This window comes from Papio anubis, chromosome 10, assembly GCF_008728515.1.
Source record: "Papio anubis isolate 15944 chromosome 10, Panubis1.0, whole genome shotgun sequence".
Taxonomy (NCBI): domain Eukaryota; kingdom Metazoa; phylum Chordata; class Mammalia; order Primates; family Cercopithecidae; genus Papio; species Papio anubis.
Window position 1 is genome coordinate 45,943,132 of NC_044985.1, and position 72,089 is coordinate 46,015,220.

The following is a 72,089-nucleotide window of genomic DNA, read 5'->3' on the forward strand; positions in this document are numbered from 1 at the left end:
CCTCCTGTATACCCAAGAGATCTCATTGGTTAATATTGATCTCTGCTTAGGCATTATCAAGGAAAGATTCAAAACTACTGTAATATCAACTCAATTAATCCATCAAAGCTTCAGAAGAATGTTCTTTTCACACCCTCCAACATTTTGTTTCTCCTTAGTCACAGGAGGTAACTGTTCCCTTGGAGCAAGCCATCTGTGAGACTTGCTAAGTTTTGGTTAAAATGGTCAATTGTGGCTTCTGTCTGAATCATGCGGCTCTTCCTTGTCAAAAGAGGCTGCTTTTCTACTGGGAGAATTGTCCGCAGTGTTCTGGGAGGGGCAGAGGCAGACATTTTTCTCTTTATTCTCTAATAACACTCAGCATCTACTCCCTGCTAACTCCAGTGTGAATCCTAGAGTGGGAGGTGAATGGCTGTCCAGGGACATGAGTAATCTTGTTGGCATTAATGGTCAGCCTGGATTTAGCCACTACTCTGTCCTTAGGTAGTTCTACAGCATAGTGCTATGTTCGTGGAAGGGAAGATCTAGGAAGGAAGCCTTAAGCTACTTGATGCTGCTTCTTAACCGGTCTTTGATGGTATTTCATAGTTTTTAAAGTGCTTTCCTATGATATCATTTAGTTGCAAAGACTGGGCAAGTGATGTAGGAGGCAAAGCTCTAAGATGGTCCCCACAATTTCCACTGGCTGGGGTGATTCCCTGAATAATCCCCTTGCGGTGAGTGTAAGCAGAACCTACGGATATGATGAGACAGTCACTTCTATGTTTACAGTTAACCTATCTAAGACTCTATCTGAGCAGACTTGAAAGAGAGATTCTTCTTCTGACCCTGAAGAAGCAAATATCTGTGCTGGGAAAGAGCCTTGAGCATGCTGTGTGGTAGGGGCATTGCTGGAGCTGAGAGCGATCCCCAATGGACAGACAGCAAAACAGCCATCCTAGTCAGACAGCTGCAAGGAAACAAACTCTGCCAAAACTCTGAATGAACTTGGAAGTGGATTCTTTCCCCAGTGCCTCCAGATGAGAACACAGTCTGGCTGACACCTCAATTTCAATTTTGTGAGACCCTGAGCAGAGAACCCTGCCCTTCTGACCAACAGGATATGTGTTATAATTAATGAGTGTTGTTTTAAGCCACTACATTTGTGGCAACTGGTTATAAAGCAATACAAAATTAATAAAAAGCAAAACCACGGAATGTTATGACCATTTCATCAATAAGGAGACTGGTTCCGAAAGATGAACTGATTTTCTTAATTGTATTCTCAAAATTAGTGACAGACCTGAGACTGATACCTTGAATTTTCATTTGTACTTCAGCATTCTTTCCACAGGACTGTAATGCTCTACACTAATGAGGATTATTGGGAGATTTTCCTTACCCCTGCCCACCAACGAGATGGATCATGCATAATATATTGTGTTCTTAAAAAGTTCAATGCAGAGTAAAACAATCATTTTATTGATTTTTATGTCAGTTCTGTAGTATAATGAATACATTAATCATAATCTTATTAAATGTTTAACTGATAGTATTTTAAAAGAATCTTGAGTGAAGTGTTAATCCTCATCACTAAATAAACAGCATTCCGAATAGTCAAGATTGGGAAATGTGATAGGTAATTCAACCCACTTTTTGTATTGTTTCTTTGTTGAATTATTTTTGAAAACCACTACAAAATTCCTTATTTTGAGACAAGGCAAATCTAAGCCTTTGTGCACCATCATTGTTCCCCAAGCCTGAAAAACAAAAGAGAGAGCAAGAGGAAAATTAAATGCACATGCAATTAAACATTCCTTTTGGCTAAAGTAAAATCAGGCCCACAGCAATTTACTCACCTGGCCACATTTGCAGATGATTTCACCGTTTGTTTGATAGTCAGCACACTTCTTTTGCAGGGCTTTGTTTTCTCTTACAATGTAAAGTTCCCTATAAGTATCAAAGGAAAAGAATCATCACAGAGAACTGACAAAATACCAATGTGTAGTTCATGGGTTTTTGGACCTGGAGCTCAACCACATGCCTGCAGTATTCTATATGGCATTCCTTCCTTCCCTCCTGCTTGCCAGGCTTGTTATGGCAACTAAGGCAATGCTTCTCTTCTACACATACCTCTCAAGGGGCATGTTGCCTTTTGTAACTTCTTTCAAGTCTGTTGGTTATATTAGCTTGACTTTAGTTGTTCAAAAATTCGAGAACAAATGACGAGCATACAAAAATACATGCCTTGGATCAAAAATGGCTTTGGGTCTTACACTTCTCTTTTCCTGCACCAGTGCAGTTTATTTAAAACATAGACATTTAAAATAGGAATATAATTGAGAGGCTAAAGGAGAGGAAGTTGTAAAATAAATGATTCTCATTTGCACTATTTTGAAAGAACATTTACAATGCAACCTGCCTCACCCCTTGTGGAAAAATTTAAAGATAGGTCTTTCTGGACTCACTTGAATTCTGGGGTCATATTGACATGATGCATTTTCTCAATTACGTGGATATCTTCCCCAGAACAGGCTAGCACGCTGCAGTTTTTGCAAAGGAAAGTTATTAGTGATGGGTTATTCTTGTAATGCTTGGCAATACTTCTCTTAGTTTTCATTTTCTTTTCCATTATACTTTGCATCTGTAATTCCAAAATCTGGACAGAGAAAGGAATAGTTAGTGGTTTCAGGTTTGTTTTCTTTTCTCAGTTTCATAGAAGTAAGTCTCCTGAAATTTGGAGGTCTTAGTTGTGAAAATACACAGTTAGCTCATGGTCTAGGAAATAAAAATAATGAGGTAATAACCCTCCCCGCAAAGAACTTGGTATATAATCATCTCCTGTAACCATGAAAATATGCAATCTTTAGGTATTCAAAAAGTAGCCCATTCCATTTCAGAAAAGTTCTATTGTGAGAAAGTCCTTAGCAATATTCAACAAAAATTCTCTGTCTAGCCTACCCATTTGTTTTATTTATTTATTTATTTATTTATTTATTTATTTATTTATTTGTTTATTTAGATGGAGTCTTGCTCTGCTGCCCAGGCTGGATTGTGGTGGTACTATCTCGGGTCACTGCAACCTCCATCTCCTGGGTTCAAGCGATTCTTCTGCCTTAGCCTCCCAAGTAGCTTGGATTCCAGGCACCTGCCACCATGCTCAGCTAATTTTTGTATTTTTAGTAGAGATGGAGTTTTGCCATATTGCCCAGGCTGGTCTCAAACTCTTGATCTCAGTGATCCACCTGCCTCAGCCTCCCAAAGTGCTGGGATTACAGGAGTGAGCTACTGCGCCAGCCTACCCATTTGCTTTAATTCTGTTCCGTAAAATAGGTCTAAACTTCCTCCCACATGGAATCTCTTTACTAAACACTGTTATTACATTACCGATGTCTTCTCTAATCTATGCTAAGCACCTAAATTCCTTTAATCTTTTTTCATGCTTTATAATTTTCAGACCCTTCACCATCTTAATCAGTCTACTGTTTACACATTTGTGGCAGAAACTGCTAGTTTTGCCCTCAGTGTCCATTTTCCCTAACAGAGTCATAATTTTATTCTGGGTGGAAATACGCTAGCTAAATGACTACATTTCCAAACCAGCAGTCAATGACATGTAAAAAGCTGTTGAGTGGAATTTTCAGAAAATCTTCTCAAAAAGTAGATAGCTGGCATGTGTACCTTTCGCTCTTTCCATTTTCTTCTTACTTCCTGCCTAGAATGAGGATGTGGCAGCTGAAATTCTAAAAGCCATCCTCGACCATGAGAATGAAAGCCCAATGCTATAATGGCATAAAAGAGAGAGAAAAGGCCTGGATTCCTCATAACATCATGGAGCCAATACTGCCTAGATTCCTTATGTGAGAGAATATGCCCATAAACATCTTTATTCTAGGCTCTGTGACTAGCAGCAGCACTTATTTTATAACAGAAATAATCTAGTTTATGTAACATATGAAAGTTGACATAGGGACTGACCAGTGTTTATACTAACACAACTTCATGGTAGAAAAATCTGGTTCTTGAATAATTTACCTCCAAACTGACCTCTCATAGATGAAATATTTATATTAAATTATGGAGGAAGTAATTGTTTTCTTTAAGACCGAGGGGAAATTTTCAGTAGAAGTAAGTCATCAGTGCAGATGAACAAAGCCCATCTCTTTGGCTCCTAACTCTACATTTTAGATCTCCCTTCAAGGCAGCCACATATAGCATAGAAAAGAGAATAAAACCTTGCAAGCAAGCTCAGAGGCTATATAATAGGTTAATCAGAAAAGTACCAAGATGAATGTCCTATGTAAATTATAGAAAAATACATTGAAATATTTTTCCCTAAAAGTTAAAATAGGTTACTTTTATAAGACATTTACAGTTCAGTGAGCTGATAACGTAATTATAGGATCACATACATGTGGGAATTAAATGTGTATGAATGAGTCAGAAAAAAAATAAAGCCAAGGTAAGTGTATGGATTTGTAATCAGGACATCAGAAGCTAAAAGACTAACTCTAAAATAGCAAAGGAATTTGAAGTAACTAGAGGGGCAAACAAACAAACAAACAAACAAAATAACTCATAATAAATATACAGGAGGCACAGCTACAATCAGCCTAAGTCCAAATAGAGTGTAATAATGTGGCAAAAATTGAATCAATGCTAGAGAAAAACATTTATGGTGATCAACTTGCTCCTAGAAGTCTGATTTAATTTTAAGAAGCTCTGTTATGTATAAACTGTGTTTATGACATGGAAAAAAGATTTCATCTTATCTGTCAATTCTCATTATTCATTAGTGGTTGCCTGAAGATTGTGTTGAGAAGGATGCTCAAATTAGAAGAAAGTAAACATCTTCCCAGTAGCAATGTTTTCTACAGGCTTTGAACAGGTTACTGGTGGCGTGTACCCCTCCTTCCCCATTGCCACTCCTACTTTCAGTTCATCTACCCAAAGTTGTTTTAGGAGGGCAGGTTTCTTGGCCAAAGGAGACCTAAAAATATAGTCCATTCTGGGGCCTCCAAAGGGACAGTGTCTTATTCTAAAGAATGTCTGGAAGAGTTTGACCCTTAAACTCCAGAGATTGTCCTAGTGTTGACCCCCAAAAAACTACTCTTAAAATATCAGTCTTCGTAAACATCTACTTGATTAATTCTCTTAGGATATTAACTGGGAGGCAGTAACTTTCCAGTAGCATAATTTGGTGATAAAAGTTTGATTTGATACTCTAAAATGTTTGCTTTGCCTTGTGTTTAAAGCAGTTTTAAAATAAAGGTTTGTGCAGAAACCTGGTCAGGAAACCTTGGAGTTGGTAATAGCAATGCACACCAATTTGAAAGCATTCCTTTAGTGAAACTCTATTTAAGGTAGAGCCAATTCCAATGTTAAGAAACTAACATTCACACCCATATGCAAGGGTGTGAATTTTCTTCTAAATGGATTGTTTGCTATTATAGTAGTTACAGTCTTTAATTCAGTGGTATGGGGGATTTCCTGAAATACTATAGAAATACATTCTTTCTTCACTGCATTCCTTTGCACAACTCAAATAACTGTGCGTTAGTAAATTGAGATGTAGCTATATGACATATTCTGTATTTTCTTATCATTCAGATGCAGCTTCAGTGTCACTCCTTCTAAGAGACCTTCCTCAACCACCCAGTTGAAAGTATCCATCTAGTCTATGCAGCCATAAAAAACGATGAGTTCATGTCCTTTGTAGGGAAATGGATGAAACTGAAAACCATCATTCTGAGCAAACTATCGCAAGGACAGAAAACCAAACACTGCATGTTCTCACTCATAGGTGGGAATTGAACAACGAGAACACCTGGACACAGGAAGGGGCACATCGCACACCAGGGCCTGTCGTGGGGTTGGGGGAGAGGGGAGGGATAGCATTAGGAGATATACCTACTGTAAATGACGAGTTAATGGGTGCAGCACACCAACATGGCACATGTATACATATGTAACAAACCTGCACGTTGTGCACATGTACCCAGAACATAAAACATAATAAAAAAAAAAAAGAATTTCAAAAACTACAAAAAAAGAGAAAGTATTCATCTAGTCAGTTGTTTCATATCATCCTATTCTAATTCTCTTTACTTATCTTGATATGTTATATTTCTTGTTTTTTAATGTTTGTTTACTGTTTCTGTCCTCCAAATCTCACCAGGCTCACACTAGAAATATAAACTTCATGCAGCAGGAGTCTTATGTGTTTTGTTTGCCTCTGTTGGCTATTCCTATAATGTTACCTGGCACACAGTAAGCATTTCATCTACATTTCTGAAATTAAAAAATGGTGCCTTTACAAACAAATTGGGTCAAACCAAAATTACCATGTTGGATTGAATCAGTGAGTTGCAGCAGTCTTTCTGGAACAAGGCAGGGTAAATTTACATTATCAAAATTTATGGTTGGTTTCACTGGAAGGAGCAACGGCTCCCCGATAATTTCCTGCCCACTATGGATCTCGATTCTCTGCATGTGAATCCGGATTAAGCACAGTTCACTAAACAGAAACTTATAATTCAGCACAATTTTTTTTCTGGAGAATGAGCCACAGAGATATCAATGGCAACCACATGTGGCCATTTTTAAATGAAAATCAAATTCAGAGGTAGCCAACAATACCTTATGAGCATACTCCTCTGGTTTCATATTTTGAACACAGTGTATAGCTTTATACATCATCTTCTCTCGGAAATCATTAACTGTCTCACGTTCGATAACTCCTGAACCGCTGTGAGCAACCAGGACATAGGTGCTCTCATCAGCTCTGGCTCGACCACGGGCCTGAAAACACAAATAAATCAAGTAAATGAAAGGGTACACTGTGATACAAATCTTCCTGGTTTTTTCTGGGAATGATATTCACTGCTCAGAATGAAATGATATTGGGTTGTTCAGCATGCCAGTCTTTAAATGGGAAAAGTTAGTTATTAATCCATCCTTGTAAGTCAGCTCTTTGAAACTTAAAATAAGCTTTAATACAGAAACAGTGTTCTACAGTGATGATGATTAGGCCTCAATGACATAATATCATCCTGTCCAGCCTTTTTGCTCTCGGAAATTCTCTCTCAAACTATGAGAACCATGATCAATGACGTGGACTGAGGAGTCGTCTTTCTTGGTAGGAAGCTGGGAGGAATGAATGGAGAGAAGGGTCATCTCTGACCTTGACACCAGGGCTGGTAAGAAGGCAGGTCAGTTTCTGGCATCCTACGTTACATTCTTAGCACATTTTCCCATGGGAATACATTTAACATGATGATAACTTTCTTGATATTCAGCTATATTTTGACTAATAGAAACTTCTGTGGCCTGGCCCAGGAGCCTATCAACTATAAAATTATTCTCAAGGAAAAATGTATTCTAAGTTTTATTACTAAGTTTATCACTGACTTACAAATAAACTCCTGAAATAAAATTATTTGCTAATTTGATGGCAGTCTGGTTATCTTAGTCTTCTATGACTTGCCTTTTATTCAAGGATGCAATTTAAATTATTTTGAAAACCCTTCAGTTAATTTTATAGGAAGAATAGTATATTAATCAGCATAAACCTATGCCTACTCAACAGAAGGTTACAATAATTCCATTAACACAGGTGGGTAAGAGATAACGTGAAATCTGAATGAAAACAGAACATCTCACTCTTTTATTTATTTTTGCATTTATAAGTCTGCCCCCAACCAACATTTTATCATGAAAACTTCTAAACATACAGAAAATTGGAAAGGATAAGGGAATAAAATGCAGAAACAGCAGGGCTCCCTCAGGTTTGGGCATGTTACTTCATCAGACAATCGTGGGACAGCGTACTTTAGATTCCCGGTCCAGCCGGGGGCTCACAGACATCCTAGGAATGAGGAGGCTGCTTTTGACTCTTACAAATGGGGCTGGTGTCATGGTCCTGGAAAGCCTTAGGGTACAGACATAACCAAAGAGGAGTTGTTGTTTAAACATACAACAGGTATCTGGTTATCATATGAATTGACAGCAATATGAAAGGCAACAGTGCACAGCATTTTAGAAATGCTCTTTTAATAGGAAAAGGGCTTTGTTTTAAAAACTAAAAAGATGTTTTGTGCTGTTTAACTAAAAGAAAGCAATTAAAATAGGAACACACAAATAAAAATTAACATAGTAAGTAAAGGTATTTGAATGTACCTGGACCATGGCTATTTCATTGGTGACAAGACCATAACGGATAACAATGTTACATTCTTTAATATCCAGACCTTCTTCTGCCACTGTGGTAGCGATAAGCAGATTTATTTTTCCAGTGCGAAATTTACTAATGACTTCTTTTTGTTCATTCTGTAGAAACATTTTAATAAATTAAATTTTGTGATGCTAAACACATTAAAATCTTCTAATTAGAGGAAGAAATAATAAATTGCAACTGGTCAGTGTAAATCAAAGGATTAGATCATACATGGATTTGTTGCCATCTGTTTTTGGCATTGAACAAAGACATAATGGTGAGACAACATTTGATTTCCAATCTGGGATTACCACACAATAACAAAAATATTTCCATCATCCAGTCTGGAGGTGGGAAGACCATATTTTATGCCAAGGAAATAAACTGATGGGTGACTCCAGAGGAAGAAAGGAGGAGCTGTCGGTTGAGAAGAGGATATGACAATCAGAAACTAAAATGGGCTTTTCCCCCACTACATTAACTTCAGAATCTTTAATATTTAGAGGATAAGATGCAGAGATGCTTTGATATATTGTTTTCAGTCACAGAGAAAATGCACACTGTATATGCATTTGGTCACTTTAAGAACCATTTCAGTGAGAAGCTATGGAATATTCCTAAAAGGACACAAGATAAACTGAAAACATTGGCTGCATCTGGGGAGGGAAGCTGGAAGACTAAAAGTCAGTGGTATGCCTTGTGCTTTATTAATTTTGAATGAGGCAAATATATTCTTGATTCAAAGGGATAATATAAATAAAAATAAAAGAAGAGGTTATACAACTGTAATTAAAACTATTTTCAAATGAAAAATCTCTGAATTTTGAAAGTCAATATAAATAAATTAAAATATGCCCTCTTATCCTTACATGGGAGAAATGAGTGAGCACAAACCTAGCTTGATATGGACAATGTGGTTTTATTTTCATAACCACTCTCATCAAAGTTGTTGGTCCAGTGGGCATTTGGTGCACATCCACACTGTGTTTTGCCCCCATACATTAAACAAAAATAAAGCTGCCAGACCAAAACTATGTTCTTCCATCCCCTTCCCTTTCTTCTGAGAGGAGCGTGAGTCCTTATTTGACTCCTAACTGTTGGAGAACCCTGTAGAAAGGCCTCTTTTGAGTCTTCTCCGAAAATTTCTCCCTCCTGCCCTCACACCTCCCGATAAAAACTTGCATGTCCTTGGGTTTTAGTAGAAGATGCCTGTGTCTTAATTTGAAGGAGTAACTTTAATAACAAAAATTCCAGACAGTGTCAGATCTTCAAGTCACATCACGTAGATGCCTAACACCATTGCTAAGGAGTTTATCCACCCCAGTTTACAAGGTGAGGATGCAAGGAGTGGGGAAGGAAGGGAATATGTTCTGAATTTTGGCATATAGCCCCTAGGTTTGAAATGAATAAGGAGCAGAAAGTAGCTTGAACTAGGCTTTTCATTTGCACTCTACCTCTTTTTAAAGAGAAGCTTAGCCGTCTTACAATGAAAGTCATAATGCTAAAGCTAATATAAAAGAAATGTAAAAACAGGACTCATAAGAATCAACCCAGACACTGTGAGACTGAACTTGAATTTTGCCTGCTAGCTTTCTGGAAGCTAAGGCAAAAAGAAAAACATATTAAGCAAACTACATCTCATCAAAAAGAAAGAAGCAAACTTGTTACCCAAGGAAAACAGTACTTTCTCTGGCATTAATTTTATTGGCAGCGCTCACAGGAGTGCACGTAGAGGGTATATAAAGAGTTATAGTGAACCATTTCAAGAATTTTTCCCCAGCAAACACTGAAACAGAATTAATTTGCTCCATTGGCTTGAATAGTGATAACTATAATAGAAAGGAAATATCCATTTGTCCAGAAAGACTCAGGGTCAATATGACCTTATCCCTCAGAAGAATATTTTACTTTAACAAGACATCATTGCTTTATGCATGCTTGTTATGTCTACAAGTGCCTTTTTTTCTTACCCAAGTGTTTTTTACTATGCTCACAGTAAGCAGCATGTAAACAAAATAAAACAAAACACCTTAAAAAGGAACAGAAAACCTACTTATCAGAATCCCAAATCTCTAATGTATCAAATTCTTTAATTTTTCCAAGTTTCCCTATAGGTCTCATTCTATGTAAACATATTTTGCATAGTTCTAGTTATAACGCACACATTTTTGTGGGAGTTTGAATTTTCCACTTGATACTATATTGCAATCATTTCTGAACTTTGTTATTAAGTTTACCTGTCACTCATTTTTGCAAGGGAAACTTAGAAAGTTCTTCCAATTACTATGTGGGAAAAATGACTCCTAAAACAACACATAACCTCTCAAAAACCACAGATTTGGTTGCTATTAGGCTTAGATTTTATTTCAAGAACACATGTTTTATCCTGTAAATGTATTTGTGGATAGTGAGAGGATTAGTAGAAAAAGACTAAAAACAATTTGAGAAGAGTAATAACAGCATAAGAAAAGAAGTTCAGGCTGAGCGCAGTGGCTTATGCCTATAATCCCAATGCTTTGGAATGCAGAGACAGAAGGATGGCTTGAGCCCAGGAGTTTAAAACAAGCCAGGGCAAGATAGTGGGACCCCTTTTTTACAAAAAAGATAAAAAAATTAGTTGGGTGTGGTGGCGCACACCTAGAGTCCCAGCTGTTTGGGAGGCTGGGGCTGGAGGATTGCCTGAGCCTAGGAGGTCAAGGGTGTAGTGAGTCTTGATTATGCCACTGCTCCTCAGCCTGAGTGACAAAGGGAGACCTCGTCTGAAAGAAAAGAAGAAGAGGAGAAGAGAAGAGAAGAGGATAAGAGAAGAGAAGAGAAGAGAAGAGAAGAAGAAAAGAAGAGAAAGAAAAGAAAAGAAGTCCAAAAGGATATTTATACCTGTGTCATGGGTTTGAACTCACTGCTGTGTCCAGCTCCTATCAGATGGTGGGCTTTGACTCCTACTTCAGCAAATTTTTCATTTTCAGTAATCCACTGGGAAAGTGCATATGCACTCTGTCGTGTTTTTGTAAAGATTATTCCTCGTGCTGATTCCTCAGTCCTAGTATATTGCTCCATTATGGTATTTCTTAATTTGGTCAGCTTTTCATTTTCATATTCTGGGTTTTCAGCCAGTTTTTTCAACATTTTATTGTTTTCTTGAAGAAATAATTACAGTTGATATGTTAACAAGCTTTATTTAGCCATTCCACAAGGTATAGATATATCAAACATTTTGTACACCAAAAAATATTCAGTTTTGTTGATTAAAAATTAATTAATTTTAAAACTACTTGAAAGAAAAGTTTAGTAAAGCATACAACAAATTATACTAGAAGGTTTCATGAATTGTGGCTCATCTACAATCTTGCACTATAGCTAATAATTAGGATGGTTTAATAAATAAATTCATTACAATTGTTTTGACAATAAAACTGAATGACCAAATGACTGACTGTGATCATACAACTGGTAGTTAATCTGGTCATATAATTAGAAATAGTTCCAATCTGAGTGGGATTTCTTCTTTCAAAACATATTTCTCTTTTTGGAGAGCTTATGAGAAGCAGTAACTTCATGTTGAAAAGGTAAATGAATGAGACCAGTATATGCTACTTTGAATCTTACCAAAAAATAAAGTCATGAGAAATCTATCTGTTTCATCCAGTTTCAAAGGTTTCTTTAAATCATCCTCATCTTCATCACCATCACAATACTCATCATCACCACCCTCATCACTATCATCTTCTATGACTGCAAACTTCTTATCTTTCTCTTCATTATAGAAAGTTTCAAGATGATTATATGCATCTATCATTCGAATTGTGTCATTAATTTGTAGGGCCTCATTGTACTTCCTCAAATGTTCTGCACAAACACGGTCTTTGCGATTTCCTTCTTTTGCAGCTGTGAAAAAATATATTATGTAAGTGAAATAATAAGCATATAAACCCCCTAAAATTGTGCCATGGACTTGAATATATTTATGTTACTAACTCCAAAACTGGCTTGGTTTTAAAATGGGCAAGTTAAGGCTCAAAATGTGTCCTGAGCTCTGAAACAGGGCAAGTTTTCCAACTCCTAGACTTGCTGCTTGAGTTCTGCCTGAGCAAAAACATGTAGCTGATGCACAGAAGAATGGCATGAAAATATATTAGTTGAGTTTGCCTTTGGAGACAGAGCTATTAATATTTATCTCAATACTTTAAATATACAATAAATATAAGACTCTGGAGACAAAGAGAAAATTGGATAGTATTGGAATCTCTTTTCTTAGAAAAGGAATTAGAACATGTTTATTATACTTGTCCTACACAGAACACAGAAATTCTATTTGGAACTACTTTTGCTTTTAATTTCTTGGGGGAATCTGTGATATAGTCATCTGAAATCTTGGCATAAACATGGGATAAACTAAGTGTTAGGTCCAAACCTAAATTACCTTTTTTTTCCATTTGAATGGCCCATTGTTCATAGGGTTGAGTTCCAAAATCTGACATTGGACTCATTTGACAATAAGTTTGAATCCTTGTCATTATTTCTAGAAGTTTTTCTTTAAATGGATCCTAAAAATAAAGTACACACTTATTCTTACATATTCTTATTGTTAAAAGAATAACATTACTTTTGTTAAAATAATTTCTAGGTTATAATAAATCTGATTTGGAATCTTTGTTTAGACAAAGTAACAGGTTAGTGTCCCATCACTTGTCTGTACATTTATTTTTGTCAGCTTCTCTTTTAAGTCTGCCATCAAGCCACACCCACACCAACACCCTGTTACCTCTGCTGTAATCTCCAACTTAAAAAGTTAATGAAAGTAAAGTTAATGAATGATATAAACCTTGTATGTTAAAGGTAACTTAGAAAACACATATTGCATTAATGCCACAATTATTTAGAAAGCTTACAATGTAATTTAAGAAACATTCCCCCTTTGTAAAATTGGTTTCAGTATTATTTCGACCAAAATAATAAGTTGAAGTACAGTCTGAATAAAAGCCAGAAATAAAGGAGTGCATGTTATATGTTTCCATTTATATAAAGTTCAGAATCAGTGAAAACTCATTTTTGTTTGAGAAGTCAAGATAGTAGTGATTCCTGGGGCATGGTGACTGGAAGGGGGAACCAGGAGCTTTTGGGGTACTGGCAATGTGCCGTCTCTTGATGTGGATTTTGTTTACATATGTGTATTCAGTTTACAAAAATTCAGCGATCAGTACACATATGAATTTGTACTTTTCTGTATGTATGTTATGCTTCAAAGTATATAAAAAATTAAAGTAAGTTTAAAAAATGGCAAATTCTTTTAAAAATGTACCTGAGAAATGTAGTTTTGAAAATCTTAATGAGTAGAACTATGCATTTAAAATTATCAAGTAAAACCAAATAAGTAACAAAAAAGGGAAAGTGAATAAAATATATTCAACTGTAATAGTACAGCTGGAGTAGACAGCAGTCTTTTTCAGAATTAAAAAAAAGAGATATACGGAGGCTAGTTACTAACATTGGTTTAGTGCCTACTATATTTCAATCTTTGTTTTATCTACTATTCATATATCATATCATTTGATCCCAACATTCTTATTTTCAATGGTATTATCAAGTACATATGGCCAGAATTTGTAACGCTTTCTAAATTTTACAAAACAAAGTATTGACATAATTTACTGGCCATAATGTCCAAATTGACTCTCGGTTCATTTTTATAATTCCTGAAAAATTCATCAGAAAGGCATCATTACAGTAAATATTTCACTTCTTTACCACTGCACTGTTTTCCTAAGAAAGTAAATATGCAAGTATGCAAATTAGGTAGGATTCCCATTATCATTGCCAAATGTAATTTGATAGCAACAAAATGGCTCTGTGGCATATCAGAAAATCAATCCTGGAATTCACCAAGAAAATTAAAAAGGCTAAAACGAACTGTCATAACCCCTCCAGCTTAGTTATACATCCCCCCGGTCATCGCCCCCCACTGTCCCTCATAACTCATATGTAGCAAACAATGAATGAGCTATTCCTCATGTAAACTAGAAAACTAAAAGAGGACTAGAGGGGAGAATTCTATGTAGTACTTCACTGCCTAACATCAATTTAAAAAAAAAAAAACCCGAAACTTGTTTGCTTAAATTTTTAAACAATATTGTTCAGATGGTCAGTATAAAATAGCCTTTGCCATCTTTCAACTGAATGTGGTATTGCCAATCAAATAGATATAAAACGTTAAGCACATACTTCTCTGGTGTCATCTGCAATTGCAAACTTCTTGCATGGCTCCTGTATTTGGTTTTTCAGTTGATCAAGGTTTTCTTTAACAGTTTTAATAGTAAATGCATCAAGATTGGCACATAGCTGGAAAAGAGACATTTTTAAATATTTATGCAATTATTTTTCCTGTTCACTTTATTCAGCGTAGAATTATTTTTCATGTAAAAAATATGTAGCATTAAATTGTAGTATAAATATGTAGTATAAAATTTCGTGCAAGTAATATGTAGCATTGCTTGCTAAATATAGCATTTTAACATTGTTTTATTATGGATCTCACTAACCAACCATCAGTAATATTTGTCCTAATATAGGAAATAGGAGCTTCTAAATCAAGTTGGTGGATAATTCCAGAGAAAAAGGTGTACTGATATTCAGTTCTTAAATTCCATTTTCCAGGTGGAAAACTGACATGGAAAGAGTATAACAATTTACCATCATTGACAGAGAATGATTTTGAGATAACCATGTTACATGAGGCATGTCAAAAGTCATCTTGACATCCATGAATCATACTACCACCTTCTTCTACACATAAAGCAGGCGATGCAAAGCTGGGAGCATCCTTAGCCATGTTCCTGGATTATTAGACTGGAATTAGTCCTTAATCCCAGTAATAAATTATATTTTGGAGTCTATAATTGCATCTCTGAATGTTGTGTCTACTCTACATAATTTGTATTGAATTCAACTTGAAGTAAGGGACTTAAAATTCAAATGCAATTGCCTTGGTACCAAAATACTTCTTGGGCTACTATGATTTATGTAACACCCAAGCTTAACAGTAGCACTGTACGTGGTGTTACCATTTTGGGGCCGCTGACAAGCTCATCTTTAAAGATCTTCATATCCCTATTTCCCTTTGATTTGAATTACCTCGGTTCCTAGAATCACATAAGAAACACAGAAAACATGTAGTTTTGAAACTCTTGGAGCAAGACTTTATCATGTGTGACAACGAGAAACTTTCACAGTTTATGCATATTTCTATATCAAGTAGATCATTAAGTTTAACTATAAGAGTAGATGCAAAGAAGGCATTCTATTTATCTCAACTTTGCATTAATTATATCACTCTCCATCATTTTTATGATATTGTTTTGTGTTATTGATATTTATTAAGGCATATTCGTATTTTATAGAAGACTGAGTATATTTATTGTACTAAAGCAAACAGATTTCACTTAACTAATGATCACAACACTTGAACTCAACCTTATTGAACAAGACCAAGAAGTCCTGGCGTTTGTTTTAGCTTTGCTTTCATTGGTTATACATACAATTATGACTTACTTTTAAAATGTGTTCTTCGGCTTTAGCTTGCTTTGTGGCCCCTCCAACACCAGGTGAAGCTGTTAGTCCCAGTATCTGAGGAAGAGGAATCACTGGTTTGTTTTCTTTCTTGAGTCTATTGTTTTTCAACTTCTGCATCAAATAACGCCTCATAATGTTATTATACACTGCTTCTTTGTTGGTGTGATGACATTCATCAATGATAATGAGGGAAAAGTCTTCAAAGAAAATTCAAAGAGTTCATTTCTCCATACCAGCACACTACAGTGAGAAAATAACTTTAGACCAGTAATTGAGCTGCCTTGGGGGATGCCTTCTCTTGGGCAGGACACAAGAGCAATCCACTTCCAGTTTTCAGGAGGGAGATCCAACTACACTAGCACCTGTACACATAGAAGTTCATATATACTAATCATGAAACTCCCTGTTAGGCATTCTCCTTCTTTAATAGATAAGATTCAGAAAGTTTGCAGAGCTAAAAAGCACTAGATGTGGAATTCACATCCTGGCTTATTATAAAACAAATCTCAGGATTATACTTTTGTTCTTTAATAAAATATTTAATTTTAGGTTAGTGAATTTTATTTTTATTACATCAAGTGAAAACCACACTATTTAAAGAGGGAAAATTTTGCCTTGTTTTAACATTGCATTTAGTTACTATAAATTATTTTTACTTTTTTCCCATTCTTTATCCTACGTTCTCATCCTATACCCCACAAAACACAAGATTTGTATTCTTATTCTATGTTTCCGGGAAGCAGATCTAACAACATTCACTAGCAAATAAAGGAACTTGTCAGAATAAATGGAAATTCCAGTGAGTGCTTGCCTTATTCTTATGCAGAATAAAGTGGTCTAATTAAAAACTTACTTTTTTTGTTTCCTCCAGGAAGTAGAAGGATTTTAATAAAACCATAAGCAATAAAAAACAATTTAAACCAGTTAATTTTTATAAACATTTAAAAAATTAACAAATATAGACTCGTTATTATTAATATTACTATTAATTTTTTAAAAAAAGTAAACACTTAAACTGACCTGACAATTGAACACCAGCATCTTCTCCATTTTCCAAGTTTAAGAGGGAATTTTCAAGGATTTGAGCTGTACTGATAATAATATCACACGACTTGACAACTTCTGGAAATGATATTTTCAGTTGGGTATCACCACTTAATCCAATAACACGATACCATTTCTTCAAAAATGGTTTGAACTCCTTGCGGAAGAGCTGTTCAACTAACAGTACCTTAAAAAAAAGTGTGAAGATTTTTTTAAAAGAGAGAAAGTTAGTCAAAGCCAAAGGAGTGTTGATCAGAGGCCTGTTTGGCGTCCAGCAATAAAAGAGGTGTTTACATCACCGGTGAATCAGGCATAACAACTTTCTCATCATTCCTTTCATTCATCTGTCAATAAGTACTTATTATACCCTTGTTAGGTATAGGCATTTATGTCTGGGACATAAAGATGTTTAAGATATGGTTGACAACTTTGAGGAACTCTGTCTAGCTAAGCATACAGACCAAGACTAGACAAAGCAAGACAAATTATTACAACACGAGGTAATACTGCACCCCTAGAAACACACACAAAGTGACAGTTAAGAGAAGAAGCAACTGACCACTCAAAAAAGGGGAATTTGAAGGAATTTGAATCTAGTAAGCCATGATTCAAGTAAGTGAAAAGATAAACTGAAGCTAAAGTTGAATAAGAAATACATTTTTAAATTTGTAGAGCAGGGCTAGGTTATAAAGGGCTGCAAACATCAAGCAGAGTATTTTACATGTAGTATAACAGTTTACAGGATCCCTACAAGTTGTACTGTTGAAGTGATTTATTCCTGTTGTTTGTTTTGGATTAGACCAGAAGCAACAGGCCCACAGGACTGGAAGAATCAGGGAACCACAAGTGAGGAATTAGGGCATTGACTAGGAGAACAGATGTGAAGTGAAGAAATGAGCTGCTGAAATAGCTGTGGTGGCTGAGCAAGAACAAACCCACAAGTAGACTTGGCAAAAGAAGTGGAAACTTCTGGTCCTTTTCAGCTGATTCTGTATATTGTAGCATCTGCTAAAAGGTAGCTGGGTTGACACCTCAATGCTACACATTACTAGTCACTCAAAATACCTTCTGGATTAGGGGAAAAAATATAAGGCCATCTTGAAGGTCATATCCTAGAAAGATTTATGCAATGGAAGCCCAGCAGTGTACAATATGGCAAACGGAGAGTTGGCAGGAAGAGTTTCAAGGGCAAGCTTTGAAGAATGCCCATTATATTCTTCACTCTCCATATTTCTACTGGAAATGCAATCAGTGGTTACCTTTCTCCTAGTCTGTAGGGTTTGTGTTATTCATCTTTTTACTTGAGGTAAGCCCCACTTAGGTGTTAAATAACGAATGGTTGATCCCCCTGGCTCAGGGGAACACCTTATAAAGAACACTGGTTTACATTGTTATTTAGTGGAAATGATGGAGGCTTCCAAAAGTAGATGTCTGGGGGGCTAGAAGAAGGGGTGGGGAAGAGTTAAAATGAAATCCATAAATTCTAATGAAGCAAAGTGGACTTAAAATCAGTAATTAAGTTGGTGAGTGGAAAAGAACATTACCTAACCACAAGGTGGAAAGGGTAGAAAGAGTAAGAAGAAAAACTTTCACTTCGTTTCTTTGTTTCTTTCTTTCTTTTTTCCAAAGTAAAGTCTCTCTGACCTACCTGTTACAAAAACACTTGAGAAGTTTGGAAAATGCTGACTCCTAAGTCCCACTAAAGAATTACTGAATCTAGGGACCATCTATGGGGACAGAGGCTTGAAACCTTCACTTTAATGACTTTTAAGGCTTTAAAATTTGAGAGCCATGGTTCTGCTCTTCTCTCTCTCTTCCACAAAGCCATTCCTGAATCATTTTCTGGAAGTATTCTTTCCATTCCACTTACGCAAGACAGAAGACTTCTGAGGAAAAGAATGGAAATTCAGTTTAGTGGAAAGAGACAGCATGATGCAGAAGGAAGAAAGCCCTGAAAACAGCTACTCTAGCCACTTACTTCTTGTATACCTTGGACAAGGTCTGAATCATCTCAATGCTCTCATTTTCCAGATTAATAAAATGAGGATAATGTTAACCTATTATAGGGTTGTGAAAATTAAATGAAATAGAGGGTGCCATATTGTCAGTACTAAAATTTCCCTGATATTTCACCCATCCTTTTATTCTAGAAAGAGGGTGCAGTGGCAAAAGAAGACCAGTCGACTCAGAAGATAAAAGTTCATATCTCATTTCTGCTGTTTCTTGGCTGGATGATCCCTGAATTGCCAATTAAAGTCTTGGAACTTCAGTTTTCTGATAGGAAAAAATGAGAATAATAAAGACTACCTTATGGGGTCGCTGTGTAGATTTAATAAGATAATATATTTGAGAGTGCTTTATAAAGTACAATAAAATATTAATTATCATATTATCAACATATATCTCTCATCTCTCTTCTAGACTGTATTCCTTGAGGACAAGATCTGCATTTGATGTGTCTTTAAATACACTCATGCTGAATGATTTAATTAAGAATCTCTGTATTATGGAGTGACATCGCACCACAAAATTCTGCCCATAAAAGGTAAGTCAAAAATCTTCAAAAGGAGCAGCACCTTCTGATGTACAGAACAAAAATAAGTTGTCACAGGAGATAGCAGGTGCTGGAAATCCTGATACTTGCTCTGGGTGGTGTTGACTTCCTACTGAAGGACACAGAGAAAGCCAGATGCAAGTCTGACATGGCTAATTGGGAGGTGTGTGGTCCTCTTGGAGCCTTTTCCTGAGATGTGACAGAGTGCCTGCCAAGACTAATCAAACCCAACTGCTACCCACTTCTGCTGAATCATATGGGGCTGCATTGCAGCATCTGAAGGAACCTGGGATTTATCTCTCATGATGTTGAAGCCCTAGATAGGAAATGGAAAGTCTGGGAACACAGGTGGTGTTTTCATTTCTCTCTGCATTCGAAGGCTATAACTTTGGAAAGGACGGAGGAAGGGAGATGAAAGTAAATGGTTTTAAAGAAAAGGATTTCTCTTTTCTAGATCAAGGGTAACAATATCTTGTTGTTGGGGCAAACACAGGATTCAGATTACGTAGATTTATTGGGCCAGAGGTGTTCTGACTCAATCAAAAAGAATTAAAACTGAAATTAATTTAAAATTCAAAAAGATGTTATAGTAAACAATTATGACATAGATGGAAGAATTAGTGGAGGGATTTCTAGTAATTCTAAGGAGAAAAACAATAGAAAAGCGATAAGGAATTAGAGTCAAGTCCCCAGGTGTCCACACAACAATGCAGTGAATGTGAATAATTAATGAGGATCAATTAACATTTAAACATAGCCATAAATGTGCATTCCTAAGAATTACCTAGATCCAATGCAATGAAAGATTCCTGGCTAGAATATAGCATTGAGAGGAGAAGGGAATATTATAGAAAGAAAGATGCATTAGACACATACAAAAATATGAGACTTGAAAAGATCAATAGTTAAAGAAATAAACCTAAGTATTTGAATTTAGGCTCAAAAACTGACTGCACAAAAATAAATTAAGAATGTTCTACTTTAAGAGATTTTCAAATAAAAAAGAACTGCAGATTTTGAATTTATGACAAGGTCCAGATAAGTCTGTGGATGCCAGAGGCAAACACGGTCATAAGCTGAGTGTCACATCTCATCTGTCCTACGCTCTGTACTGGTAAGATCTTATCTGTAGTATTTTGTGCAACTCTGGACACCGCATTTAAGAGTGTCCTAGAAAAATGTCTGAAGGAGTATGAGCACTAGGAATGATGACAGGTTTAGAAACCATGTTATATGGAAAATAGTTAAAGGAACTGTGGACATTTATTCCAAGGGACAAAAAAAAAAATGTAACTTAGGAGCCACATGATACTGCCTTCTCGATGTGAAGGGCTGTCATTAGGCTGGAAAATTAAGACTTCGTGTGGTTGCAGAGGAAGGAACTCTAACCGCTGATTGTGGGATTCTAGAGAAACAGATTTGGATGAATACAAATAGGGCTTTCTAACAGTGTCAGTTGTTCAAAGAATGGCTGTCTTGTTAGAAGGCAGATCTCCTTGATATTAGGAAGTTACCCTGTAGAAGTGAGAGAACCATTCTGCAAAGGAAGAAAACTGAATCTCGAAGCCCCTTTTCAACTCTAGTAGCCTATGACCCCGTGACCAAATAAGGGAAATAAAGGAAGTAGTTGAATTAAAACTAACTCCTAGGTGTGGGGGCTGCATGCTTTGGAGGAGGTGGTATTACTAACAAAGAGACAGGTAAATGGGGAAGAAGAGCCTTTGGGAGGGTAGATGGTGAGGCTGAGTTTGAGAAAATGGCAGATGCTCAAATGGTTTCAAAATTATCAGTTTAAGTAGCTTTGAATCCAGTTAACGTGGTTCTTTTCTCTGGACTTGGCATTTAAGAGCCTCTCTGATTATGTTACTCAGTTTCATGAGTTATGAAGGTGAAGAGAAAGGAGCAGGAGAAAGCTAGTATTTCAGAGTGAAAGAAAGAGTCATTACTAGGCCATATATAATCCAACTGAAATTTCAGAGCAGGGTAATTATTATTTCGTTCATTTTACAGATTAAGAAATTAAAGTTAGAGAAGTCACTAATTTTTCTAATTCAAACTACCGGTAGGTAGAAATAGGATTCAAACCTATTTCATTAAAAAAAAAAAAAAAAAAAATCCTGTACAAAGGAAATATATGCAAGGCTATTGGCAAACAAATTTGAATGTGTCACCATTACTAGCAAAAGAAATAAAAGTGTTTTAATAGTGAGTATACAAGTATAAAGGAGAGCTCTTTGGACTTAGCAGATGCACACAAAATGCATTTGGAACTACATGATAGAAATCATTCAAATCATGGATTCTAAGTACTGAAAAACAGGATGTAACTAAAACTTTTGGCATAATAGAAATAAAAAATAGAATATTTTACAGTCTACTGCTTTTTTTAATAAAGGAATAGATAAGAATGAAAAAAAGACTTTCTGATGGCGGAAAAGTATACTCATTTTTGTTCCATAAAATAGTAAATATTCATATCCCCAGCTCATATATTTATAAATTAATAAATTCATTTATCTGAATAAAGCTCAAATAACTAGATTTTGTTTTACAGGGAAGCAGACATATTTACTTAGGAAGATGGCCTTCAAATACCCTAAGATATAAATTATTGAAGGAAAACTTCAGTTACATTTAATGTAATATGTGTGTGTATATATATGTATATACGTGTGTGTGTGTGTGTATATATATATATATACTTCTTGAGCATTTTAAAATCTATTTAACTTGATTTAGACATCAAACATTCACTTAATTTTATCTCCAAACCGCATTATATGTATTCTGGATAAAGAGGACTTGCCATCTTTGACTAAGGGTCAACAGCTAAAGAGAAAGTAAAAAACAATATTTGATCCTTGATTCCAGTGATATTTTGGGGTCATTCATGTTCATTTGCAATGATAAATTAGCCAGTTAACCTTAAAGTATATCTGGGTTAATATAACCTGTGACCAGATAAGGGAAATAAAGGAAGCAGATGAATCAAAACTAACTCCCAGGTTTTGGGGCTACATAAGTTATAGTTATTTGGTATAATGTCCTAGTTTTATTGGAAAATTTCTATTTTTAGGTTCATCACTTAGATATTACATATGCCTAAAAAAGGATTAAAAATAAAATAAAGAGTTTATTTTGACATTACTTTTAATTAAACTGAACATGTGTGAGTCAATGCCAAAAATGCCATCATATAAAAGTTTCAGAATAATACAATGAAAATGAACAACTAATGTTATATGTTCTTTGAATACCTTATTGACAAGAACTATAACTTTTCCAGGCTCAGATGCTTTTTTCTTCTTGTCTAAGTGATCCTTGGCAATGTAAACGGCCACTCTGGTTTTTCCACTCCCTGTAGGAAGGCAGATGATGATATTCTTCCCTTCCAAAGCTGGTTGGGCAACTTCCATTTGGTAAGGCCTGAGCTGGAGTTCTGGCTCTGGGGATGCTCTTGCTGCCACATTCTCTTCATCTGAAGAAGATCGAAAAGAAAAATAAGAGAAGGGACAACAAAATAACAGAGCTTAGGAAGCCTGAAACTGAACGTAGGCTTCTTGTGCTTTAAACTCCTTTTCACGTGTGGTCCAAACCAATTCATTTTCTCTTTTCTGTACCAATGAATGTCTGCTCTCTACATTTGCAGAATACAACCCAGGATCCCTCTCACAGAAGGAGTCGGGGGGTGTGGGGGTGCAAAGGGAGTCAACTGATTAGAGGACTGGGAAGGAGCAACATGGGGGAGTGTTTTTGCAGAGTGGGTGAAGCCAAGGCAAATCTGTAGAAAGGGCTGTGGTGCGGGATTGGCAGGTATGGTTGTTAAGGCATCAGGCTTCCCATTTCTTTGTGGAGCCATTATGCCCTGCTTGTTTCACCTAGCCCTTCCACCTACAAAATCAAGAGGAGCTGAGAAAGTAGGAATCATTAGTCCTCCCAGTTCCGTATTTCCCCTTATTTTTTATTGCAAAGAAGGTATTACGGCTGATACTACTTTCTTTCATTTGTGGAAACTTTATCTGACAATCAAATACCAAAAAGCACACATACACACAAACACACACACACACATACACACACACACACACAGACACCCTATCTATCTCAAGTTCCTTTTTCCATCTGAGGCAACTACGTTGTACAGAAGTGATATTTAGAGAGTAGGGGAAAAAACTCTTCCTATGCTAGCCTTTAATTGGTAGGTTTCCCTTAAAAGGTAAAATATAATTTTGTTGGTTTAAACTAAATTATGACTAATTTTGCCATTTAGTTGTGAATTGTGATCTTTATTACTTCCTTATGTTTATGGCTCCAGATATTCCTACTTTTTCTAAAATCCAAAGTATAATATATTGAAAATATTTTAAATTAACATGGATTTTAAATTTAAAATACTGATAAAGTAAGTTCTAACATAAACTTTATGAATATTAAAATAAAATTATTATAATGTATCTTGTTTTAGCTAGAATATATTTTATTTAGAGGTGATCATATTAACCTATATTACCAGGGGAAAAAGATCTAAAAATGCATAGCTTATAATGTGAAATGAAGTAAAATAAATATTACACCAATTTAAAAGCCCATCTTACGCCTTATATAATCACAAGAAAAAATGAATAACAGTATTTACCAGTATTTCATCACACATGAAATAACTTCTTTTTCTTATCAACGATTGCAATAAAACTAAACTAACATAGTCCCATTAACTTCAAAAAAACTTGCTGATGGCTCCATTTCAGCCCCTGGATAATTTTATTTGAGTGGGTTTTAACTTGTTGTGATAGTACTATCTGAACAGGTAGGAAAATTCACACCAAATTCCACTTAGGATCATCTACTAACCTGGCAGGAAATTTGCCTTCTGTATGGATGAGTAAAAGCAGATGCAATACATTTAAGCTATCATTAGATCATCTGCTGATTCATTCAATATGATTTTTATGAAAAACTCATTTAAAATCACCAGCATTTAACATATACTTTTATAAGTTTGCATGCTTGTTTTGAACTCTACATTATTTACAATAAGTCATCTTGTATTATATTTATGTAAGGCTCTGATTTATTTAAGAACAATGTTACCCCTCTGTAGCTTTTACAGATTATCAAAACCCTGATATTTCACCTCTATTAAGATCATTTATCACCTAACTTTTCCAAAAGAGCCAGTATATTTGCAAAGGAAGATGCACTATAAAGTGTCTAAACAAAGACCCAGAAATTTACTACCGCTAAATTTTTATTTGATCTAGGAAGTTTGTTAAATATATCAATAAATCCTCTTTGTTTAATTTCATCTAAGGTACATTTTTGCATAGATTTTAAGAATACTAATAAAATGCTGCTTCCTTCATAATAATTGCAGAGTAAACTATTAAAAGAGTACATTTTAATAATGATTTCCCCCATTTTTCATGCTTACGACTATATCCTTGGATAAGAAATATTAACAAGAGAAACATATAGTGATTTCCTAAGTCTCTTTCCCGAGAATATAGAACCAAATCAAATGAGTAAAATATTAATATTACTCATGCATTCTAAACATTTATTATGCTGATACATTTAAGAAGAGTTAGAATGTTAAAAGGACTATTGTGTTTGCAATTTAACTTCAGAACTGAAGTCATGGGGTTTTACTGCTACTTAAGTAGGCATGTACCACAAATTTATTCTTCAGTCAACATTGACTGGACACCTATTATGTGCCAGGCACTCCCAATAATATAGTTGTTGTCTTGAAGGGCTTCAGAGTCTGGGGCACTACACTGCTGTTACATACACAAAAATACCTGGTTAGACAGATAGCTCAATAATCCTCCATATTTTTGATTTAAGACTAGGAGATTTGATAGGTGGCCCTAAGTTTAAAAAGAAGCACAGTGTGGATACAGAAAAAAATTAGAGTTGGATTCAATGTGAGACTAGCATCCAAAGAATAAAAGCTGGGCGAGTGCTAAATATTCAGCCTGATTCTTGCCTTATCACATCCTCTGACATAGGGATGGAAGAATTTATCCACAGAAGCAATGAAAAGAGAGTTTTCTCTTCTCTGTCACCAGAAGGAGAGAACTGGGCTGGTATCAATGAGCCAGGAGCCAATTTCCTTTATAAAATAAATGTTTGGGTTTTTGTTTGTTTGTTGTTTGTTTGTTTTTGGCTTTCTCTGAAAAGCATAATCAATTAAATGAAAATAGCATTTAAAATATGCACAAGCTTGAATAACACTGTGCCCTCCCTCTACAACAAGTATTGATTAAAGACTTAAAATTATATTATACCATATAAATGGTCAAAAAAGAAAATCAAATAAGGCTTAAATAATAATATTCTATTGGAACTACACCATGTGGCAAATTTCATTCTCACATTGATTTTGACAGCTGAGTTATTCTTGGAGAGAAAAGGTCTGTCACTGCATGTGTTTGAAATCTACAAAGTATTCCTTTACCTATAGTATGTAACCACAGAAAAATACACCATTCCAGCTGGACAAATATTAATAGGCATTATCTTGAAATAGTAAGGAAACACTTTCTACATATCAGGCCAATGCGTATTGCCAAAAATATTGCCACTTTTTGAGAGGCAGTATATCTTTCTGAAAATGGGAAACAGAAAAAAAAAGCCTTTCATAATATAATTAGAAAATTTGTACTTTAAAAGTACCGGTAATTATGTTTACTATGGCATAACACTTCTACAAAGGAATAGAACGTGATTGCTTTAGGTCACACCTTATGGCCCATATATGACCTCTGGAGGAGGAGGAAGGACATATAGAATAAAGTCCCTTTTGATGTCAACTTCAAAGATTAAAGCACAGTTGCAGATTCTGTAATATTTTTCAGTGCCTCAATATGTGTTTAACAGTTCACCAATTTATCCAAACCTCCTTTTGAATTGATTCCTATTTTAGCTTATACCAGGCACTTGTGGGCAAGGAATTTCATAATTTTACCATTTCAGAGATTGACTACCCACTAGGCAAAGTAATTCTTTGCTCCTAAGTACTGATCCATCTAGAACTTCAAGTAGTGTTCTTTCAAATGTGTTTGTCTTCAAAAATGTATTTGCCTTGAAAATGTATTTGCTTTTCAAAAGTAGATTGCTTTCAGATTTATCATGTGTTTCATGCCACATTGAGGACTAAAAATCAGCAAATACATTTGTTAACAGCTCTAAATAGGCAAGATGCCCTGCACATAGAAGGTACACATTAAATATTTATTGAATGAATGGACATTGTTGAAAAGCCCTTACTTAGACGAATGAAAATTAGCATGATCTCCAAAAACTTTAAACAACCTATAAAGATGTTAAATATTAGCTAGAGTATCTATTTTGAGTTCTAGCATAGCATGTAATAGAAATGTTAATTATTAAATTGAACAATTTTATGACAAGGATAGAAAAAACAAATACAATCCAAAGAAATAAGCACATGGCAAGAACTCAATAAACACTGACTGAATTGAACAGAAAATGAATTCACCCTTTTAAATGAAGATTAAAATTGTGAATGACATTTGATGAATTGGGTTTCCTCAAACTAATTCGTTCTAAGGGATTCGGGAGTGTCATTGTGATAAAAGGATATATGAAAAAAGAGGTGCTACAATCTAATTTGGAAAACATTTAGGATTGATGACCATCTTTCTATAAACTATTTTGCCGCCTTAGGCCTCTTGTGGATACCAATTTTTATAATTCTTCTGACAATGCAGGATAATCTGAATTATATAATATATTCTTAGGGGAAACAACTCAATCACAAATGAAGAATAAAGTAATCTGTTTCTTAATTTATCATTTTTCCAATGCTTCTTAGCTGGCCCCTTGCAGAGCGTTTTCTTTTTGTTTGTGATTTGTTCATTTTAATTGTGAAATACTTCAAACACTTAGACAAATATAGAAAGGTATATAATAGACACCCACTAACCCATCGCTACATTTAATAATGTTAACATTTTAGCTTAGTAGTCATCATGGAAATACACACTCAAAGAAAAGAAAGAAACAATTTGAAATCTATCAGACTAACAAATCAGGAAAACTGATAACAGAAAGTACTAATGAAGGTGTGGGGAATTAGGAAGAGGCGCACTCATTTATTGCTGGTAGAATATACAACTGATATGGAGAGTAATTTGGGAAAAACCTGGTAAAATTTTCATTTGGTGACCGAAATATTTTGCCTAATATCAAAAGATATTTATATAAATTTGACTTCTTTTACTTATATATGTAATTTCTAGTTAGTCATACTTCTCATATCGATAGTATCAATTTTTTTATTAAAAATGTACTTTAATTTAAAAAGTAGAGTTTGGAAGTAAATAAATGTACCAAATTGAATACAGTCTATTTAAATGCAGTCAAATTAATTGAAACAGATCTCATAAATAAAATAGATGACATGACTCGATGGAATGTGGCATATGCCAGATCAAAAAGATATGTACTGGATCAAAATTAGAGAGTTTGGTTCTAAGACTTTTGTAAGTTACACTTTTAAAGAAAGTGAATGGCAAAGTTCCAAAACTATTTCACTGTGGAAAAGAATTGCTTTAATTGCATAAATACATTAGGGAGGGTATGAACAGCCCCCATGCTTCCACTATATGGCGTCTTATTTCACACTTTTTAAGGTTTACACAACAGTTAGGCAGTACCTGAATCACTTCCCATGGTGCCTGAATCACTGCCCATGTTGCTGTTATGTCCAAGACTTTCATCTAAGCAGCTGACACTTCCTTCTGCCAAACTTGTGTCTGATTCTGCAAAGGAAAACATTTTAAAATATTTTTAAAATATTTCTGAGAATAAACGTATTTTAACTGCACACCTCTACAGCACACAGTACATACAGTTCAATTCAAGTGGGGAAGGCACACCCAGACAATTATGAATAAAAGGTAAGCGCTTCTGGCAGGCTACATTAAAAAAAATCCACTATGGATGAGCAGCTGCTGGGTAGTGATTCAAATACATATTACCTACTTAAAGTACTACACATCCAATATGAGAGCTAAAGCAAATTCCTAAGGGTTTATAACTTTTGTTGTCCTGCTACATGTAAATGTTGCCCAAGAAAACAATATTTAGGTTTGATATGTCTTCTAAACAAAAGTAATACATAGAAACCTTTGAGCTCTTTTGATTTAAAATGATAGGGAATTAATGAAGTACAAAAAATTAATAAAGTACCTGGATCTACTGATCAGTTATGAAAATGATTGTTTGGCAATAAACATAAATGTAAAATCTTGAAGAGAATTTGTTCAAAAAGAATATCACTAAAGTCTGGCATCACAGTTGTACTAGAAGCTCATGTGAGGTTGGAAATAACTGTTTTTCTTTACTATAATTAGACTAAGCCTCTATCAAAGAGTTATGGTTAATATGGATGGATGGCAGTGCACATCCTTCATTTATGAATCCCGACATTCTGTTTTCAGAACTCAGGATCAATTCTTTTTGAAAACCTTCTTTCCCTCAAGGGAAGAATTCTTTTCTTACAGTTTATTTCCAAACACTTAACACAATCTCATTCTCAAGCACCAGAACTACCATTAAACTGGTAAAAATAAAGCAATGGTGGTTACTAATATTGGCTTTGGAATCAGAAGGACTTGCAAAATTTGCTATTCACTTTGTTCTGAACCTAACAAGTTCCCCTTATTTTAAAATGAGGCTAATCCCACTTACTTCACAGCCCTTGATAACCTTTGAGTAATATTAGGTACAATAAGCTTTTGGCACAGGACTTTAATTGCTGGTGATTAGAAAATGAAATAAAAATCAAGAAATGATATATTCCTAGGATAGGAGTTCCATTAATGTTCTTCTTATAATTAAAAATATTTTATAATATTTATGCTTAGATAATATTTCATCCTAAAGCCCCTTAGCAGACCAATGAGGTAGCTCTTAGCTATTTAAAACTAGTTTGAGTGTCATATTTAGGGCTGGAAATAAAAATGGATGAAAAAATAGACACATAGTGTGTTTTAATAAACTCCGAAAAGAGATGATATAATACTCAAAACTGCAAATATTTCCTTTTTCCTTAACTAGTTAATTTTTTCAAGTCAGCCATATTAAGGTATAATTTACTTACTAAAAAGAGTACTCTTTTTATGTTTATAGTTTGAGAAGTTTGACAAATGTATACAGTTTTGCAACTTTGAAGAGTTTGACATATGTATACAGTTATGCAACTACCATCATAATTAAGATATTTCCAGCACCCCAAAAGTCTCCTCAAGCCTTTTTGTAGTAAATCCCTCTGGTTTTCTGATCTGGTTTCTGTTCCAGATCAGATAACCAGTGGCAACCACTGACCTGGTTTCTGTTCCAATAGTTTTTCCTTTTCCAGAATGTCATATGAATGGATTCACGCAATGTGTAGCCTTTATGTCTGTCTTTTTAAACTTAGTTTATAATAATTGTGATTCATCTATGTTGTTGTGTGTATTACTAATTTGTTCCTTTTTATTGCTGACTAGTATTCCACTGAGAATCTGTGACATTTACATCTCCGATCCAATTTGGATGAACCTATTTAGTTTAAGAGCTATAACAGAATTATAGCCAATGCCAATCAAATATGTAAGATATCTTTCTTAAAAATTAAAAGTAAGCTGATAAGAAATTTGTAGAAAAATTCTCAATGGACACACATACTGTTTAAGTATATTAGCACAACATAAATATACTAATGTGAAAATACTGTGCTTATCAGTTGTCACAGATTAGTTCTAAAACTCAGATTTGAGGAATCCCTTATGATCACACGGGAAAACCTGCATATCTCACTGAGAGATTTAAAATATGGCACTTTGCAATTCCCAGAGGTATGTCTTGTTAGAAGCTCAGAGGCGAGTGTAGGATAGAACTGTCAAGTAGAAGAGCATTTTGGGCAGATGTACTGATGAAAAGAGAGTATGATTTGTAAGGAAAAGGCAAGGTGTAAAATGAGATGGGGAAAATGTCATTGTAAGAATAATTCTAGATCTAGAAATATAGGCTAAGATTTTTGAGGCAAAAAAGTGAATTTTGACATGCTTTTCATTTGCTGTTTTAAATGTAATATTGAGAACTGAAGAGAATATAAAAATTACTGAAAAAATACTAACAATTATCTAAAATCTAAGACTGTATCATTAAATTTTCCAAGTATAATAGAAATAAAAATTATATTTGATTTCCGCTTCATTTTCTAATCGCTATCAGTTAAACTTTAATCTTAAACCTACTTCATCTACATGTAGAGTCAAGATTTCTCCCAAGCTTTGTTTTAACATCCATAAGTTTTGGGAGGGAGCTATTTATGCAATGTGCACGAATAATTGATGAATTGTTTTAAAAGTTGCTACCCAAAATAGGGTATTATTAATAAAGTCTATTATCTGGATTATTTTGATCTAACAAACCAATCAGCAATGTGTCAGGAAGACACTGAACTCAGATATTTCACAGATGTAATGTAAATTTCATTTTAATCTCTCAACATTCTATGTGGTAGATACCCATTATCTCCTGTTTCATAGGTGAGAAACCAAGGCTCTGAGAGGTTAAGTGATATATCCAGATCACACAGCTACAGTGGGGCAGAATCCTTATTTCTGCATCTAAGTCCAGTGTTCCAGTGCTTTTTCCCCTAACACTAAGCATGGCTGATGATTTGGGTGAAGTTTTGTCAACACAGTGTTAAGAGCTATGGTGTTGTTGTTTTTTAACAGCAAGAGACATTTTCATTATATTGTCACATTTTCTATCCATCTTGAAACAGAGCTTATCTTTCCAAGAAAAGAACTTAGAGAGACGATTTTACTTTGCTAACATTTCTGGTTTCGTTGATAGATTTTCACTAACTTTACATTTAAACGTCCACACTTCTTTTTAAACTTTTTTCTGCACTCAAATAAAAAGAACACCTCTGTTCTTGTTACATAAAATTAATTGCAGTAATCCTGTAGAGATTATTATGAAAATGAAAGCGAATATATAGAGCTCGATTTCTTTGTCATTTTAAGGGTATATAAATCTTCAGTTTCTCCACATAAAAATAATATTTTTTCCTTGGCAGCAAATTCTTATGCATTTTGATATGTTTTTGCTTTCATAGAAATGTAAGTAAAATTTAATAATAAAAGAAAATATAATGTATTTCTTACAATAGGGAGAACGCCTTCCCCAGAGATCTTCCTCCTGCATTCACTTTAAAAAATATATTACACACAAACATACACGCACTCCCAAAAAAGCAAGATCAAGAAAGTGCTTGCGTGAAGCCAAAATTAAACCAACCTATTGAGTTTAAATGCCAAGAATTTCTGAAATTGATTTATTTAGGTTTATCTTGTTTTGTTCTTTGTATTTTTCAAACTATGTCAGTCTGGATTTAACTCCTAATGAATAAAGTCCTGCGTTTATGATTTTACAAGTAGATCGTATGGAGTCAATTGGAGGCAGGCCTTGCCGTGAAAAGAATTTGTGCTTTGGAGTCCAACAGATCAGTCTCCAGATCTGAACTTAGCCACTACTTACAAGCGAATTAACCTCCTGTTTTAAAAAATATATATAGAGAGGTAGTTGTCTCTATTTTCTCACTTATTGTGAGAATGATTCGGTTAGACCAAAAAAATGAAACTTGAAGAGAAACAAACTTTAAATTCTCATTAGAGGAGCTTTGAATATTGAAGTTATATTGTATAATAAGTTTAGTTAAGTTTTATGTAGGTGTCATTTCCTCTAGGGAAAATATCAAAGCTAGCTATGAAACAGATTAGAAGATGATAGTAATTGAACTGTTAAGGAAAAGCAGTTATTCATATCAAAAGCTATTGGAATGAACGAAAATTATAACTATCCAGTTAAGAGATAGGATTTTCTTTAGCAATTTTGTAAACAACACAAAGAAGAACAGCTTTGCCTACAATGACAGAAAGTGCCTAAGACCAGCCCAAAAGCCATGGAAAAAAAAAAAAAAACGCCTTATTTTGCAATCACATCTTGAGTATTTTGCTAATAAGGCAGAAATATTAACTGAAATCCAAGAAATTTCTTATTTAACATACTCTAGACCTTAAATACTTTAAAATGTTTTAAAATAATTTAGAAACCAAAAATATTGAAGTTAAAAAAAATTCAAACCGAAAAAAAAAAAAAAAAAGAAAAACCAAGAGGTTGAAGGCCTTTTTAGATCTATTTCAATGTAAAGTCTGCCCTCTGCTGGAGAAAGCTAACATAGCAAGTAGTGGACAAGTAGGTATTCTTTACTCAACGAGCTAAGCTTCATTAGGTAAAATTCAAATTGATTCTTGCTTCTATTCCTACCAGGTAGTGCCTCTCCTACTTTTGGCCTAGAGGCATTTATCACCCCACAGAATATCTTTCCTTTCTTTCCCCTGGCCTCAGTCAGTCACACACTATTTTTCCCGAAAAGTGGTTTTGCATTACAGCAGGAAACGTGAGGGGAAAGGGCCTGTGTACATATTGAGAAAGAACAGCACCAACTGCTCCTGTTCTCCTGCGAGTCAGTGGTGACAAGGTCTTTAGTCCATTTTCACTTTTCATGATAATTTCATGTTTATTCTAGTTCTGACCTTGTGATGCATTTTAGCTTCACCTTTGCAGCTATCCCCACCTTCCCTCCAGTTTCATAATCCTCATGCCTGGAAGGTCCAAGCTACCCTGAAAGCTTGAAACATGTGTGCACGTTTGGGCATACACACACAAAGACTGCATGGGCTTCTCAAGTGGGCTTACACTCATACTGCTAATAATATATATTTCCTTTTCTTTTGAAATAACTTAATCTTTTTTGAGAGGAAATAGATCACTTTTATTTTCAGCTCTATGTATATGGATCTACACACACACGCACGCGCGCACACACACACACACTCACATTTTGGTCTGTCAGATTTTCCTCTCCGTGCCAGGGAACATGTGTTCCCGCAGAATGGAGAGAAGCCACCTCCACCCACCTTGCATATTCTCTCCTGGATCCAAGCTTCTAGGAAATGAGTTCCCCAAAGAGAAAAATCACTCTCCTAGAGCCACAGGCCCACATGGCTATCCATGGAGCTCCTCTGCTCCTGTTTATAGAATTTCTACTGCTGAAATGTTTCTAACAGAATTAAATTTGAATTGTGTGTAATGAGGTTGGCTTAGATTGTATCATCGATGCCCTTTAGCCTTTGCACTTAGGTTCTAATAAAGAAAGGTAGTTATTAAAGCACAGGTTTCAAGGATAACAGCCCCCACCAGAATGACCCATTCATTCACTGCCAGTCAGTAATGGAGGCAGAAAGTCCTAGAGTAGAGTCAGTTAAGAGTGAGGAGCCAGATAACCACATGGGAAGTAAATCTTGGCAATAACAAGGTTTGGAGACGGCAAGGTAGAATGTGAATTAGAAACCTCTTTGGCCGGTAAGCACCTTTCAGGAAAGGCTAGAGGAGTTAAGCAAATATAAGTAGACATGAAAGGATGGAGGGAGATATGATTACATTAAGGGTGCCCAGGTAAATGTTCAACAACTGGCTCTTTGGTGGAGGGAGATATGATTTTTAAAAGGTTTGTCAATTTCCATGGTGTAAATATTCGCACTGTGGCCAGTTTCCAGCATGATATCCTGAGTGGAGCTGGAAAGAGATGTACATGCTGGGCTCTTACAAGCCAGTAAGATCCAGTTCCAGCATTCTGCTAGATATATTCCTCTACCTAAGGACTTCCCTACAATCATCATCTAAGATGATGCTTGTACACACATACATTGTGCTGGTATTTTATAATTATCCAAATGATTAATGGTATACTTTTAAAAGTGTGTGTGTGAGGAAAAGTATTGTAAAAATTGCTGAGAAATTCACTAACTTCCAGTGATCTTAGAAGTCTTAAATCCTACTGCCCTCTCCACAAATGCTCTCTCTCATCAAACTGTTCCTCTGAACACATTTTGAGCTTTCTTGTGCCTGTGCTTTTGCTCATGATGTTTCTGAAACCTGAAATGTTGCCTGCTGCCTCTGTTTACAAATCCAGCATAGTGCTCTCAGGGCTCAGATGAAATATCTGATATTCCTCATCTGGTAAGCTTTCTCATCAGTCTTCCTTCTTTCACAGATCTTGTCTCTTCATCCTGTAATACAGATCTTGCATCTCTTTTACCATGGCTAGATTACGGTTTCTTTGTGGAGGCATGTCACTTGCTTTCCTGCATTAGAGTATCAACTTTTTGAGCAATTCCTCAGTGCTTGGTTCTCTCAATGAGACTATATTATCTGACCAACTCACCTCCTTCTTCCTATTTCTCTGGCTTCTGACTTAATTCGCATCCTAAAATTGTGAAGGGAAGATCTGATAGTCTAAATTAAAATCACTGCTTTTGTTAAAACTCTGCTAAAAAAAAAAAGCTTTACGTTTGTAGTCATAAACGGATATCATGAAAATAAATCCAACACGTATTAACTGCACACTAGGGAGATTTCTTTCTGTCTTTCTGTCATAATATCTATGTCCCCATTCCTGAGGTATGAATGGTAATCCTCCTAGAACTATTATGCAACTGTAAGCCATATAACTGACCCAGATACCTCATGCTAGGTTGCAAATAAAACAGACACTTACATAATCCTTTAACAAGTACCAATATCAGTATCAGCATCAGCATCCCTCTCTTTCTCTCAGCTCAAATTAATATCTGTCTTTTGGATTGCCTCAGTAGTACTGCTAGTTCTCAATAATCAATGATAACTAAATTTAGAATAATAAAAAAGTAAAGGAGTGTGCTATCTTACTTCAAACCAGTTCTGATATAGCATGAGTGATTCTGAAACAGTCTTATTGTAAACTACTGTATCAATTATTTTTTTCCACTTAGGTTTCAAATGCTATGGTTTTATTTCTAGAGATTCTAAAAATCTCTAGATTTCTAGAGGTTAGTGCTACAGAACATTATTCTGGTCCTCAAGTGCAAGGATAAATTTTGTGGCACTTTTACAGAAATTAGTATAGACCAAATCTAAGATTGGACTTCAGTCTATAAAAAGGCAAAACAAAACAACAACAAAAAAAAGTGCTATAACAGATTGGGCCAGGGAGAAGAAGGCTGTTTTATAAAGGTCAATTTTTAAACCCCTCCTACAGAACATGATCTATGCAAAATATATCCACAATATATTCCAAAGCATAATGTCACCGGATAAACCTAAGGAGTGGAACATATGGGGAAATATGAGAAAGAAGGTATTAAAGTCTGAAAACAAGCAGGTTGGTAAGCTCATTAGCTGGGGTGGAATTTTAAAATCTTCACGTGAACGAATATATAAATCAAAATACACACATGCAATCACAGTCATGCGCACTGTATATTCACACATGGCACACTCTACAGTTACATTATAATCTTTCACGCTGAAACAGTGAAATTCCATTGGCTTTATAAATGTAAAGGCGCCCTCTGCTGACCAATCTGAGGCATTTGCATTTTCTAGTTTTCACAATAGGGCAGCTCTAACACAATGATTAAAGAAGTTTAGGGGGATTTTCTGCTCCACTCTGCATAAAAGTTTATATCAAGTGCAATAAAGTTAATTTAGTTTTAAATGTCACTTAATTTTCTTTGATTTTATTGTAATGCATTAATTCCTAAAATAGTATAATGAAAAAAGGTTAATGTGAAGTAACTACTCACTTGTTTTGACAAAGCAACAGTAGCAGACAATTAAAGACTGATTGCACAACTAATTTTACTGTAAACTTATAGAGGTCAAATAATCCAGTCAATTATTTGCTATAATTAAAATGCTTTTAATAGAAAATGAAAGCAGGCTTTGTGTCCCTCTGATGTTTCCCAGGGAAATCTGGTTTAGAGAAACACCAAAGTTTTGCAGTTATCTTCTTGTTATAATACGACCAGTGACTTCAGAAAGCAGAACTATAGCATCCAGCATTAAATTCCCATTAATAGTCTGAGAACTGTTCAAATGTTGTTTAGAAATTTTGTTAATTTGGAAAAGGGCAAATAAAAAAATTGATATATCTTAATTACTAACCACTTTTGTAATGAGAAGCAATTGATTGTAAACAGAGGTGGGAGGAGGAAAAAGGACACATATCAACCCCCAAGTTTGGAGATATGAGGAAATCACTCTCTAGAACAATCCACTAGAGAACTCTGATATGTCACCTCTAGTGCCAAAGAGATATGTGTTTAAAATTAGTTTCAAGGTGGGCCACTGTTACTGATGGTGGTGTGTCTTATCCATCAGATGTGTTACACACACACACACACACACACAATCTTTACATTAAAGCTATAAATAATTAACAACATTTGCATAGCACTAAGACTACTATGCACTGAGAAAGTATTTGAGAAACTGGTTCAGAAATAATAATTATAAATATCTTAATTTAAAATTACAAATAATTTAAGTCTTTTTACACATATAAAAAATCATATTTACAGACTGTGTGCAGCTTAAGGGACAAGTTTTTTTCAATGCTATCTTGGAAACTATTTGAAACTTTAACCTAATACAATGGAATTCAAAATAAAGACTAAACATTATCAATATCAAGAAGATACACAAAACAAACCTGCACAAATGCATATTAGAAGCTATGGAGTACCTCCACATTTACCTCGATTGTTACTTCTGTCAGAAAATGCTTATGCAGGCAAAACCCTTCCATAGTAAATTCTGCAAGAAAAACTTCAATCAAAAGCACTCCAATAATTTCTCTGGACTAATGGTACTTTATAAGTTATTAATATCAGTAATTCTTAGTCCTGAAGACAACAAGGAAACAAACAGACACTTGGAATGCCAGCAGCGGTCTCTAAAGCAAAGGTCTGAAGAAAACGTGCTACATTTTCATAAACAAGTGACCCTTTGCTAGTGCTCTGGAAAGGGCCAGAATGGATTAAACTAACCTGCTCTCAAATCCACATGCGAAATCCATATACCATAAGGAATCTAAGGACTAGAAGACCGTTAAGATGTTTGTGAATTGGATGGTTCCTCGGATTACTGTGCGGTTTACTGTATACTCTTACATGCTCTCAGACTATTATATATTTTAATACCCTGTACTATTCTTTCATGGCACATACTGCAAGTGTAGTTATACAGTTACTATTGCTGGGCCAACACCTCCCTCAGTGGAAAGTTCCATGGGGGCTGAAGCCATTTCTTTTTTTTTTCTTTTTTTTTTTTTTTGAGACAGAGTTTTTTTGCTCTTGTTGCTCAGGCTGGAGTGCAATGACGCAATCTCAGCTCACTGCAACCTCTGCCTCCTGGGTTCAAGCAATTCTCTTGCCTCAACCTCCCGAGTAGCTGGGATTACAGGCACCTGCCATCATGCCCAACTAAGTTTTTGTATTTTTAGTAGAGACAGGGCTTCACCATGTTGGTCAGGCTCGTCTTGAACTCCTGACCTCAGGTGATCCACCCACCCTGTCCTCCCAAAGTGCTGGGGTTACAGGTGTGAGCCACCACGCCTGGCCTGACTCATTTACTCTTAATTATCTCTTACCATCACAATCTCCAGATAAAGTCATATTAGGCTCCGTGGCCATGAAGCCATTTCTACTATGTTCCTGAGTTCACAGTATACAACAAGGTGCCTGGCACATGACAGGAGATTGGAAAATAGTTGCTAAATTAAAGAAGTGAAAGGAAGAGAGGGAAGGAAGTTAGAGTGAAACTTCTAAAATAATAAACTTCCTTCTGAAAGGAAGGAGGGAGATAGAGAGAAAGGAACCCAAGAGGAAAAAATAAAAATAAAAACCTTTTCTGTCATATATATTCTGATATAATGTCTAATATCATTATTAAGATTTTTTTTCACAAGATGCATCTTTAAGTTTTATACTAAGAAGTAAAAATTTAAAAAATTTTAAAACTTTTGCCTTTAATTTTGTTCACTCAAAATTCAGAGTAGATTAACTACAAGCTAATGCAATGCATTAGTCTGGTAATCTTTGATGATAAACCCTCATTTAAGATGCAGCGTCATCTCTCAGCATTAGCTCCATCTTCACTTCTTTCTAGTGTGGATTTACAGAAAGTGACCAGTAACTCATAGAGATGTCGGGTAGCCTGTAAAGGACATTTATTAAAACATGAAAACTCCACACTCAGATAGTGAATTTTGGCATTCCTATAGAATCATGATTTCTAAAGGAAAGTGCAGCTGTTCAAATGAAAAGCAAAACAACAGCAGCAGCAACAAGAACAACAAGAACAACAACAACAAAACTATCCTGTATAAGCTTTGCTATTAGCAGCAGCAGCATCACCAGAGTTTCTGAGAAAGGTGGAATCGCATTACATTAAAAAACAAACAGCAGCTCAAGTCTATAATCCCAGCACGTTGGGAGGCCAAGGCAGGAGGATTCCTTGAGCCCAGGAGTTTCCAGACAAGCCTGGACAATATAGTGAAACCCCATTCTCCATAAAAAATACAAAAATTAGCCGGGTATGGTGGCACATGCCTGTGATGCCAGCTGCTTGGGAGACTGAGGTGGGAGGATTACTTGAGTCTGGGAGGTCAAGGCTTCAGTGAGCTGTGTTCGTGCCACTGTACTCCAGCCTGGGCGACAGAGAGACAGCAAGACCCTGTCCCTGTCTGCCCCCTTCCCCCGCAAAAAAAAGAAAAAGAGAAAAATCCACAGTCAGGCTAAAAAGCAAGGCAACCGTGAAAACAATTGGTGCTATTTATGACAATGAATTGATATCTTGCATACTTAGGAAGCTCATATAAGCCAACAAAAAGAAGACGAATACTCCAAGAGAAAAATGAATTTTAAAAGTATTGATAATTAACGAAACAAAGAGAATGAAGTTGTGAAATTATTTTTCAGCAGAAATAAGAAAATGTAAATTCAAATAACAAAATACCATTTTTAATAGCAGCCAAATTGAAAAAGATTGAACATGATAATATTATTCGTTCTCATAGAAGAGAATTCAGGGAAATAAGCACTCGTATCCCATACTGTTGGAGAATATGTAAATTGGTACAAGTTCCTGGAGTGAGATTTGACATGAAGTATCAAATGTGTTAAAATTGTATAAATCATTTGACCCAGAAATTCCAATTATATAACATGTTTTTAAGAAGCAAACTGTGACATAAGTACAAAGAGAGCTATCGAGGCATTATTTAAATGTTCAACAATTGGTCAATTAATTATACTGCATCCAAATGGTGGGACCATTATTTAGTCATTAAAAATCAGGCTGTAGAAGAATATTTAATGAATGTAAGAGAAATGACACTATATATACACGTTCAGGTATTTTAAAAGCCCAGAAGCACACATAATCAAATGTTAAGTGTAATATCCATACTCTGGGAATATTGGTGACTTCTTTGTGTGTTTCTGTGTATTACAGATTTCTTGCAATGCATGCATATTACTTACCTAAGTACAAAATAACAAGGCCAGGCACAGTGGCTCATACCTGTAATCCCAGCACTTTGGGAGGCCAACTGGGCGGATCACCTGAGGTCAGGAGTTTGAGACCATCCTGGCCAGCATGGTGAAACCCTGTCTCTACTAAAAATACAAAAATTAGCCAGGCATGGTGGCAGGTGCCTGTAATCCCAGTTACTTGGGAGGCTGAGGCAGGAGAATCGCTTGAACCCGGGAGGTGGAGGATGCAGTGAGCCAACATCATGCCACTGCACTCTAGCCTGGGTGACAGAGTGAGACTCCAACTCCAAAAACAAAATAAAATATAAAAATAATAAACTTTGCAGTGATGTGCTAGAGTTACTGTATACGGGCTCACAGGAGCTAACTGGTAACTTTTCAGGAATTTTCTGAGTTTTTAACCATAGCCATTACAAAAATTAAATTATATTAAATTATATAAACTTATGATTAAAGAAATTATTTCCAAGCAAAGGTAATAAGGTATTTAAAACTCATCACTTAATCATTTAACTGTCATCTTTGATCTGGAGGCTATCTCCGTCTTTTGCATCTGTATGGTGGGAAAGCTGTACAATGCCGTGCCACTGCACAGCTCTTCCCAGCTTTGTGTTCAGTGAGCTTATGTTGGAGGCTTGAAATAAACCTGAACGAGAACATTCAAACCACAGAGACTGGCAAATGCTACAAACTAGGGCTTTTTCTTTTCCCCAGAGAGCTACGTGTTACATTTACTAGCACACCACAGGCTTTAAGCAACTATTTCTTGTGAAAACAGAATAAGGCCTTTTGGCAGTGAAGGGGAGAGGTGGATTATCCTATTAAGAGCAGATTTGAAAGGGAAAAAATAATTAAGTAATTTATTTCTACCAGGGCTGTTTCAGTATCAAAAAGGTGGACATGGTGGTCTTCAGTCCTCACTGATTAGTTAAGGCAATTCAAGCCAAACCCTAGTTCAGCATCTGTTCATCTTCCTTTTTATAGCTTTGATTTTAATTTTTACAACCCAGTTGAATCTCTCTGAGCCATCCCAGTTTAAACCAGAGAAAAAAAGTAATGGCTCTGCTTTATTTTCAGGGTTTTGGGTGAATTAAATTGACTGATCTATTTGAAAGTACTTTGAAACCCATGAAATATAGGGCATTCTTATGATATTTATCTTACAATGACTATGGATTTCTTATAAATTAAAATTAGATGCAGTTGTGTTCATATTTATACCACATTGATATTGGATTAGTTTTAGAAAGCATTTTGGCCAAGAATTATTTTATTTTAATCTCCTCTAAAAATATTATTTTAATATAAAAGTTTACTAACCTTAGTACCCACATTTTCTCCCTCTGATTAATAGGTTCTGCCCAGTTGGTTTTTCTGGAAGTAGTAATTACTGTATTAAAGTATGTATGTGTTTCAAGTACCTGAAACTACAGAAGAATCTGCAAAAGATGATTCTGATGAGTTATTCTCCATGCCCCAGACCTCCTTCTCCAGATTTGGCTGAACTGTGGTTGAAAGAAGTTGCTCTTCCACTTGAGGACCATCATCTTGTGATAAATTCTCAATCTCTGTGAATAACAGTATTAGAATGCAAATCATAGGGCAACACAAGTTTTTGTAGAGCCTACATAACTGTTATTGTTATTTTGAAAACAAACCGGAGGTTCCTAATAGAGGTTGCCTGAATATATTTAAATACTTTGAAGTTCTAAACAGAATGTAAATTGTATTACAATGGAAGATTTTATACAATATAAATAGCTGTTATTGTTATTTTGAAAACAAAATGGAGAGCCCCCAATAGAGATTTGCTTTAATATATTGTAATATGTTGATATTTCGAAAGGCTTTGAACGTGCTTCTGTTATGGTACAGTATTTTTAATTGTAATATGAACACGATGAGTAGTTCTTTGTAATGATTAGACTGTAGCTAAGAAAAAAAAATAACGATTATGCTAATGACAAGAAAAGTGATTTCCTGTCTGACCATCACGTTTAGGAAGTAAGTTACTTATTCAGTGACACAAAGTTACATTTAAGGCTGAATTAATGAAAATGCAAATTTGGTAGTTTTCTTTAGCTTTGCTCTTGCCATTTTGTTTCCTCACTGTGTGTTCTGCACGAGACGTACATCTGCTTTAATGTCAGCCTATATTCATGTATTCTGAATTTCTGGGGATTTTTAAAACTTAATGAAATATTCTGTGTCCTTCCTTTCTTCTTTCCTCCATTCCTCCCTTCCAGCTTTTCCTACTTCAACTGTATGTAATGGGTATTTTATTAAGGGCTTATGTGGGTTAAAAAGAAAATCAAGAGTTTTTGCCTTTATGAAGTTGCAATCTGTCAAAGACTGATGCCATAAGGAAAAATTTCTAACGTATCATTTTTTTATTATCTCGTCTTAAAGAGCACAGGGAAAATGTGCCCCACTTTGTATGGAAAATTTCCTAAAGAAAACTGTTGTGACTTTGGACAAGAAGAAAACTTGGCAATGTTTGCAGTTAGATATTAAGTATGTTAGGGACTATTATATTAGTTAATTTATTTTGAACTCACCATATAAATATTTTACATATATTAACTTATTTAATTCTCAAAATAAACCTACATGGTAAGTAATATTATTGTCTGCATTTTACTGAGGTGATAAGTAATATTATCTCCATTTTATTGAGGAGTAAACTGAGGCACAGAGAAGTCAAGAACCTGGCCAAAGGTCACACATTCAAGGAAGGAGCCAGGATTTGATAAGCATCAGGATCCGGTATGTATCAGGACCCAGAGTCTAAGCTCCTACATTAGTCTGTTTGTGCTGCCATAACAACAGGACCCAGAGTCTGAGCTCCTACATTAGTCTGTTTGTGCTGCCATAACAAAACACCATCAACTGAGTGGCTTAAACAACAGACACTTCTTTTCTCACAGTTCTGGGCACTGGAAGTCCAAGATCAAAGTGACAGCAGGGTCAATGTCTGATGAGGGCTCTCTCCTTGATTTGCAGATGGACATATTCTCCCTGCGTCCTCACATGGTTAAGAGAGAGAGAGAAAGAGACAGATGTTTCTCTTTTTCCCTCTTCTTAAAAGGCCACAATTCTATCAGATTAAGGTCCCGTTCTTATATTCTTATGACTCATTTAATTTTTATTTTATTTTTTTTTTTGAGACAGAGTCTTGCTCTGACACCCAGGCCAGAGTGCAGTGGCACAATCTTGGCTCACTGCAACCTCCCCATCCTGGGTTAAAGCGATTCTTCTGCCTCAGCCTCCCGAGCAGCTGGGATTACAGCTGCATGCCACCACGCCTGGCTAATTTTTGTATTTTTAGTAGAGATGCGGTTTCGCCAGGTTGGCCAGGCTGGTCTCAAACTCCTGACCTCAGGTGATCCGCCCACTTGGCCTCCCAAAGTGTTGGGATTACAGGTGTGAGCCACCATGCCTGGTCTGGCTCATTTAATCTTAATTATCTCCTACTATCACTATCTCCAGATAGAGTCATATTAGGCTCCAACATATGAATGACGGGAGGACAAAATTCCATCCACAGCATTTTACCATTGGCTTCCCAAAATTCATATCTTTACTACATGCAAAATACATTCATCTCTTCTCATCAGCCCAAGTGCCTTAACTCACTGCAGCATGAACTCTAAGTTTAAAGCCAAAGTCTCACCTAAACATTGTCTAAATCAGACATGGATGAGGCTGGAGATGTGATTCATGATGAGGCAAATTCATCACCAGCTGTGAACCCGTGAAACCAGAGGAGCTACATGTTTCTTTTCCATAATACAACGGTGGGACAGGCATAGGATGGACATCCTATTCCAAAAAGGAGATATAGGAAAGAAAGAAAGGGTGATGGGTCCCAAGCAAATCCAAAACTTACTAAGGTAAATTCCATTGTATCTTAACACTTATAAGGCTTGAGAAAAGCTCTGTTTGGTTTGATGCACTGCCTTCCAGGTCCATGGAAATGGTAGGTTCACTTCTAGGGCTCTGCAAGACAGCCTGCTCTCTCTAAGGGCTCCATCCATACAGCTTTCCGTGAGGATAGCTCTGCTTCTAAGACACTGGGCAGGGTCATCCTGCCCACTGGGCAGGGCTCACTAAAACCTGAGAGACAGGCTTGCCCTTTGAAACCAAAAAGGAAACTGCCTTGGCCCCTGGGCCTGTGGTGGAAGTAGCAACCCTGATGACTTCTGAATCACTTTTGGGGGCATTCTTTCCTTTCCTTGAAGAACAGTACACATTCACAGCCAAATAGCTCTACGGTCTGGTTCTGTAGAATCCAGAAAGTCCAGTATCCTTTTCTCATTCTTCCCTGCCTTCTCTGTCTCCTTCAGTTCAAACTGGAAGTGTATTTGCTGGTATAATGTATCTCTATTCCTACCTTCTGCTGAAATGACTGATTAAGTCCATGAGTGGCACCCATGATCTTGTTATCAATTGGTTGTTCAGCCATACCCTTGGTGTTCTCTTTATAACACAGTTTCTCATTTTTTGCAATATGAATAGGCTGAGGATTTTCCAGATATTTAAATTTTGGTTCCTTTTTGCGTAACAACTCCTTCAATTAACTTCTCTTCTTTTGCATTTTACTATAAGCAGTCAGGAGAAACCAAGATGCTCCTTAAACATTTTACTAAGAAATTTTCTCAGCCAAATATCCAAACCCATCACTTGTGAGATCAAGTTTTATGCCATTTTATAAAAGGATCACCTTTCTTCCAGTTTCCAATGACATTTTTCTCATTTCTTTCTGTGACCTCACCAGAATCACCCTTAACATCCATATTTCTACCATTTACCAAAAACTCTTAAAGTCTCTATCAATTACCCAGTTCCAAAGCCACTTCTACATGTTTAGGTATTTGTTACAGCAGCACCCCACTTTTTATACCAAAGTTTTCATTAGTTTGGGTCACCAGAACAAAACTGCAATGATTATAATTAATTAATAGTTAACTTTCAATTTGTCTTTCATATGATATTTTTGGAAACATAGGATGCATACTACCAAAAGAAAAATAAGATAGCAGTTTAAGTGAGGTTTACAAATAATGTATGAGAAGGAGCTATAAAATGTTATGTTATTACTGTCGTTGAATGCTTTTTAAAATCTCACATTAGGTAATGTTGAGATATATTGACAAAACAATCCTTTTATCAAATGCTTAATACATTGCTTAAAAATGTATAAAATGTTCAGAATAATATGCAGCAGATTTTTTATAACCACTAAAATACTTTCCTCCAAGGTATTTGTGTATATTCAATGTTAAATAATCTTGATAAAAATTTCTGGTAGTCATATCATTTCTAAAATAAGGTAGTAGAAAGAGTGTTGGTTGAACTAAAAATGGTCTTTGATCAGTTGATTTTTTCCCAGGCATCAATTTCCTCATTTGTAAAGGTGATAAAATAGATCACCTTTACAATGATGATATATCACATATGTTCCACTCTTAAAATTTTGATTCTAAAAATCTTGGTGTTTAGCATTGTGTCTGTCTGCTTTATTGAACTCTCAATCACTACGTGGAATTGGAAAAATCTTCCTAGGTAAAATTACCTGCATTGCTTTCTGAGCAATCAGTGCCTGTTAACTCTTGGACAAGGTCATCGTTTCCTGTTTGACGAAGAACATCCAGAAATGCAGAGAACCAGTTTTCTTTCTGCACAATCCTTTTTAGTAGTTCTCTTACACCTGATTCATTTCCGTTGTTTTCTGCAGCAGCAATCTGTTGTAAGAGAAAATTAGAATTAAGTAAGATCAAACATCTTCTGTTAAACAGGAAATACCATTTAGAAAAACTGAGCAATTAAGCATAAGTATAAATAAAGGCTTACATTGAAACATTGAAGAAAATAGCTATGTTACCTGTAGCAATTCTGAAGTTGGCAGGGAAAAAAAAAGTCTCTGGACAAAAAAAAAAAAAAAAAAAAAAAAAATTCTCTGGACCAAGTGTCCTTTTAAATATGAACCATTTTTTTAATGCTATTGAATTATTCAAACCTGACACCTAGAAAATAAATTTTACCTCAGCCATTCCCGAATAAAGGGTAGAAGAGAAAGTATCTTTAGTTTGTAGCCATGTTATATCTGTTTTCACCAATTTCTTTCTGTATATCTAGGACTGGCTATATTTTTTCAATCTATGGAGTCTGTAAATAGGAAATCAAACATTTCTTATCTAATTCTTCTTTCTTCATGATTATCATTATGAAATAAGTAATTGCTACTGCAGATTTATGTTCTTTCCTATTCAATATTTGCACAGTTGATTATTACTATAATCAATTTTTCTCAAATTTGTGTTTATTTAATGTTATGGGAAATTTGTTTTTATATCTTTTTTTGGAAATATGGGGCAGAATTATTTTTAAATCCATTCATTAGAGTCTTTAGACTTCATTTATTTTCTCTTTTAGGTTAATCTAGTAAATACTTTTTAAATGTGGATCATTTGTGTAATCATTGTTACAGCGCATCTCCTTAGGTCATAATACAGCAATAAGGATTTGGAGGAAAGATGAACTCAAGCCATGTTTAGACATGAAAGAAGTTAGGCAGGACATCGTTAGCTTTCTGTGGCATTTAGCAACTTACTTCATCTTCCTAGACTTCGATTACAATATGTGGAAAACAAGGCAGCTGAAAAGAAATTTTGGAGTTTCTATATCTTAGCTGCACATTAGAAAAAATCGTAGAGCTTTAAAAAATACTGATGCCTAGGAAACACCCCTAAAAGATACTGATTTATTTTATCTATGTTAGGAACTCAGATATTAAAGAAAAATTAAAGCATCTTATGTGATTCTATCAACCTCCCAGATAAGAAATATTGCCTTTGATATTATCAAAGGTCCTTCTCAACATTTGCCAATCTTCCACATGTAAAATTTGGATTGTTTAGTTATTTCCTACAAATTTATGTATTTTCTAGTCCTATAAATATATTCCATAACCTTTTATGTCAGCAATTTGTTAATGTTTTTGGAACAATGTCTGGCACTAATTCAGTGTTAGAATTATTATGGATGACTGGGAAGAGTCATTGTTACAAACACCTCACCTGCACAAGCACATGCTGCATGGTCTCTACCCAAGGGATATTTCCGTCTTAACATCTAGTAGTTAAGAATGCTGTTCTAGGGGACTTGTATTAATCCAGCAGCCCAGAAGTAGGTACCAATATTAACTCATTTACAGATCAGAAATCCAAGGCACAGAGATGTTTAGTTATCTCTCTGAGGTCACAAAGCCAGTAAGTGGCAGAATTAGAATTCGATCCCAGGCAATTGAATTTAGAGGTTGAATCCTGCCTTCTTGAACTATAATTATAGCTTATAATTTTCTCCAATTTTAGTTCATTTTCTGGCAAGAAGTGGTTAAAAATAACTATTTGAACTCAGTAAATTTCAAGTGAATTCAGTCCATGTCATCCACAACATTTTCTAAGCAGATTTTTGCTCATTTTTTTACCATTTTTTTTCTAACTCTCTTAGTCTCCTAGCGGAAATTCTTTGGCTTCCCTGGTGTTGTAACATCTTTATTATCATCTGCTAATTTAACAAGTAATTGCTATAGATGTAAATAAGACCAGTTTCAGTGCCTTCTTTTAACTCAGCCATTCTCATATTTTATTACCCCATCCTTTAATCAGCTTTAAATATATTTGAAAGAAGCAATCAGGAAGGATTTTCTTAAAAAGAACCAGTGAGGCACTGTAACAAATACTGTTATTAAAAAATTCCTAAGCATATTCTATCCACAAAAGTTTCTTCAACTACTAATCTATTAAGTCAACTTTTACTGTGGAATCATATTTGTCAAGCTTTCTTTGCCTTTATTGAGTCCAAGCATGTAAGGATCATGATGTCATTATTTCCTAAACATATTCTTACAATTTGAATGTGGAACTACATATATCTGTGCAATTTTAGCAGCTTCATCAAGATGCTGAATTTTTAAGAAATCTTCTCAGTTTTGGTGCTGGAAAGTACATCAACTCCCTTTGACGCAATTATGTAATTTTAAAAATTTAATCTGTTCTCCTAAAACATTGTAAAGATATTAGATCCCAATATGTAAACACAATTACAGAAATTCGTGGAAGGCAAATATTTAGATTTGAGACTGCAACAAGTCATAAAACGATTGTCACCCATGCCCCTACTCCACTCGAAGCTTTCTCTATGAAGTTAAAAATGGATGGATGTTTTCATGACTATGTAGTCTATTAACACATTGTTAACTAAATTATGAAATATAAAACAAAATTAATTTGGGGATAATACAATTCAATGCTTTCATATTCTAAATTATTTGATATGTTTTTTCTTTCCAGCAGAAATCAGTGAAGAAACCAATGACATTTCCATAAAGCACTGGCTTGCCAACACAATTGTACAGTTTAATGCAAATGTTTTCTTCCCTTTATAATAATCTTAGATAGCTATTTAAATATGATGGTGATTTTTTCAACCCAGCAGAGTTCAACTCTCAGATAAAAGTAAATCAAGAAGCAAAACCTGTATGTTAAAAATAAAGAATTTTAAAGAACCAGTTTCCCACCAAAAGTTAATATCTTAACCCAATGAATATTTATTGTCACATTGACATAGCTAATTTCTTATTCATATATTTTTTTTTTCAAATGAAACTCTTATCCTTCCTAATTTGCCAGACAATACAATATTCTTGGGGAGATTGACTTGGGTACTCAACTTGATGTTGGGAGAACTGGACTGTTTTTAGCTGGACTACTCATGGCATCTCTGGTTCTCCTGTGTAAAAGAAAGGGGTGTGGAGTCTCCAGGACTACAGATGCTTTGTGTTCTGAACTGGCCAGGGATGAAACATGCACCTCTCTTTAGCTGTTCAGCTTGATTATTAAGACATTATGGAAATGTTTATATGATCACTTCAGTTCCCAGAGTTCATGACTGCCTAAGTTGATGGGTGTGCCAAGTTGTAACAATGCCAAGTTGTAACTTAGCATCCTAAAAGAGGAGCAAGGCAGTACAAGGATCGCTTTATTATAATGATTGATAAAATGGCATATATATTACTGCTGAATCTCTAGTATTTAGAATAGTCCCTTGTATACAGTAGACATTCTTCTTTCCTTCCTTCCCTCCCTCCCTCCCTCCCTCCCTCCCTCCCTCCCTCCCTTCCTTCCTTCCTTCCTTCCTTCCTTCCTTCCTTCCTTCCTTCCTTTCATTCTTTCTTTCCTTCTTTCCTTCTTTCTTTCTGACAGAGTCTTGCTCTGTCGCCCAGGCTGGAGTGGAGTGGTGCGATCTTGGCTCACTGCAAGCTCTGCCTCCCGGGTTCACACCATTCTCCTGCCTCAGCCTCCCGAGTAGCTGGGACTACAGGCTCCCACCACCAAGCCTGGCTAATTTTTTTGTATTTTTAGTAGAGACTGAGTTTTACTGTGTTAGCCCGGATGGTCTGGATCTCCTGACCTCGTGGTCCGCCCTCCTCGGCCTCCCAAGGTGCTGGGATTACAGGTGTGAGCCACCATGCCCGGCCTACAGTAGACATTCTTTCATCAACACTGATGAACACTATAACACAACTTCAAGAAAGGACAAAACAGTCTCTGTGTTTTTCTCCTGTCTTTTCACTACTAGCATGGCATCTGGCACAAAGATGCCACTCAATAAATTCAAACTGAATGAATGAATGAATGAATAAGTTTTTGGGTACTTGCTGGACACAAACCTATGTCTAAAGTCATTTTCAGAAGGCCTGCTGGAATCAGGGGCAGGGGCTAGGAAATGGGGTGGGAATCCTAAATTGAAATAATAGATCAAGTAGAAAATGTCTATGGTAAAACAGAAAAAGAACAAAAATACCAGACCATTTTATGGAAGTCTTGATTACTTATTTTAAACCATCAAAAAAGCAAATTTGGAAATCTTATTTTCATCATTCATCCATTCTCTAATGCCTAGCAACACAATTCAATACATCATGTGTTTTCAACACTTATTCCAGACACTTTCAGAAATAAATTCAATCAGTCTATCAATCAAGTAATCAATGCTTATTAAACACCAACCCTATACCTAATCCTGGTTAGGTTCTGGGATGAAAGAGGTAATTTCTTTTTCAAATCAGTATAATCTAGGGACTTTAAGAAGTATATCTCAATTGCAACATGGGGAATTTACCTAAATCTCTCAAACTTAAATTTACAAGGAAATGTAATCAGATGAATAGTAATAAAAGTCAACACCATTATCATATCAAATAGCTCTGATTTATAAGCTTTTTCATAAACACTATTTCTGATTTGATGTTGAATAAAATACTGTGAGAAATTTTATGATGTCCATTTTCACGGGTAAATGTAGCATCAGGGAACTTAAATAATTTGGCCCGAAGTAACACATACAGTAAGAAGCCAAGATAGACCTCAGATCCATGTGTTCCCCTTCTACAGTCTTATCACACTTTGCTGCTGTAAGATAAACCTTCATCAATGACCACCACCTCAATATAGATTATTCTTCCAAACATAATGCTTGCTTCTCATTGTCCACCATAGCTTATTTTTGGAACTGATAATACATGTAAAATGATGCACACAACAATTATTCCAGACTCTCACAGAGATACTATTGCTTCCTAGAGAGCCTCAAATGTATAGCTGCTTAGTCTTTCGGGGCCTCCTTTGAAATGTGAATCAGAGGGAGAATTTGGGTTGCTTTGGCCTTAACTGCTACTAGTACAAGAAAGTCCCTTTACTCTATATCTTCTTTGTGTCAAATCCCTTGCATTACTGCTAGCTGCCTCCAAGCTTGCCAGAATCAAGAACTTGGATAAAATCTAGCTGGCGGAAATTCAATCCAGGCAAGACAAAAGTGATGCTGATAGGCAGAAGTATTTAGAGTAAATAGGGAGAAGTGCTGTTTCGCTGGCAATCGGGACATCATACCCACCAAACATAAACAGCTTTGTGGTGTTACTGGACTCTGTTGCTTCTGGACTTCTAACAGCTACTGTGGCTGGAAATGCCATCTTCCATCTCCAGCTGGCTTGAAGGCTGCATACTTTCTTCCAAATTAAGATTCTGCCACAGTGATGTACACATTTGTCATATCCAGCTGGACTACTATAATGCGTTCTAGCTTGTTCTCAATACACAAAACGACATAAACATTACAGACAACAGTGCAAAGTAATTTACTTGTTGGGAAAACTGGCCATCAAAATTAGATGCATGTTTGGGTCTTTGGACAGGCCCTGTGTCTGTCAAGTCTACAAAAGATCACTAACTTTATTCACTAAAGACTAAATTACATCATAGGCTATAGCCAATCAATCAAATGCCCGGAAGTTAGTAATGAATATACAAACAATGGATGAACCAAAAAGAGAGGAAAAAAATGTGAAAATCATACAGTGGTGTAGACAAAGCCTTTGACTTTTAGTCATGGCTTTATTCGTCTACATGTCTTCCAAAACAAGACTTTTGACTTACGAGCCTGGGTAAGTCAGATGCAAACAGGTCAGCATTTATACACACCACAGTACATCTTCACTTATCAAAAAACAATTCATATCACATTTAATGTAAAGTCATCAGTAAAATTCGCCCTGTCAAAATGCCACCTTAAGAAAAATCCAGTTTCTTCACTAATATGAAAAACTGAAATTAGCAACACATTCTTTCAATGAATTGTTTTAAAATTTTGATTCTCAGAAAATGTAGAAACTTTGATTAAAGAAAGAGAAAAGGGTTTGTGTGTGTGTGTGTGTGTGTGTGTGTGTGTGTGATTGCAATTTACCCATTTGGGCTAAGAATAAATGGCACAATATGTAATGTGGGGCAAAGATTGGAAAACTTTTTCTCTAAAATGCCAGATAATACATATTTTCGGCTTTAAGGGCACATAGTCTCCATCCAATTGCTTTTGGAGTAGAAAGGCAGCCACAAACAATATGTAAACAAACGAGCATGACGGTGTTCCAATAAAACTTTATGAACACTGAAAATTAAAAATTGAAAAATCTAGAGACCGTCCTTAGCCTGTGGGCCTGAAAAAAACAGTGGCAGGCTGGATTTAGCCCGTGGGCCGTAGTTTGCTGACCCCTGCTCCGTGCAACTACATTAAATAAGAAAAACATTCAACTCTTTGGGCAAATTATTTAATCTGCCTCAGGTTTCTCATCTGCAAAATGGAGTTAATAACATTAGGAGCCTCAGTGGGTTACTCTGAACATGAACTGTAGTAATACATTTTGAAAATGATACCAAGTGCACATAGTAAGTGTTCAATACATGTTACCTGTTAATATACATTACAATTCTAAAGTTAACTCCTTTTTAGTTCAGTGAAAAGATTAGAAAAGTAGTTCTTTTGTGTTTAAATTTTCAACATTGTCTTAAAGTGCCTAGATGTTGTCTTCTCAAAGGAAGAAACTAGATGTGCCCAAAGATGTCATGCACATTTGGAAAGGGGCAAACGCACAAGGAAACCTGCTTTACAAAATCTGCCTAAAAGGCTAGCTCCGTCTGAACAGACACCTACCCGGTTTCTGTCTTCAATTGTCAACAGTTCCTTCTCCGTGCACTTATCCAAGACGTCTCTAACTAGAAGCTTGTCCACCAGAGTGGGCTGAAGGAGGTTCAGCAGTTGGAGACATTCATCATGAGCGTTCTCAAACGATGGAGAGGGCAAGTCAGTGAGCTCAGGGTTCATGTAGCGGGCGGCCAGAGGGCTGCCCGCTCTTCGGAGGGCCTCCACGAATTCCCGAGTCCAACCAAGGTGCCAGACTCCCTTCTCCAAGGTGCTCAGGAGCAGTTCAACTGCCTGCATGTTCCCGGAGGTGGCGACCGTCCTCTGAATCTGCTCCTTCACCTCTCCAGGCAGAAAGGTCAGGTAGTCCAGCACAGGCTCCACCTGGATGTACATTTTCACCCTGGCCCTGAAGCACGAGATGAGATAGCGGAAATTCTCGTCTGTGGAATACCCATTCGACATCTTTCTTTCTCAGAGAAGGGAGAGGGTTCTCCCAAGCAGATGGTGCTGTTCTTTGCGGGACAGGTGAGATGTGCGTGCCTCTGTCCGCTGCCCACTTGGAGGAGAAGGGTCTACCTCTCTGTGCCTGACAACGACCAGGTTGCCCGCAGAGCCCTCCGGCCGGCGCGCGGGGCTGCGGTCGCACTTGGGCAGGTGGGCAGGTGGGCAGCGGGGAGGCGCGCGGGGCCGCGGGCGCGGCACTTTGGACTCTGCGGTGTGCACCCCGGGTTCCGGACCGGGGCGATCCGGCTGCACAGACGGGTAGGAGCTTCGAGTCTAGCTTTCTGTCAGGCAGTTTTTAAAGAGTTTCCCAGACTTTGGTTTCTGTTTCGATTCTCTTTTCAGGACTTTGCAAACGTAATCGGCCTAGAGGGGAGGGAGTTTCCTCAGGGAGGCGCCACCTTTTGGTCGGGGCGGGTGAAGACGGGAGGCCTTCGGTCAAGGACACCGCGGGAAACAGAAAAGGAAAGCGAATTCTCTCTGGCACCAAGACCAACACTCTAGCAAAGCTCCTCCTGCGGGTATTTTGTTTTCCCAGCGGGGTTCTGCCTTAACAATCAGGTCCTTTGTAGGTCAAAATGTGCAGTGCATAAAAGCCTGTGATTTGGGACTTTCCAATGGGGAAGTGAACAGAAACTGCCACAGACCCGGCCGTGAACAGGGAGTTACCCTCGGCTGGTGAATGCAGCAAGGCAGGCCTGGCTGAGGTTGGTGAGACTGCGAGGGACAGGTGAGAGATGAAGCTCAGAAGACATCTTTGCAGAGATGTGGAGAAGCCAGGAGGAAGTCACCTCTGTGCCCTCCCTAAAATAAAACTGACCTCCCGTGGGTTCCCAAACACTAACTTGTTTCCCTGGGAATTTGCAGGTGGGTACGAAAAAGTGAGTAACAATAAACAGTTAACTTTACTGCCTCATATTTAGATTGCTGGTATTTATGCAGCTTTGACCAGAACCTGGTAACAGATGTGGATGGCCTTGAACCACCAACTCAGCTTATACAGAAGTCAAGACTGAAGGCTTCCTAGATTCCAGCTTGTAAGTTCCCTATATTCTTTAATATACAACTTTCCTTTAATAAAACAAAACAAAAAAAATCCCCCAACAACTTATTTTTGATATAGCTGCCATTCTTTTCTTGGATTCAATACAGCAAGTTTTGGCTGGAGCAGCTAGGAACTTAATTAGCAACTAATGTACCAACTTGTAGTAAACATCAACATTTGTCTATGTCATGAGAGAAAAAAACATATTCACACTGAAAAATGGCAGCTTCATTTTGGTACAGAAGCCACATGAATGTGAGTCCTTAAGGTTACTACTCATTTAGGAGGCATTCTGTAGTCACGTGTGACTGTTAGTGGTAGGCACATACACACCATAACTAGAACCTCATGGTCCAGAAGTATATAAAGGATGGAGAGATCATTTAGGTTATCAAAGAGACATATTTAGGAAAAATAATCTGTTAGCACAGTACATTCAATAAAGTCTGTGTAGACCAGGAAAACCTGATAGTGCTTTGAACTGGATAATGGAAGTACAGAGTCTTGGTGAGTGTTTACTAAGGGCATACAAAATATCCAAATGAGCACTTTATGGAAAGGTGTCCTATTTTATTCTCTAATTATCTTATGTAGCAAGACTTTTTCTACCCCTGAAGGATTGTAAGCTGCTTGAGGAAGGGATATATTTACACAGTAACTAGTACACTACTCACAGGTAGTGGGACCTTGATGATATCTCCCCTGGGAGTTGTATTTGAGTTGACCCCAGTGGCTGGCATAATGTCAAATACACTGAAAGTTGAAGTAAATGAAACCTTGGACTTGCAGGTAGGCCTGATTTATACTGTTCTTTTCTGTTTCTTCACAGAACCCTACTCCTTTTTCACTTAATTTTGGGAGTTGACCTTGTGCCCAGATAGAGGATGATCCAATTAGATATTTCTACAAAAGTACTCAAATTATTAATTTTAAGTATTGGGTCTATGAAAATATCTTTTAGGGCTATTGCAAAAACATACTCCTATCCTCCAGCTGCCAGTGGGTTTTATTCAACATGTTAAAGCACAAACTAACCAACCAAAAAACATCCTTTTTCCTGGCACTTATCCTTCCGTTTCTTGGTTTCAAACATGGAGGAATGAGAAGGGGTTGCTGACTGAATACGGGGAACCAGTTAATGTTATTTTCTTCATACCACTTAATTGTTGCTCTGGAAGAGAAAGGATCAAATGTTTGGTATTTGACCTTTTCACAAACACCAAACATTTAAACCAAAGATATTTAAGTATTTGGCATTCAAATTATATCATTCATTATATCATCCAGTCATTTAAAATATGTTTAAGTATCTATTACATGACCAGCACTGATCTAGGTGCAGTTAATAAAATTAACAAAGTTCCTACTTTTATGGAGTTCACATTCTAATGGGAGTGGGAAGATAGATGATTAGTAATGGCTAAAAAATACACAATGTGCTATGTGAGGATAAATGCCATGAAGACCATAGTAAATCTAGATAATAATGTATATTACAATTTCACAGGTTGATTTCCCTAATAGTCATCCTCATCTAACCCTGTGAGCATCACATAGTACCCAACAATAGCAATTCATATTTTCTCACAAGTAGGAGTCACTCTGCTGGATGAGGTCTGAGTGATGAGGATTAGGCGTGGGTGGGAGGGACTTCTTTTTTAGGAATCTCCCATGGTCTTGATAGTACCCTTTTTGGAGAAAGGAGGTTAAGGAAACAAAAGCCAAGACACAGTCTCTCACAATGTATCCTTTTTTCATCTATATTTTTTGCATCATGATTTAGTTTATTTTCTGTTTTTCACTTGAGTAATTAATTGTTTTCCTCTGTCAAGTTTCTTCTAAGAGGTTTCAGTTTAATCCTCTTCACCAGTTTCCAAATGTAAGTTTCTTTTTCCTTTCTCTTTTGAGGTAGGAGATCCTGCTGAACTATGTATTTTCCCATTGTTATGCAACTTTTCATTTGAGTTTTTAAAAAGTAGTAACAATAATAGCTGCCACTACAATTTAGTGACCATGCATAGCAGTAATGTCTTTTTCAAAGAAAATGACAATAATTTAAGTTTAGTGAGAAACCCTGGAATTGTTGTTCTGTTCCTTTACTTGTTTGCTCATTTGTATCAATAATGAGCCTGCTTTGTGTAATTTGAAGTGTTAGATTCTCTTAACCTGGCAGTGTGGGGTATGGTTAAGCACAGAGACTCTGAGTTCAGGCTGTCTGGGTTCACATCTCAGTACTATTTCTTAATTGCTGTGCTTCGAAAAATCACCTCAAATACATCAGTTGTAAAATGGAAAGATTCCGGTACCATGTCATAACAATTGGTGCTAGTGTGTTACAGTAGCACCAGTCTGGCATGTTTATGTGCCCAATATGTGACTCCAACACACTATGCTTATATAAAAAACAAAGAAGAGATGGTGCGGTGCTAGTCTTCAAAGCATGCACAATATATAAAGGAAAGAATTTAGTTACATATATAATATATATACATGTACATATTAACACTATATAATAGCTAGTTATTTAACTGAGACTTTAAGCAAGACTTTCAGCCATTTAACTGAAACTGATAGGCTGATTTAGCAGGAAAGTTTATGAAAAGGATACTGCCATAGCTTTTTATTTCAAAAATAGTAGTAATCCTAAAATAGAAAAAATTTCTGGCTAAGTTCACTTAATCTTGATAATAATTTCCTAATCACTTTCCCTAATTCAATTAAAATTCTGGTTTTAAGTTTTTACATATAAAAAGTTTTCTACATAGTAGTTTTGGCAAAAAATGGAAGTCACATATCAATAGATAAGTTTTGGAACATTCATTTTTCAAGTACTCCTTCCATAGCTTAAAGTCTTTTCAAAAACAGTTAACTGCAAATGTTTTCGTTAAAACAGTACTTTTACCTCAAAGGCTAGATTGTAATTGTTTTATTTTAAAATAAATGCTTAAGAGCAAACTACAGTCAAATGTAACTAGACTACCATTGTCTTTATCTTGCAATTATGATTGACATTTAGCTAGTAGTGAGGTTTGGGTTAGATGTCCCAGTCTGTGTCCATTTTGAGTTGGGAGCGGCTATTCTAATTGCTTAATATCCATCCCATAGAAATTGTTAAATATTTTTATATCACCTCTGCTCATATTGAAATGAGTAAAGTTCCCTTGTCTCCCTGTCAGGTTGTGTGATGGGGGAGTGGCTCACTTCTTCAGTGCTGCACTGCTCAAACCTCTAGGGGAGCATGCAGATGGGCAGGCTGTGGGGCTCCGACCCATGGCAGTGTCTAGGGGTGGATGTTTATAGCTTCCGAAGCCTCAGTGGGCATGTGTTACAGGGAGATCTTTTAGTTTTGCCGTCTATAGGTGGCTTGTCTTAACAAGCTCAATTAGACCTTCTACATTGTCACAAGGACAGAGGGTTTTCTGTATCCCAGGTTCTTGCCTTGGTGTACTGGAAGAATCGGATCACACCTGGGCTTGGAGAATGAGTGCAAGCTTTTATTGAGTGGAGGTAGCTCAGGGGAAGTCAGAAGGGGATGAGTGGGAAGGTTTTCCCCTGGAGTCAGACCACTCAGCGGCCTGGGCTCCCCTCTACTGCCCCAGCCAAACGCTGCGACGTTCTGCTTCTGCCAGATAGTGGCCTGCCAGCGTGCTGGTGCCTTTTGGTGTGTTCCTCTCGATGTCCAGCCGCCTATGTGTTCTACTGATGTGCTCCTCTCTAGTCCAACTGCCTCTGTATCTGTCTGCTGGGGTCTTGGAGGTTTTTACAGGCACAGGTTTGGGGCATGACAGGCTACGGTGGTCTTGGGAAATGCAACATTTGGCAGGCAATGCTTGTCCTCACCTAGCTCCATGAGGGTAAAACCCTAGTTCTCGATCACACCCTCCTTTACCCAGCACTTCCGTTTCCCCTTTCTGTATCGTTTAAAGGGACCATGCTCTTCCCTTTCCAGCACTTCCGTATCATTTATCCCCTCTGAAGAGGTACAACTAACTGCCTTTAGAATATGGACAATGACCGGTTTTAGCTGCTTCCTACTGACAGGGGGCATTGTTTTGGTTAAAATGGCAGTCAGACTCCTCCCAGAGGTCTATCTAAGGGTTCCTAGCAAAGGAGAGCCATCGTCCGAGGCTCCGGTTGCCTGATTGTTTGGAATTTGATGGCTTTTAGGCATGGGAGAGAAAAAAAAAACAAGTTCTATAAGATTAAGTATGCATGGGTTAAACTCGTGTATTACACAGGGAAAGAATTTAGTGCCAAAGACTACAGAAATAAGAAATGAAATACACTAACAACAACAACAACAACAACATTGTACCCTGAGCTGTTTCAGCCTGGTGAAAGAAATTAAACCTTGTATGGGAGCAGTTAAATTTTAGAAGGGTGATAACTGTTGTTGCCGTATCCTTAGCAGTTAACAGGTGCACCCTGGGAATTCTGGGGTTTGTGCGCTTGCCTGGTGGCCACTAAAGCTTCTGTTTTTTTCCTGTATTTCCTCTCTCTTTCCTGGACCTCCCTGTCTCTATTTTAAAAGACCAAGGTGGCCATTTTCAGGAGGTCCTCTAATGTACTAACTGCTCCCAGGGTCCGTTTCTTCAAGTTCCTCCTGATGTGAGGAGCTGCCTGAGTAATAAATTTATCCTTTAGGATTAGTTGCCCCCTGACTGAATCAGGAGATAGACAGGTGTGCTTTACAAAGGCCTCTCCAGGAAGGCAGTGGGATTTTCATCAAATTCCTGTCCTACATAAGCACTCTATTATGCACACCTGAAAGTGTCTCCTCTTCCAGTTGCCCATCTCATCATTGGGATCCCATTTAGGGTCATCCATTGGTACTGCTTCTCTTCTAGTTGGATAATGTTTGCCCCCTTCCCTGACACTATATGCGATACAAAGCTTATCCCCGAATCTCTCTGCGCTTGCTGAACAGCGTGTTTCTCAGTGTCTGTCAGGGTCTGATTCAAAAGTAACATAACATCTCTCCAGGAGAGTTCAAATATTTAGGTGAAATTCTGGAAAGCCTCTATATATCTCCCAGGGTCATCTGAAAACTTGCCAAGGTCCCCCTTCATTTGCTCTAAGTCCTGTAGGGAGAAGGCGACCTGGACCTTACTGGGCCCAAATTCACTGGGCATCAATTGGAGAGGCAAGAGTAAGACTGGGGTTTGTTTAGGGTGAGGATTTCTAGGAGGGGGCAAGTGAGAGGCTGAAGCTGGATAGAGAGGTCGGGGTGGACCCAGAAGAGCAGAGCTTGAGGGAATTGGCTCCTCTGCTGTGGGTGCCTCTGGGACTCATATCTTTAATTCGCTGGGCTTGCCCCTTGCAGCCTTCCTGAGACAGGAAACAGAAGGGCTGAAGCAATCCTACATTGTCAGCAAAGGTCTGGATTACCTTGCAAGGTACAGAAAGTTTGCACATATGGGGCCTCAGACCATCTGTCCTCAAGTCTACAGAAAAGTTCAAATTGCCAGATGATATTTAAATGAATGGTCCCTTCCTGAGGCCAAGCCAGTCCTTCCTGTAAATCATAATTTGCATAAACCTTTGTGCAGAGGGCTATGAGGCATTTTTCCTCCAGATTCTAAGGGTCAAAGTAGTCCCAGTGGCTTAGGATACACTCCAGAGGAGTATAAGTTGGGGGTAGTGAAGAGAACTGGTTGCCCATTCTGAAAGACAGGGAATAAAGGCATCCCTCATTTCCCTTCTATTTTTTTCTTTTCTTCCTTTTTTTTTCTTTTTTCTTTTCTTTTTCTTTTTTTTTTTTTTTTTTTGAGATAGAGTTTTGCTCTGTCACCCAGGCTGGATTGCAATGGCACGATCTTGGTTCCCTGCAGCCTCCACCTCCTGTGTTCCAGCAATTCTCCTGCTTCCGCCTCCCAAGTAGCTGGGTCTACAGGCAAGCCCCACCATGCCCAACTAATTTTTGTATTTTTAGTAGACATGGGGTTTCACCATGTTGGCCAGGCTGGTCTCAAACTCCTGACCTCAGGTGATCTGCCTGCCTCAGCCTCCCAAAATGCTGGGATTACAGGCGTGAGTCACCACACCCAGGCTTCCCTTCCTTCTTTCAGTGAAAAACTCAGGGTGTGTTGGAGAGAGAAAGCGAGCATCCTCCCTCCACTCTCCACCCCTTATCCCTGAGCTCCAAAGACCTTGGCAGGTGCCAGCCGTAAGTACCAATGAGGTATGTACCCATGAGGCAGGAAAAACATAGAGAATGGGAATTAACTGCCCTCACCTATGCCTCCCTTTCTCCCTGCTATTGGCAAACTTTTGAGTTCCCTGGGCCTGTTTATTCCATGATCCATGGCCTCCTTCCGTGGGGTGGGTTTTAGTTGGCGGGAATTGGTTCTGCCCATTTACACTGTGCCTGTCACCTGGCTTTGGATTCCTCAGGCCCAGTTTTTCTTTCTTGGGCCTCAATCCGAAGCTTAAATGGAGTTTGGGACCAAAAAGGTATTTTAGAGGCTGTTTGTATCTGTTTAGAGTATCTCCTATGTGCCCTGCTGAATTTGCAGTTATCAGCCAGCAAGGGTCGCTCCTCTAACTTCCCTATCAGAAATATTGTGGGGGGCATGGGGAGCCCTCTCACTTGGAAAAGGAAAAAAAGAGGAAAATGGTAAAAGGGGCAAAAAAAGGGGGATCCTGGGAGAAGAACCCCTTGCTTAGTGCAAGTGGGCCATTTTAATCCTTATAACTTTCCCATCCTTCCCCCAGTTCAGACCAGGTTGAATTCCCTGGCAAGGGGAGGTTCTGTTGGCATGGCAGGCAAGAAGCATCCTGTAGGGTCCTGGCTATCACCTGTTTTCTCCTGCCCCCCTCCACCCCACTCCACCCCCTGGGGCTGTTGGACTCAGTCTTTGCCTGCTGCAGGCATGCCTAGGCACCCGCGCTGAGAGGGGAAAGGGTAAGGAGAGGTGCCCTAAGCCATGCATGACTGTGGCTGTCAAGGTGGAGGCATACCTGGCACCTCTAGGAACAGTTGGTCTGATTTGCACCTTTGGTGGCTGGGCCAAGTACTCATTTTACTTAGTAACATTGACACAGCCTGTAGTAAAACACTTAACATTGTAAAGAAAGAGATGAGAGCCATTTCAAACTGTGTGAGAGAGAAAAAGTGACAAAAAGACAACAGAGGCTTGCCGGGTGTGGTGGCTCCACCTGTAATCCCAGCACTTTGGGAGGCTGAGGTGGGTGGATCACCTGAGGTCTGGAGTTTGAGATCAGCCTGACCAACATGGCGAAACCCTGTCTCTACCAAAAAAAAAAAAAAAAAAAAAAAAAATTAGCCGAGAATGGGGGTGTGTGCCTGTAAACCCAGCTACTTGGAAGACTGAGGCAGGAGAAGTGCTCGAACCTGGGAGGGGAAGCAGTGAGCCAAGAGGAGCACTCCAGCCTGGGTGACAGAGTAAGATCCTGTCTCAAAAAAGAACAGAAAGAAAAGAGAAGAGAAGAGAAGAGAAGAGAAGAGAAGAGAAGAGAAAAGAAAAGAGAGCCTCCTACTCATAGGAAAGAGAGAGATGTGGCAGGGTTTCGGAAGGAAGGCAAACCCGACAGTTTCGCATTCACTCACACTCACCTTCTGAGATCCTGGATGCGTCCCCAGTTGAGATGGGAAAAGTTGCCCCGCTGCTTAAACCTCTAGGGGAGCATTCAGACGGGCAGGCTATGGGGCTCCGACCTCATGGCAGTATCTAGGGGTGAATATTTACAGCTCCTGAAGCCCCAGTGGGAGTATGTTACAGGGTACTCTTTCAGTTTTGCTCTTTTAGTTTTGCCATCTATAGATGGCTTATGTTACCCAGCTCAGTTAAATCCTCTACCTTGGTGCAAGGACAGAGGGCTTTCTGTATGCTGGGTTCTTGCCTTGGTGTACTGGAAAAATCGGAATCACACCCGGGCTTGGAGAATGAGTGCAAGGTTTTATTGAGTGGAGGTAGCTTGGGGGAAGTCAGAAGGGGATTGAATAGGAAGGCTTACCCCTGGAGTTGGGACTCTCAGTGGCCTAGGCTCTCCACTGACTATCCCAGCCAAACTCTGCATCATTCTGCTTCTGCTAGTCAGTGGCCTGACAGCATTCTGGTGCCTGTCAGTGCGTTCCTCTCCACATCCAGCTGCCTGTGTATTCTTCTGCTGATGTGCTCCTCTCAATGTCCAGCTCCTTCTATGTTCTGCCTGCTAGGGTCTCAGGGTCTTTTTTATAGGCACAGGATGGGGGTGTGGCAGGCCAGGGTGGTCTTGGGAAATGCAACATTTGGGCAAGAAATGCCTGTCCTCACCTAGGTTCATGGGGATGGAGCCCTAGCTAAGGATCATGCCCTCCTCTACTTAGCACTTCCCTTCCCCACTTCCGGATCATTTAAAGGGACCACATTCTTCCCTTCCCAGTACTTCTGTATCCATATTATAGTTGACAAAGTCTTAAAGTAACATTAGGAAGGCTGTAGAATTAATTAGTGAAATATTGAGATAAATTGAATCAAACTTTTGAACTGCTAAATCATGAAAGGTTAAACTATGATTTTAAAATATAAGCGTTATCAACTACAAATTTTTTTATTATCAATGCACTGAATTATATAAATTACATTTTAAAATCTTTTTATTTTTATTTTTATTTTTATTGTTTTTTTGAGATGGAGTCTCGCTCTGTCCCCCAGGCTGGAGTGCAGTGGCCGGATCTCAGCTCACTGCAAGCTCCGCCTCCCGGGTTCATGCCATTCTCCTGCCTCAGCCTCCCGAGTAGCTGGGACTACAGGCGCCCGCTACCTCACCCGGCTAGTTTTTTGTATTTTTAGTAGAGACGGGGTTTCACCATGTTAGCCAGGATGGTCTCGATCTCCTGACCTCGTGATCCACCCGCCTCGGCCTCCCAAAGTGCTGGGATTACACATTTTAAAATCTTAATTAGTTCATCTCATTCCCTACTTTTTAGTTTTTGTTGTATTTTATGCTAAATTATTATAGTTGTACATGCAAAGATTTTCTAAATGAATGCACATACATTTACTGGGGTCCACGTTCAAATGTTTTTAAAGACAGTGATGAAAAATTTGTATTTTTATTTTATTATAATAATAATTATCATTATTTTTAACTTTTAAGTTCAGGGGTACATGTGCAGGTTTATTACATAGGTAAACTTGTGTCATGGTGGTTTGTTGTTGTAGGGAGACCCTTTGAAACTATTGCTACATAATAAAAGATGAAATGCTCCTGATTATTGTAAATACAAAATTGCATGCAGGATTGTGTAAAGACAATATCAGGTGGGACTGCCAGAATGAGCCAATAGTCAGGGAGGTTTCACATCACCAAGATTCCTATCCCAGAAAAGCAGATGTTCATAGCTCTGGGAATGGAATGCGACCCTTGTGGAGAGCCTATAAACGGATGCATGAGGGGCACCTGTTCATATGGATAAGATAGGGTTATAAATGCCCGCATCTTGCCATGGCTCTTCTAGGCCTCTTTAGGGTTAAGGCATACTCCTTTCTGAGAATTTCTGATCTAATCGGTTGTCTAGCTTCACATCCTGTTTCTATTGATTGATTGTAACAAGCTTTTGCTGCAACTGTTACTGCTGATTAATATCTTGCTAATCATAAGTTATAGAAAGACTGTGTTTCTGTTTAAACACTCTGTGAGAAATTACTGATGCACATACTATATTGTAAATTATTCTCTCTGTATACTGTACTTCTGCATACAGATGTTATGTTAAAGAATTACTTCATCTCCATGTGACCATCTCACTTCATAATCAAACAACCCTAAATCCCTCACTAACCTACCCCTGCCCTCACTAAACTTAATAATAAATGCTGGTATATCCAGTGCATTGGTGGCATTGCAGGACCAGAAGGCGGTGACCCCCCTGAACCCAGCTTTTACTATCTTGTGTGTGTCTATTATTTCTCGACCTGCTGATCCTCCTGGGAACAAAGAAAGAGCCCCGTTGCATTGAGGGCTGCTGACCAGATCCCACAATAGTTGTACAGATTATTTCATAACCCACATATTAAGCCTAGTATCCCTTAGTTATTTTTCATGATATTTTCCCTCCTTGCACCCTTCACTCTCCAACAGGCCACAGCATGTGTTGTTCCTCCATGTGTTCTCATCATTTAGCTCCCACTTATAAGTGAGAACATGTGGTATTTGGTTTTTTGTTCCTGTGTTAATTTGCTAAGAATAATGGCCTCTAGCTCCATCCATGTCCCTGCAAAGGACATGATCTAATTCTTTTTTACAGCTGCATAGTTTTCAATGGTATATATGTACCATATTTTCTTTATCCAGTCTATCGCTGATGGGCATTTAGGTTGATTCCATGTCTTTGCTATTGTGAACAGTGCTGCAACGAATGCATGCACACAGGTGTCTTTACAATAGAACAATTTCTATTCCTCTGGGTATATACCCAGTAATGGGATTGCTGGGTTGAATGGTATTTCTGTCTTTAGGTCTTTGAAGAATCACCACACGGTTTTCCACAATGGCTGAACTAATTTATACTCCCCCTAACAGTGTGTAAGCATTCCTTTTTCTCCTTAACCTTGCCAGCATGTGTTATTTTTTGACTTTTTAATAATAGCCAATAATTTTGATTTTTAACAGTAAGGCAATGCTACAGTAGGTCAAACCATTTTGTATGAATATTAAAATAAAAGAATGGCTCAAAGAATGCTACAAACTTGCTTTCCAGTTGTTTTACGTACCTAAATACACACATTGGCCTTGAAGACTATCTCCAATAGGAAGTGCTGACACAGCCCATTCAGTCCCTTTTTGTGGTGGCAAAGTGAACCAAATGACCACTTAGGAAGTTGTTATCAGCCTATGTTCAGATTAGACTTACATGGAAACCTGTATAAAGTTATCCATTGCCTCACAGTCTCCATGGTTAGAACTTTAGACTCAGTTATTTTTCTTTTCAAACCCATTTGTAATTTCATTCTTCCGTCAGAGGTGAGAACTAGGGATTAGGGCTTCTGTTAGCCTGGGGTCAACTGAGGATACCATTGATTCTCATTTTTGATGGTAGTTATATTCTATAAAGTCACTATAAGCACTGAATTTGTGAATACTGAGCTATTGCTTCTAGAGAAAACACACGGTTAGATTCCTGTGAGCCCCAGTCACATTTTTGTCTACTGATCAATACATAACCTTGTTTTGTGTGTATTTCTGTTTATAGACATTTTATTTAGTATACATTGTTGATTTATTAACATTGAATTCACAACCAGTTGCACTATGACTCATACGTGAACAAAGCTTACCTAACATACTTATTTTCGTTTGTGTTCAGAAGTATTAGACCACACTTCAGCATTGTGCTTGGAGGCCATTTTAAACAGTGAAATCACTAACAAAGAGCACAAAAATGTGAAAAATTGGCACTAAATATACTACGAAAAGGATACTTATAGTACAAGAGCTGAAACAAGAAGGCAGAGCACTGCCTTGTTTGACCTCAGTTAGGAATCTGAGAGTCAGGTGATTCAAATGTTTCATTGTTCTGCACATGTTTGCAAATGACTGTGAAAGGGCCATAACTATTGATTATTTGGGGGTTACAAATAAGTATTAGCAAGTAGCTGAATTCACACATATGAAACCCATGAATAGTATCAACTCTTTTGTGGTTTGAATTATTATGTCCCCTTCAAAATTTATGTTGAAATATCGTACCCAATGCAACAGTGTTAAGAGGTGGGGCCTTCAGGAGGAGATTAGACCATGAGGGCTATGGCCTAGTGGGCAGAATTAGCACCCTTTTAAAAGTGAGTGAGTTCAGCACATTTTGTCCTTCTGATCCACCATGTCAAGAAATAGCATTCATGGCATCATCTTGGAAGCAGAGGCTGGGGACCTCACCAGATGCTGAATCTATCTGTGCCCTTGATCTTGGACTTCCCATCCTTCAGAACTGTGAGGAAATAAATTTCTGTTCTTTATAATTACCCAGTCTCAGGTATTTTGTTGTAGCAGAACTAACAGACTGAGACAAACTGTATATATATAGCTTGCTGGCCTAAGCAGGAGAATTTGGAAACTGGATTATGTTTTTTAGATATCTTCCTGAATCATTCATAATTCATTTTGGCTAAAGCTGTGATATAAGTGAACACATATTTTCAGCAATTTATGAAAGGACATGTAGTCTGGAACATTTGTCTGCTAAATTCATTGGCCTAGGCATTGTCACATATTTGCTTAGAACAAATAAAACCTATTATGCATTATATAAAATATGCAACTTCGGCTGGGTGTGGTGGCTCACGCCTGCAATCCCAGCACTTTGGGAGGCCGAGGCAGGTGGATCACGAGGTCAGGAGATCGAGACCATCCTGGCTAACACTGTGAAACCCCGACTCTACTAAAAATACAAAAAGTTAGCTGAGTGTGGTTGCGGGCGCCTGTAGTCCCAGCTACTTGGTAGGCTGAGGCAGAGGCAGGAGAATGGCATGAACCCTGAGCTTGCAATGAGCCGAGATCGTACCACTGCACTCCAGCCTGGGCGACAGCAAGACTCTGTCTCAAAAAAAAACAAAAAACAAAAAACAAAAAACAAAAAAAACCTGTATATATAATATACAATATTACTTATATATATTATATATCTATAACCTCATGGCAGTAGGCCCCTGGGCACTTTAGAGCATAAATCCTTAGCTAATATTTGGAAGAATCAAATTACATATGAATTCAACAGAAAAGTCCACAATGTCTTTAAACTGGAGACAAAGTAACAAGTGCAGGAAATCTGAATCAGAATTACTTCGAAGGATTTTTGCTTAACTCATGCCTACTAACAAGGCCCATAGCAGTCCTTCAACTTGTGGTTCAGGAAAGAGATTGAGGGACTGAAAGAGGAAGTCCTAGATCATTGAAAAACTCTCTTGCTTATAGTTACTGGAGTTTCTTATACTTTTACCAAAAATGAGGAGGGAAGTTATAGAGACTATAAGGAAATTCAACTTCCACACAAAAATAATGCACAATCACTTTTATTGCAAGTTTATCATGGCCTAGGTGATTAATATTTAAACCGAGAAGATTTAATGTGACTTAGTTATACATCCCTAAGATGGCAATGGAGAGAGTCTCAATGGGTGGATCACTGGGCCCCATCTGTACTCCAAAAAGAGTACACTTTTTAAAAAAAGTTCGTATTTTGGGATTATGCATTTTTGGAAAGGCGTTTGAAAGTCTCTGCTGGGGGATCAAAATATGACGTACAAAGAATTCTCACAAAAATAGAAATATGGTATCAGTGCTTTCTTAGACTGCCTCACATTTATATACACCCAACAAGTAGCAAGATTAATTCAGAGCCGGCAGCTGCCTTTATCAACAGTTTTTCATTGAATCAAATGCTAAAAAAGTTGAGCAAGCTCTGGAACCTGTATACCATTTTGTTGAAGGTGGGAAAGGGACTTCAATTATATTATGCTACTACTGTTATAAATGAAAGAATGGATGAGTAAAGCCAGTAAATGAATGAAGAGATGAGACACCTATTTATTAAGATCACAAATTATACCATATTTTATAATGTAAATGTATACTGCATATTAAAATATATTTTCTGATTATTCCTAATTAACTTTTTTCCCCTCTGAATTCCCAATAAATAAGCTGTGTGTTTCATTTATCTATCTGAGTATTTGTGTTGAGGTTATATAGATTTAACAGCTTTGGGGAGCTTGCATAGTCCCTCCTCATCCTTAAAACTCATTCAAAATTTTAGAACTTATTTGGCATGGATTATTTCATTTCATTCATCCTTTCTCCCTGAAAGGCAGTAAGAGTCTCGAGGGACATACTCATAGTATGTGAGAGATTTTTAAATTATAAAGTGATCCAAATTATTTTGTTACTACAAATAATCTATTTTAAAATACTTCGAGATGAAGGATTTATGATTTTTAATAGACAAAAATAAATAAGGCAGCATGGACTATGAGTGATCCCTGATAAACATCTCAGAAATGCTTCATTCATTTCAGGAACAGACTGCTTATGTGCTCACAAACGTGCTGCATGCTGTTAATTACCAATTAAGCATAATGTTAACATTTAATAATTGTGGAACACCCACAGGGAACCCTAGAGAAAACCTGAAACTTATCTTGAAAAAGGAATTCTGGAGGCTGACCAAAGTTCTCAGATGAGGCCAATTACTGCCTAAGGCTCATCTTACTCCCTGGAACCTTGATGACACGGTGTCTCCTTTGAAGAGGTGGCAGGCACAAAGCAGCCCAGGCCAAATCCTAGACATTGTCTTATCCATGCTTTTCTCAGAAAGGTGTAAGTGGGAAAGCCTTCCCTTGCTTCCTTCCTGAGGCTTCTCCACACTGCGACTCACAGATGATGTTTCCTCTGCCGCCACCTAGTGGGGCTTTAACTATGAGATCTCAACTGCATTGGAACAAATTAAGCTGATTCAGTTAAACAAAACTGTAACTATGTACAATTACAGATTTTTTTGCCAGTTAACAGAAAAGGGAGATAACCTATATTTCCTACTATGAAGGTAAAATCATGGCTATAATTTAAACTTAAAATACATGTTATAAAGGCAGAGAAGATAACCTTTCTACTTCATTACCTCTACTGCTAGTGTTCTCTCCAATCTTCAGAAAAAAATCATTTAAAAATTAAGTTGCTCAGGGCCCAAGATACTTCTGCCACAGATTCAGGGGATAAGGGTTTAAATAGCTATAGATGAGGGAGAAGGTAACATGTATTGAGGATGTTTACAGGGATTGTTTTCATGACTATGCCTATGTTACACTTCCCTGCACCTTTCTTTTGTGATTCGATGGCATCCTGAGCTTACATCTAGCCACAGCACTCATCTCACTTTGTTACAATTGCATTTTGACTTATCTGCCATTCCTAGTAAGCTATAAGCTTCACAAGGACAGGTGACATGTCATGTCTTCATTATTTTTGAATCCTTAATAGTAGTTTAGAGCTTGGCACACAGGAGGTACTCAGTGCATATTTAGTGAATAAATGAACATCAAATGCCTACCATGTGCTAGGAGATGTGAGGAAAACAAAGATCTATACCTATGCTTTTCCTGCACTTTCTATATGTTACTACATTTAATCTTCACAACTCCATGAGTTTATGAGTGGGCCTGTTGTTTTCTCTTGCTCAGTATTCATTCCTTCTGTTTTTGGTAAAACTGCCCCTAGATTTTCTTCTGGAGAAACCACCATTTCCTCATCCTCAAACTATCTTTGGGTAGGATTGACCCCTTTCCCAGCTATTGAGCTGGAGCCTGATTAGTTTAACCTATTCAACATATCCCACTCCCTAGCTATAGTGATTAAGTGAGAACATGGAACCCAATTAAAACCAGAGAAATCCTAGCACTTTGGGAGGCCAAGGTGGTGGATCACTTGAGGTCAGGAGTTCAAGACCACCCTGGCCAACATGGTGAAACCTCGTCTCTACTAAAAATACAAAAAAAAAAAAAAAAAAAAAAATTAGCCAGACATGGTGTCAGGCACCTGTGATCTCAGCTACTGGGGAGGCTGAGGCAGGAGAATCACTTGAACTCGGGAGGTGAAGGTTGCAGTGAGTCAAGATCACACCACTGTGCTCCAGCCTGGATGACAGAGTGAGACTCTGTCTCAAAAAAAAAAAAAAAAAAAAAAAAAAAAAAGGACCAGAGAAACAAAAGTGGAGATTCCTTGCAGCTATTTTTAACAGTGGGTTATGGTTGTGCCTAGGGGGCCTCCCTCTATGTTCTAAGAATGGAGGCAGAACGGACAGCTAGAGAAATATGGGTCCTTGGAGAAACTGTCTATATGCCAGATGAAACTTAAAGATGCCCAAGAGTTTGAGTTACATGAGCCAATACATTCTCTTGTTTAAATATATTGAGTTGGATTTTCTGTCATAATATTAAGAGGACTTAACTGATCTTCTAATAGGGAGTATCGCCATTTTGCAAAGGAGGAACTCAGATTTAAAGAAGTTGCATTATATATTCCAATGTCATACTGTGAACAAATGAACTTGGAGTCAATTGTCAACCCCTTCGTTATTTATTGCACAGTTTCTTCTAGAGTTAGTATGGACGATAATGACTGGAACCAATTAACCTAGTCTCTTAAAAACAGAATGTGTGTGTGAATTAATGAAATCAGTATTAACAAAGTTAAAAAAGTAAAATGTTTAAATAAAGAGAAATTGTCCCAACTCTGACATTGGTATTACTTTATTATTTTCATAATGTGCTCAGCTGATAGGTAGTTTCCTACATGGATGTTTCCTAAATATTAATGAGGGAAAATATCAAAATTCAAGATCTGAATATCAGCTGATGTTTTTCATTATTGTAACACTATGGTAGACTCATAGCCTGAAGATACATGTTTTGCTTAGTTAACAGTTGAAAGTTGAGTTCAATAATAATTTAATTTTTCAAATTTATACATGAAAAGCTATATTTTAGGCAATGCTTTCCAACAGAAATTAGTTTTGTTTGCTTCTAAACATGTATTTATTGATGTGTAGATTTATTTAAAATAATGTACAGAAAGATATTTCACATAGGATATCAAATACATAATTATTTGATATTTGTTATCTATATACTCAAATAGTTAAATGGTTTCTATGTCCCCAGACTTTTTTTTTGTATCTTCTTTTCATTTTATTTTTTTTGATATCAATAACTACAATTTTCTTAGACACTTTATGAGCAAACTCTAGCCTAAAGATTCTGTTGCTAGGTAACATCCTCCTCTTCCTCCTCCCCTTTCTTTTCTGCTGGTTACCATAGTGCCTCTCTTAATGCGTGGCTCAAGCCCTGACTGTAATCCTGGAAGTTGAATAAAAACCTGAGTCTCTCTCTTTCTTTCTGTCTTCTGTATAACCTAGTTGCTCAGTGAAATATTTGGATTTAATTAAGTACCAGTTAATCATTCAGTGTAATTACTCTATAAATATCTACTTTGTGCAATTTATTTGGATTTTTGGTTTACCTTACAGAACAATTTCATGGGTTGAAACTCTTACTGAAGAGTTGTTTAATTTGGGTAGGGTTGGGAATTTAAGTTCTGGAATTTCATTTTGATTTAATTAAATACAGATTAATCATTCAGTATAATTACTCTATAAATATCTACTTTCTGCAATTTATCTGGATTTTTGGTTTACCTTACAGAACAATTTCATGGGTTGAAACACTGAGACTTAATTTGAGCAGAGTTCGGAATTTAAGTTCTGAAATTTCTTTTTCTTCAGTGTGCTTGACATTTTCCACCTGTCCATAAAGATCTACTTTTCACCCTTCTCTGCATTGCTCTGTGCCTGGGGAGGCTAACCTTTGTGGATTGCGTCAATGAGCTCCCTTTTCCTCTAGCTTCTGATCAGATTCAGCCAATGGAAGCACTAGCAGGAAAGCAGAGGTGGGGAGAAGAGTGAGGTTTTGGTATTTATTCCTTAGGCTAATCTTTATGCAGGTCATGGTGCATCCGTGTACTAAAAGTCATGTGTCAGGGGACCCTCTTCATACAATAATTCTATCCAGGTTTTGATAACTGCTTTCTTGCCTTGCACCTTCTGCCTAAGGGTGGTAATGGATCCTCAACGCTGTTTGCACTGGGACGCTGTATCAGGCCTGATTGGTTTATCTTACCTATGTCATCACTTTTGTAAATAGTGACTTTATTACAATCCCTCAATTACTGTGTCTGAATGGGCCATCTGCTTTTTTCTGGTGGAGGTGGCAGCAGCAGCAACTGAGCTTTATGGCTAAAAGACAGGCAACAAGGAACGTGTTGAAGGTAAGCTGAGCTGAGCAGAATCTTGGGTGGTGCATTAATTGGGCTCATTATACCCATCCATAACTGATTATGGGTCCTTATCTACATGAGTACCTATCACAGTTCTTACCCCTTTTTGTACCAGGAGAGTACTAAGTTTTTTCTCTTTCTTTTACTTCAATTTCTAATTCTGGATAACTCAAGCAATGAAGTGTTTTATAGCTTGATTCTTAGGTTTTAAGTAACATTAAAGGCTCTAAGAATGGGACTTCATTCTCTCACATTCATTCAAAACTATACACGCACTGGTGATTGTGTAGTGAAAGGTGACAGCACAACAGTGAACATTATGACCAGGGTCTCCTGTTTTCAACTTTCAGATTT

The 72,089-nt window shown here is 37.1% G+C and overlaps 1 protein-coding gene and 1 long non-coding RNA gene across 2 annotated transcripts; one reads left to right on the plus strand and one right to left on the minus strand.

Moving 5' to 3' along the window:
* Positions 1–1,438: 1,438 nt before the first annotated feature.
* IFIH1 (interferon induced with helicase C domain 1) lies at positions 1,439–53,460 on the minus strand. Its single transcript, XM_003907544.5, has 16 exons — positions 52,373–53,460; positions 45,399–45,567; positions 41,245–41,391; positions 28,043–28,147; positions 22,616–22,836; positions 16,781–16,991; positions 15,740–15,957; positions 14,414–14,530; positions 12,615–12,738; positions 11,801–12,079; positions 11,072–11,331; positions 8,158–8,307; positions 6,619–6,780; positions 2,448–2,638; positions 1,839–1,929; positions 1,439–1,739 (listed from the first exon to the last, which is right to left on the minus strand). Exons 1-16 carry the CDS (start codon positions 52,823–52,825, stop codon positions 1,560–1,562), a joined length of 3,078 nt encoding a protein of 1,025 aa, XP_003907593.3. The 5' UTR covers positions 52,826–53,460; the 3' UTR covers positions 1,439–1,559.
* Positions 53,461–53,533: 73 nt separating this feature from the next.
* On the plus strand, positions 53,534–57,052 carry LOC116269153. Its single transcript, XR_004176529.1, has 2 exons — positions 53,534–53,731; positions 53,807–57,052. It is a non-coding gene; the product is annotated as an uncharacterized LOC116269153 (long non-coding RNA).
* Positions 57,053–72,089: the final 15,037 nt, after the last annotated feature.

Coding starts and splice junctions, on each gene's coding strand:
- IFIH1 (XM_003907544.5), bottom strand. CDS start 52,825: ATGTCGAATGGGTATTCCACAGACGAGAATTTCCGCTATCTCATCTCG. Junction 12,080..12,614: donor CATTCAAATGGAAAAAAAAG/GTAATTTAGGTT, acceptor ATTTTTTCACAG/CTGCAAAAGAAGGAAATCGC. Junction 11,332..11,800: donor TCTCATGACTTTATTTTTTG/GTAAGATTCAAA, acceptor TATTTCTTCAAG/AAAACAATAAAATGTTGAAA.